The sequence below is a fragment of the Arvicola amphibius genome, chromosome 1 (assembly GCF_903992535.2).
Source record: "Arvicola amphibius chromosome 1, mArvAmp1.2, whole genome shotgun sequence".
Classification (NCBI taxonomy): domain Eukaryota; kingdom Metazoa; phylum Chordata; class Mammalia; order Rodentia; family Cricetidae; genus Arvicola; species Arvicola amphibius.
Genome location: NC_052047.1, coordinates 111,188,648 through 111,252,825, shown reverse-complemented (window position 1 = coordinate 111,252,825; position 64,178 = coordinate 111,188,648). Strand labels below are relative to the sequence as shown.

Sequence of the window (64,178 nt, the reverse complement as noted above, 5' to 3'; positions counted from 1 at the left end):
CACATGTAAGCAGCAGAGGGAGAGGAGCCAAGCCTTCCCTTTCTATTAAAGTCAGCTGAAATGACATTTATTTTTGGCAGATATATACACCTGTGCCAGTTTCTCCTCATCACTGCTCTCTTCACCTTAAATTAAATCTCCAGAATATGGTCAGCCACAATCCATCAGTGGCTGTCATGCTGCATTCTAGAACAAAACATTTTCTAGTAGCCACATTGGGTTTTTTAAAAAATAAAATTTAATTATTATTTTAATCCAATATATCTAAAATATTTAAAAATTAATCACGATTTAAATTTTTTACTTTGTGAGTGTTTTGCCAGCATGTATGAATGTGCACCAAAGCACAAAGAGCCACTGGGGAACAGGAAAGAGGAATCAGCCCCCTGGAACTGGACTTAGAGAAGGTTGTAAGCTGTCCTATGGGTGCCGGAAACCAAACCTCAGTACTCTGCAAGAGCAGCAAGGGCTCACAATTGCTGAGTCATTTCTCTGGCACCAACTTTAATCAGTATTCTAAAATAAAGATTTTTTAAATGTTTTTCTCAAGCTGATTTTGAAATACAGTATGCGACTACAGCATAGTGCCACTGAGATTACTCACACCTCAGATGTTCAGCTGGCACATGCAGCTCTAAAACCCTGCTTATACTGAATGTATTTGCTTCTTTACTGAATTGATGAAGTGGTCCTGATTTGGAGGCTCACGCCGGTAGTCTGATACTTAGGAGGCTGAGGGAAAAGAATCACTTGAGCCCACAAGTCTGAGACAGCATGGACAAAGGACAAAATGTCCCATCAGCCTGAGGCACTGCTGTGGTCCTCTAAGTCTTTGGACCCCCCTCTAACCTTTGAAAAGAATTTTGAAGGAGGAGCACAGGAGGGTTTCCATGCTTTGTCTCAAGAGCATATAGTCCTTTTAGATGTCAGACCCACAGCTGATACAAACTGGCTTCTAGGTCAGCGTTTAGCAACCAGATCCACGGTGTCTTCCACTGTCATCAGCCGGACGCCACTTAGAAGGACCCGAATTACCCGTGTGAAAGCATCTTCACAAGATGAGAAAACATCCAGTCCTGCTGATTTCGTTCTGGGCAAGTTGCCATTTAGGACTAAAAGAGCTAAATATATTTAATGCTATGTAGTACCTTGTGCTAGGTTCTCGTCTGGCATCAACAAGAATTGTACAGCAGAAAAACATTGAGAAATTCTACTCGATAATTAAACATTTTCACCAACTTTAAAAAATTGTCACTACTTTTTAAAAAAATGCGTATCTTGGGAGTAGGTTTTGAAATTCATTAATTCAATTCTTCTTACTGAAGGGAAGTGATTTCCCTGATGACATTCAGTAAACCCCTAAAGGTTGTCATGAGAATACTGCGTGTGTGTATATATACAAACATACATACATACATACATATGTATGTGTGTGTATTTAATTTTTAAAATTAGAGGCACTGCGTTCTCTCCAGGGTGCTCTAAAATTACCAGCAGAAGACACCTCGAAGTGTAGAGTCAGCGCTCCCCGAACTGAGGGGTGCGCTGGTTTAAAAGGCATTGCCTCCCAGGAGCGTAGCGCCCCGGATTCTCCACCTCCAGTAGTCCTGGGCCGGGGCTGGTGGATGCTGCCAGGGCGGTCCAAATCCAGGGAAGCCTGATTTGAGCCGGCCCAGCTCCACCATCGTGACCCACTTCCCAGCCCCAAGCTGCACAAGGAGGTCAGCCCCTAGTGGAAGCCACACCACCACGTGGGCAGCCCACAAAGACCGTTGCGAGCCCCGCAGGGAGCTGAATCCGCGAAGCGCACGGAGCGCAGGTTAGTGCCGAAGCCCAGGAACCGAGTCCCGACCCTCCGCCGCCGGGTGGGCTTCCGCGCTCCGGGCGCTCGGCTCGGCCACTCCCGGCCAGATCTCCACGCGCAGCACCGTCTCGGCAGTTCCCGGATGGGGCTCACCCGGCCTGCAGGCCTCGGCCCGCGTGGTCTGCTCCTCGGAGCCGCAGGACTCGCCGACCCTGGTCGGGGCAGACCCCAGACAGTGCTGCAGCCCACAGCCGGGCCGCCGCGGCCCGGCGCACCCGGAACCGTTTCCGGGGCGGAGGCTTTCTCGCAGCTGACCCGGCGCGGACGGGTGACGCGCAGGCCCAGGCGGAAGTGCGGGCGGAGGATCCCCGAGCCGGATCCCCAGCCGGGAGGGCGGGCTCGGGCTCGCTGGGGCGGCTGGCCTCCCGCGATGGCAAGCCTGTTGGCCGGAGGCCTGCTGCGGCTGGGCCCGGGCTCGGCCTGTCCTGCCTGGCGCTGTCCGTGCTGCTCTTCGCGCCGCTGACAGGCGCCGCCAGGTGAGTCCCGCCCCGCCCAGCTTCCTGACAGGAGCTCCGCCCCTGCTTCTGGCCTGGCTGAAACTGGGGCCTGCCCACTTGCTCCCCACTCCCGGGTTCCTCCCAATCCGACCGCCAGACCCCCTACTTCGCAGCCCAGGTCGGCCCTGCCCGAGCTTCCTAACCTTCAGCCCTGACAGTGCCCGGAGCCGGATCTGCAACTCCTCACTTCCTGACATTTCCCTTCCCTGACAGCACACACCCGAACTTGAGTACCCGCTTTCCAGCCATGGGAGCTTTGAACTTTTCACCCTTAAAACTTCGCAGCCCACTCCCGCCTTCACCAGCCCCGGGCCCAAACCCAAATGATGAGAAACTCTCATCTCCCCGAAGTCTTCCCTACTAGGTACTAGCTCCTCTCAACTCATCCATGATGGGGCTCGCCTCTTGTGGCAACCACCCCTTCCCAGGAGGACTACAGGGTCTTCTCACCAGCTTGATACTCTGATCCAGGCCCCCCTCCAGGATCAACCACACACACACACACACACACACACACACCAGACCCCACACAAACCCCTCCTCTTCTGATAATTTGTTAGGTAAGGGAAGAACTGGACTAGTAGAGAGGGGAGATTGTGTCCTTCTCCTCCCCCCCACCCCCCGTTTTTGTTCTTAACCGTCTGGGGGCCCCTCATTTGTTATCTGGTGCCCCAGGAGCTGCCCTGGTCCAAGAAAACGTGTTTTCTCCCCAATGAGCTAATTCATTTGGGGGCAAAATAGAAAGAATTCCCAGTGTGGTGGGGGAAATATTGACACAGCATGTTTAAAGGAAGAGTTTTACAATATTTTAAATATTAATAAAGGGCTGGGAAAGACGGGTTACAGGTAGGCAGGTGGTTTTGGTCAGAGGGCTTTCTCTCCATCCCATCTTTCTGATGTCACCAAAAATAGAGACAGCAGAAGGTCTCCTAACTTTTTAAATGGTTGGCACCCCCTGCATGGATATCATACATGACCATTTATGTAGTGTAATCATGATAATACATGTATTTGTCTATCTCCCATGATAGAATTGTTCCAGAAACAGGCTTCTTGCTTTTCTGAGTCGTCCTCGTTGAATACAGCACAGAGGCGGCTGAATACAAATTAGGAGCTAGGTAGCAGCTCTGCTGGACATCTCATTGTACGTAGGGGGCGTGGACATGTGCTCTCTGGGGACTAATGAGCTCATTGCCATCTCAAATAGACACCCTTTGCTGAGGAAGCATCTCTTGGGATCTATCCAGCATTTATGGCACTTTCTCTGCTGGTGAAATTTGTTTTGCTAGGAGTTGACCTCCCTGTTTCTTGATGGGACATTAGCAAAATTCATCAAGATTCAAGAGACTTCCCTTGGACTCCCCTCCTAGCACTGGCTGAGTGCCCTGAATCTTCATCCTGTCTATAGCTGACATAGCCTCTTTTATCCATGCTCAGTGCCTTCTCTCAAAAGGAAAAAGTTAGAAAAGATGAACTTAGAAGAATTCGGGCCCCCCCCACCTTTGTTGTTTTGTAGATTGAATTGGCCTTCTGCATGCTTCCCATGCTTCAGCCCTGAGCTGCATATACCTCCAGCCTAAAATTGTAGGCTTGCTTTTAAATTTGATTCTCCCCTATCCTCTCGTATCAGCATTTCGTAGGCCCCATTATCTGTCAGGGATGTGTCTTTCTAGTGGCAGATAGATGAAGACAAAATCTGCTTGTCATGGGATTCATAAATTTGTTTAATAAAGCACATGTCAGGTTTTGTGGACTTTAGGAACTTTTATGATGGTCTTAGAATACTTGAAAGGACACTCAGCAAGTGTATGTGTACAGATTTTTAAAAATATTTGATGATAAACTTTAAACAAGCTTTGTTGTTTTCATTTTTGTTACAGAATTTGAAGATGTGAGGTGTAAATGTATCTGCCCTCCCTATAAAAGAGAAATCCCGGGCATATTTATAATAAAGAACATATCTCAGAAAGATTGGTAAGTATTATGGGTCAAGAAATCACCGTTCACATTTCTTCTGTGGTTTGTACTGTAACTCAGGATTTTCATACAATGTCTTATTTAGTTTTTAAGAGCAAAAGTCTCAAATTCTATTTCTATCTGGAAAAAGTGAGACTAGTGTTTGAGTGCATGATACAAAGTCTAAAAGAATACTGTTGCCCAAACAGAAAAGCTCCAGGTTGGGAGGTTCCTATGGAGACGGGACTGAGTTTATTGTGTCCAAACTACCAATGGCCACTCTCTTGTGCCCTGTACACATGTGTGAGTGTCTGTGGAGCCAGCAAAGGACACTGGATTCCCTGGAGCTGGCATGGCAGCTGCTGGTAAGATGGCCAGCGTGGGTGCTGGGAACGGAGCTGGAGTCCTCGGCAGCAGGAGCCAGCTCTCCTAACCAAGCCCTCTCTCCCAGCTCCTGGTTTATAATTTTTGCTGGGAGTGGGTGTGTTTGGGGTTTGGGATTTGCTTTTGTTTCTGTTTTGAGACAGGATCTTACCATGTAGCCCAGATCAGCCTGACACTTGTTTTGACAGCAAGCTGACTTCAGGCTCTTGATCTTCCTGCCTCTACTTCCCAGGCCACAGGTTTTTAAGTTTTGATGACATACTGTGAAATATTGGAGGCTATATTAAAAGTTTCAGAGATTCAGGGATGAATGAGAATGAAGTATTGTGTCCAGAATTTCTCCTTTGGTATGTGTCAGTGGGTTCGGATAATGTTGAGACTGTGATTCTTGCACCCCTAGGCAGTCAGGCTGGCCTATAATGACTGGAATCCTGATTGTCTAGTTGGCTACCAGCAGCTTTCTCAGTTTATCCCAGTGGACCTTAAAATGGCAGATTTTTCTGTTTGTGCTTTGAAACAGAAGTAGCCAGGTTATACAGCCAGAATGGATGTCCTTCCCCAGTGGGACTGTGATGTCATAGCACAGTGGAAGTTGATGGGGAATAGCTCCAAATAATAGGTGCTTTGGTGTATAACGGATTTTCACAGCTCTGTAGTCAGCGGCAATCTGAAACAAGATTACATTTGTTCCATCATGTTTCTAAATTGACTTTGAGCACACTTAGTTTTCTCTGGTGCTATTATCTGTTCCCACTATATGCGTTTAGGTTCAGTCTGTTATGTGTGTTCCTGTAATCCTATTTAGTGTGTCTGCTTTAAGAAATGTTATGTTTCCAAAGTGGTTGGGGTTGGGTTTTTTGTGTTTGTTTGTTTGTTTGTTTGTTTTTTGGATTTTGGAGACAGGGTTTCTCTAGTGTACATTCCTGGCTGTTCTGGAAGTTGATCTGTAGACCAGACTGGCCTCAACTCACAGAGATCTGCCTGCTTCTGTCTCCCAAGTGCTGGAATTAAAGACACGTACCACCATGCTAGGCTAATGATTGGGGTTATTGGAGTATATTTTTAATAGGCTTTGTACCAGCATGTTACTTATACGATACATACAAGCTCAAATTCTTTTTGTACTGGAGATAATCCAAGGCCTTGTAAGTGCTGGGCAAACATTCCCCCACTGGAAAGTGACCCCCATCCCTCAAACACATCTTTAAGTTACTTCTGTAATTTTCCCAAAGCTGTTGAACGTGTGTTTAATCAGTGTGTTTTCTTATTGGTAACAGATGTGATGTGTATTAGTGGAGTGGCGACAGAACTCCACTTTTCAGGTGTTTAACACTAATTTTTTGTTGCTGTTCACTTTCTGTTATTCTCTGATGAGACAGGGCCATGTCTTCATCCCCGGTTATAAATTAAAATTAGGAGCTTTGAAAATAATAATGAGGAGCTGGAGAGACGACTCAGCAGTTAAAAAGCACCGACGGTTCTTCCAGAGGACCCGGGTTCAATTCCTAGTACCCACAAGGAAGCCCACAGCTGTCTGTAACTCCAGTTCTAGGGGCTACACAGCCTCACACATGCATACATTCAGGCAAAAACACCAATACACATGAAAGTTTAAATAAATTAAAAAAGAAAATAGTTGAAACAAGACTTATTAAGATTTTTCTTCCATCTCTTCTACTTTCCCTTGCTTGTAAGTCTTTTGCTGATATATGTTCCTAATTGACAGTGCAAATTTTTAACTTGTTTGAAAGACAGGCAAGTTATGCTCTACCAGGATGCTACGGCTCCCTGAGGACCCAGTACTTGTGAGACTAATACACTTTAACCTTCTTTTCTCTGGGCCTCTTGTTTTTCAGTTGTTAGCTTCAATTCTTCATTGACTTGGAATAGTTGATCGAAAACAAAGGTGGTACTCGGGTTTGTCTTTGGGATTGGAGTCAAAGCTGAATCTTCCTTGACCACTAGGTGGGGGTGTTTCCTAGTGCTGAGAGTGACTGAGCCGCATTTTGGGGCTAGCTCTATTTATTCTGGTTAGTAAGAAACAACCTTCCTGCTGCTTCAGCCCTGCACAGCCTTTTCTTCTCCCTCCCTCTCTCATCTTTTTCCTTGTCTTGATATGTAACCCAGTCTGCCTGGAACTCTCAATCATTCTGCCTCCTCCTTCCCAGTGCTGGGTTTATAGGTGTACGCCACGTGTCCGGCTTTTGTTCAAATTAAATTACTTGTTATAGATAACTGAACTTTTATCACTTATACCATTTGAGTTTTATTTCTAATGCTATAGTTCAGAGCAATAGAATATGAAAAGATGCATTTTGGTAGATCAAAGAAGATTCCTTCTTTGATCTCAGAACAACCGAGTGCCCCCAAGAAGGGTGGCTGGGGTAAGATAGGATGCTGTCATAGCATTCACGACTAATGAAGATGTACCAAAATGGAGCCAGAGCCAGGGAGACTGCTCAGTGGGTAAAGCCCTTGCCGATGAGGACGAGCACACACCTCACATGCACAGTTGCAAAATGGAAAGCAATTATTCATTTCTTAGAAGTAACAGATTCTTTAAAAAGATATTTTGGTAGCATCTTTTTTAAATAAGCCATTTCTATTTTATTTTTTTATACTTCATTTTTTACTTAAAATACTTTAAAATGTAATTTTAATTTATATGTATATAAAATGTGTTTATGTATACCACATGCATGCAGGTGTCCTTGGAGGTCAAAGGGCATCAGATCTCCTGAAACTGGAGTTATAGGTGGTTGTGAGCAGCCTGATGGCAACATGGGAGCCAATCCCAGGTCTTCTGTAAGAACATTAAGTGCTTTTAATTGCTGAGCCTCCTTTTCAGCCCCTGGCTGTCCTGGAACTTACTCTGTAGACCAGGCTGACCTGGGATCCACCTGTCTCTCTGCCTCCCAAGTGCTGAGATTAAAAAACATATGCCAGCATGGCTGGACCAAGAATGTAATTATTTCTCAGTGTGACTGTAGGGGGGGGGTCCACCTTTCAGCATTTCATAATTTGCCCTTCTGTTAAATGTGATAGATAAGCCATTCATATGCTACATTGTGATAATTGAAAATAATATTAATTGGGAGCACACACCTTTAATCCCAGCACTCAGGAGGCAGAGGCAGATAGAGCTCTGAGGACAACCTGGTCTACAGAGTGAGTTCCAAGACAGCCAGAGATACACAGAAAAACAATGTCTCAAAAAACCAAATAATAATGATGATGATGTTAATTGGATAGGGAAGGTGGCCTAGTGGGAAAGAATGCTTGCTGTGTATGATGCCCTGAGTTGGAATCTCCAGCATCCACATAAAAAGCCAGGTGTGGCCACGTGTGGCTGTCATCCCAGAATGTAGGGAGCAAAGCGGGGGATCACTGGGGGGCACTGGCTGCCGGCCCAGCTCCAGTTTCAGGGAGAGACTTTGTCTCAAGGGAAACAAGGGGAAGAGTGACGGAGCAGGAGATCTGAGCTTCTCTCTGGCATCTGCGGTGTGTGTACCTTTACATACACGCATGCACACCATGCTTTGTCTCACACACACATGAAAATAAAGATGCAATTAATTCATAAGTGATAATATTTAAACAGTGCCTTGTGTCACTTTAAAACATTTAAAGGAGTTTTGCTTGGTAACTGGGCAAGTCTAAATATGGCTGGTCTTGCAAATAGAATTTTCTAGGGCATCTGAAACTGTTAGTAATGGCAACTTGGACATTGCCTTTTGGCTTCTTACAGTGTCTTTTGCTTCTTACACTGTTAAATCTTATCAAAATGCTAATACTGAGAGAGGGAATTATTTTATCTTGATTCATTGATCCTTATATTATTTCTTTGGGTAAGCTCAGTGATCATTCTGTGTTTCAGGAAAAGTTTTGATCAGAGTCAGGAAAATATGAAGCCAGGTTTCTGCAGTATTTTGCCCTTGTGTTTTCAGTGACTGCCTTCATGTTGTGGAGCCCATGCCTGTGCGGGGGCCTGATGTGGAAGCATACTGTCTGCGCTGTGAATGCAAGTATGAAGAGAGAAGCTCCGTCACTATCAAGGTGATGTATAAAACACATGCACACGCACGCGTGCATGCACAACACTCCACATGCTCTTCAGAAAAGACAGAAACATTTGAACTTTCCTAAAAGTAAATAATGGACCTGCTTTTGCGTTTTTGGATCAGTTAGGGTATGTTAGACAAGTGAAATGGATCTAAAACAACCTACTACATTTAATTAGCATATTCTGGAAATCTATCCTAGTTTCTTGTTGGACCATGTATGCTAAAGGCCAGTGAGACAACATTATCGATCCCTCTCCCCCCTGCCCTGCACAACCCTTTGATTGAATTCTGCATTCAGTCACTGCTGTGGGCATGACACTCAGGTCTTCAGTTCCTGAAATGGCTGTGGATAACTCACCACCATTATTAGGTCACTAAATGAGCTCAGTTACTATATTATGGTGACGTATGGTTGTTCTCAGGTTATTTTTGTCTTAAGGGTTGTGCTCCCATTCCTTTCCTTAAAAAACAAAACAAAGGAAAGAAGGAAAGAAAGAAAGAAAGAAAGAAAGAAAGAAAGAAAGAAAGAAAGAAAGAAAGAAAGAAACTAACTCAGAAGGCAGAGGCAGAGTCAGGCGGCAGATTTCTGTGAGTTTGAAGCCAGTCTGGACATACTGAGTTTCAGGACAGACAGTGCTGTGTCGAAAGAGCTTATCTCAAGAAGAAAAGAGAAAGGCCTCACAGTGAGTGCAGGGCATCAGCCTGAGTTGCAAGCGCTTCAGCAGGGCTCAGTCCTGTGGGGAATCTCACCACACCGTCTTTTCTTCTCTCTTCTCTCTTTCCCTGCTCTTCCTCTTTCCATCAATTTAAAAAAAATTTTTTTTTATTTTATTTTATGCATGTGACTGTTTTGCTTGCATGTATGCCTGCATGTGTACATGCCTGATGCCTGCAGAGGGCAGAAGAGGGCATCAGATCCTCTGGAACTGGGGTTGTGGATGGTTATCAGCCACCATTTAGGGCTGGGAATTGAACCTGGGTCCTCTGTAAAGATCAACAAATACTCTAAACTTCTGAGCATCTCTCAAGCCCCCTAAACTATTATTATTTTATTATTTCATGTGTATGGATGTTTTGACAGCATGTATGTCTGTGTACCACTTGCATCCCTGGTGCTTACAAATGTCAGAAAAGGGCATCAAATCCCAAGAATTGAAGTTATAGGCAGTTGTGAGTCTCCATGTGGGTGCTGAGAACTGAACCTGGGTCCTCCAGAAACAGCCAGTTAGCAGCCAGTGCTAACGGCTGAGCATCTCTTCAACCCACCTCTTTCCTTTTGGTGGAGCCTAGAGAGGGCCTCATGCCTCATAGGAAAAAGTTTGACCACTGCAGCCCAAGTCCAGATGCTTTTTAACAGACTTTTAAATGTATGATTTATATTCCCTAAAATTTTCTCGCTTTTAAGTATATAATTTAGTAAATTAAAAACAACATCTTAAATTTCAATTTTTAAAACATTTCTGTCCCTGATCCCAAATGATCACTATTTAACTTTCTGCCTATACACATCTTAATATTTCATGTAAGTAAATTCATATGTGGTCCTCTGTGACTTTTTATTTTGTATAATTATAGTATACACAGGACTTGATGTTATTACTAAATAGTATTCCATTATATGACTGTTTTTCAGTTCATGAATATTTAGATTATTTCCATATTTGTATTATGAATAATACTGTCTTATGGCTTTTTTCTCTCTTGGAAAAATTCTTCAGAGTGGTAAGTTTATGTTTGTTTAAGAGATGGCCAGACAGTTTTCCAAAGTGGTGTGAGGTTCCACTGCTCCATGCCTTTGCCAGCTGTTGGTGTTTTCTGTGCTATTATAGCCAGTTGAGTGTGTGCTGTACCTTTGGCAGCACAGGCATTAATACCCCCCAAGTTACTGCCCTAACAAGTGTTTTTGCTGACCTACATTGATCTGACTCCATTCTGTGGGAATCCACCCGAATCACAGTTTCAGCTAGGATTCCTTTAGGGTTGTTTTCTCAGTGATGCTGCTGCTTTTGACTGAGGAAAGAATACAGCTGTGCAGGCCACGGTGGTGAATGGTGATCTGTCAGTGGGCACCCACAAAAAGACCCAGCACCAAGCTTTGTTCCCATGCTCCGGCTTTGGTGGGTTCAGGTTGCCTCTCTGTTGGACGCTGGCTGGTACACAAACCCTGTGCCCCAAGTGGAAGCATCAGACCCCACTGTAGTGTGTTGCTGTCACCAACAACTAAGTCCTTGGCTTGAACAGGTGTGACTTCTTCTCGTTTTCCTTTAGGTTACCATTATAATTTATCTCTCTGTTTTGGGCCTTCTACTGCTGTACATGGTATAATCTTACCTTAGTTGAGCCCATCCTGAAGAGGCGTCTCTTTGGACACTCGCAGCTCTTGCAGAGTGATGACGACGTTGGGGTAAGTCCTGGCACTACATAGCTGCTCAGCGCCAGTCTCTGCCCTCAACTGGTGTAAGTGGAAATAGCCATACGTAGTGCGGGTCCTCAGTGAGATGCTGAAATGATTTTAGTGTGTATCTCTCTATGAAGAAATTGTTCTAGCAAGCATACTGCAGCCCAAAAGTACAGCACATATCACCTCTGCCCAGTCTTTCAAGTGTTGGGATGGCAGGTACCTACAGGCACACAGCTCCTCACCTAGCTTACTAGAACACCTAGATATTTTTAACAAGTTCCAGGAGAAGCTTGGAGAGATGGCTCAGTAGATAAAGCACTTGGTGTGGCAAGTATAAAGATCCGAATTTGAATCTCAGAACCATGTAAAAGCTGGGTATAGGAGCACATATCCCAGTGTCCCTCTGACAAGACGGGAGGCATAGAAGGAGAATCCTCAGAAACTCACGAGCCTGAGCCTGGTGTGTGCAACAGTAAAAGCGAAGGAAAGACCCTACCTCCAAACAAAATGAACAACTGAAGTTCTCTGACCTCCATGCCCATGGGTCCACACTCCCACATACACAAGCAGGCACGTACACATCATATATATATAATACACACACACACACACACCAAACATTTTAGCTAAGAATAAATAATTCCAGGAGTAGATTGTTAGGCAGAAAAGAAGGTAGTCTGGGGATCTGATGTAAATTAAAATTCAAAAACAAAAACAGGCACAGACAGTGTGAATGTGGTGGCGCATACCTGTGATCCCAAGATGTAGGAGGAGGAACAGGGATGATTAGGAGTTAGAGATCACTCTTGATCACATAGTGAGTTCAGTGGCAGCCTAAGCTACTTGAGAACCTGTCCCTAGTACAAAATAAATTAAAACAAAAACCAAAAAAAATGTAAAGGAGAGAGAGAGAGCGCGCGCTTAGTGGTTAAGAGTGCATATTGTTCTTGCAGAAGATCTGGATTTCGTTCCCAGCACCCATGTCCACAATAGCTCACAACTCCCTGTAATTCCAGCTCCGGGAAGTCTGATGCCTCAGCAGGCCGTACACATACAGACACACATTAAAAATACTAACTCTTAAACACAACACACACACAAGACAGACAGTAGGATTAGCGCCAGAGAGAACTTGTATATCAGAAGCAGTAGAGTTTCAAACACTGTTTCCACGGTAATTTTCATTTATATATTCTCAATTCTGACTCTGTAGATACTAGGATTAAGTTATCCTTTTTTGTGGAGAAACCTTGCCCTCAAGAATCTTGGCAGGGACAAAATCACCACCAGTCAAGAACTACTGACCATAAATGCACATCAAGGCCTCACAGTGTTTCCATTCCTAGCAACGGAAGTCTGTGCTGACTTTACATGCATCCTGTGGCGTTAATTACCTGCTGCTGATTCAGAGACGATGCTAATGTGAAACGCAGAGAACGCAAATCGGTGCAAAGATTGTGGATGTAAGCAATGGAGGATGACATGCTGGTGGGCTCGTGTGCTTGGTGACCACTTTCCCAGCTGACTCTGGTATTTGTCAAACTGATTCTAGGCAGAGAAAGGTTTTCCCAACCAAGCTGTGTGTTAACTGTACAAACAGAAGTTAAGTTTCAGTTCATATGAACTGCTTAGCTAACATGGGAGTTCTTCAGTATGTACTTTTAAGGCATTTAAATTTTCCCATTTTAAATTCTGTTTAAGTCAGATAAAAGTACAATTAGTCAGAGGTTCACTTCAAACAATGGTAGTATTTGTCATCCCATATACCTGGGACACATCATCACTGTTATCTAAACATTCCACTAAAGCATGCTTTGTATTCGTTGTAATTTCATCAGGTGTAAAAAGAACAAACAGATGAAAGTGAAAATCTCTATTTGCATTCACCCTGTGTCTCTGAGAAGCTAGTCCAATCTTGTTCTGTAGGTGGGTTGCAGACCAAAAGGATTAACTGGTTTGTTTAGTCACTTGAGTTTGTTCCCTAGGAATTTTTTTCTTTCCCCTGCCTTGAGGAGCAAATGGCAGGACTGTGTAACTGAGAGGGTCTCTGGTAAGTACTTCCTTCTTGCTAGTATTGTTTATGTCCAATAACCAATGGTAATAATATTTTATACACAAAATCATTGATGCATGTTTTCCCACGGTAATCTACCCGAAACAGTTTGGTGTGTTGAGAGGATATGACGCCAATTTAGGATTAGGCACACACAGTGTTAGTGTCTGTGCTAATTTGTTAAATGACCTTGGGCCAGTTTATTTCTTTATTGGAAACCAAGTAATGCTACAACTTTAGCCCTCTACTTTATTTTTTGTTTTCCTCTCTCCCTCCCTCTTATTTCCCACCTCAGTCTCTCTCTACCTCCCAGCGGGGTCTTGCTTGTTGCCCTGGCTGACCTAGAACCTGCTGTGTACACCTGCAGGCTGGCTTCAAGCCTGCAGTGATCCTCCAAGCGCTAGGAGTATATATAGGTGTACACCACCGTGCCCAGCTCCCCTTCCTTTTCCTTCAGCTTTCTTTCTATTGTTTCTATGCAACATCTTGGACTTCATGAGAGATTTGCAAAGACATTGCCTAAGTTAATAAAAGTGGGGGACATTTGGATAAAGAAGGCAACGATTCCTTATAGAAAGTCTTTGAGGTGGCTTGGCAGTTAAGAGCACTGCTCTTGCAGAGGACCTGAGTTCGATTCCCAGTACCCATGTCCAGTGGCTCACAGCTGTGACTCCAGCTCTGGGCGTCTGACAACCGCACTCATGCGCACACACCTGCACACATACACAGTACTGAAAACAGTAAATCTTTAAAAGGTAAAGCGAACAGAAAGCTTCTTTGAGGTCCAGAAGATGGCTCAGAGGGTAAAGGAGCTCACTCCAGGAGCAAACCCAGCAGCCTGAGTTTCTCTACAAAGTTGTCCTCTGACACACAAGCTGGTGGCTCAGCAGTGAAGAGCACTGGCTGCTTTGCAGAGGACAAGGGTTCTATTTCTAGTACCCACATGATGGCTCACAACCATCTTTAACTCCAGGGGCTTGACACCCTTTTCTTTGCCCGAAACGAGCATTAGATATGAACATGGTGCACAGACACAGATGCAGGAAAACTACCCACATATACCAAAATAAATCTTTAGAAAATAGATAAAAAGAAAGAAAATGCTTGGGATATGCAAATAAAGTAGAAATGTCTTGCTGTAGAGACACGGCCAAGGAAACCCCAACAGTGGCCGTTGTAATGCAGTCAGGGAGTGTGCACAGCTCATAGCTCTTCACACCATGACCGCTCCTGCCAGCTGCCGCCATGCAGCCGACGGTGCTGCTTCTCTCTCCCGCCGGCCAGCCTGTTAAGAACCTGGCCTACGTGGAGCATTTAGAAACTTTGCTGACACGGGGTTGAGGAAAAACTCAAGAAAATGGCAACATAAAAACAGTCAATCCACGATTGAAGCTGTTTGTCATGTGTGCAGCTGTGTTGACATCTCATCCGTAGGTAGATTAGTGGGGGTGGTTTCCTGTGTAGTGACTACAAACATCCAGCTGAGGCAGTTTATTTTGACAGGAGAATCTGGCTTTGTACACAGACTAGAGGTAACCTTCATTAGCCTCTTTCCTAAGACAGCAATTAGCAGGGAAGCCGTGGAGCACTCTGCAACGGAAGATGGAGGTTTTTGTTAATTAGATGTGCTGAAGTAGCCACTCCTCTCTTTCTCCTTGGTTAAAGAGACGGCATTAAAGCCATGAGCTCTGTCTCACTGCAGAGTGGGAAGAGAGGAAAACGAGAAGGTTTTGGAACAGTCCATCAGTGCGTGTTTAAGGCCCAGAGACATTAAGACCAGCCAAGACATAGCCCTGAGAACTAGCTGCTCTAGCGGCCTAGGCTGACATGTTTTCAGTTCTGATATAATGGGAACTGTCCTCTGCCACAGATGAGCTATGAAGTATTGGTCAATACAGAGGAAAGTCCTACATTAATATTTCTCATGGAGATATTAATGTGAAAAACAGGCTTGCTCTCTCTCCTCTCTCTCTCTCTCTCTCTCTCTCATCCTCTCTCCTCTCTCTCTCTTCTCTCTCTCTCTCTCTCTCTCCTTTCTTTCTTAAGGTTCTAGTAGTTATAGTTTTTGAGGTTTTTGTGTTTATTACTTTTAGTTACTTTTATTTTTTAAGATTTTTTTATGTACATTGGGGGTTTGTCTGAGAGAGGATGCCAGATCCCCTGAAACTGGAGTTATGGGCAGTGGATTGCTGCCATGGTGGGTGCTAGGAACGGAACCTGAGTCCTTCAGAAGAGCAGCCAGTGCTCTTAACTGCTGAGCCATCTCTCCAGCCCCTAACAGGCTTTCTTCATTGAAGTGTAGGTGGTGTGGTGCCTCAAGTTCTAGTCTTGGGAGTGGGAAGTTGGAGGATCACTAGTCTGAGGTCAGTCTGGACAATATAGTGTTCCAGGCTGGCCTGGGTGACCATGCTCAGACCATATCTGAAGAAAAGAAAGGCACAAAAAATGACTAAAATTTTTAAAAAAGATTTTAAAAGTTTTATGTGGTTGTATGTGCACGTTTTTGCAGGTGTCCTGGGAGGCCAGAAAAAGGTGTCTGGTTCCTTGGAGCTGGAGTTACAGGCAATTGTGAGCAGCCTTACAGGGGTGCCAGAACTGAACTCAGGTCCTCTGGAGGAGCAGGAAGCATTCTTAATTGCTAAACCATTTCTCTAGTCCCTTTAAAAATTTTAATTGCTTTAAAAGAATTAGTTTGTTTATTGAGGGGAGTGTGGGCACACGCAGGCCTCAGGGCATGTGGAGGTCAAAAGGACAACTTGCTGGAGTCGGGTTCTTTCCACCACACAGACTCCAGGGCTCCAGGATCAAACTTAGGTCAGACTTGGTGGTCAAGTGCCTTGAACCTGCTGAGCCCTCCTACTGGCCCAAGAAAATAGACTCTGTTCTCCCACTAATCAGGAAAGACTTCTCTTTAACAAAACTGGCTACCATCCTTGTCTTGCTCTTTAAAGAAAATGCCTTTGAAAATGGTGACCTATGGTGTGTTTCTCACATAGCCCTCGTTACTCTTGTCTCTGTCTGAAATCCTCTGCTTTGGTAGCTGAGCTTGTCCTGCTTCTAATTGTTGAAGGGCTAGAACCCTATTGTCCCTAGTCTGGCTCCTAGGCTGTCTGTTCTGTGCAGGTGTATGCCGTTCCTGTCATCTCTGACCCCTTCCACCTTGGCTTTCAGGATCACCAGCCTTTCGCAAACGCCCATGATGTGTTGGCCCGCTCTCGCAGCAGAGCCAATGTTTCTAAACAAGGTGGAGTATGCACAGCAGCGCTGGAAGCTTCAAGTTCAGGAGCAGCGAAAGTCTGTCTTTGACCCGACATGTTGTCCTCAGCTAACTGGGAATCGGAGTCAAGGTGTCTGGAAAGAAGATGGCAGACAACTGGGAGGAACTGGCTGGGTGTCCGCGGGTTCATAATGCCTGCTGTCTTACAGATCCTGCTGGGTGGAGGAAGACCAGCAGCTGGAAGAGCACCCACATGCTTGGTACTTTTTCTTGTTAATGTATTAATAGAGACTTTTAAAAGCACACAGTTCCAAGTCAGCCAGTAAGCCTTTTCCTACTTGTGACTTTTACTAATAAAATTAAGCTGCCTGGTGGAGTTACCTTGAGGTCCTGTTCCTGGAACACGCTCTCTTTCTCACCACACAGTTCTAACTTGGTTTTCAAGATAATTTCCAGGTGTGTTTTGCTTCTGTTTTTCCGGGAGAAGGAAGGGAAGCCTTGAGAGTGCTTGAACAACAGCTTCTCTCAAGTCTCTTTATTAGACAGACTTGTAAATACACCAGACCTTCTCTCTCATGTGTTGATATTTCCAGTGTAGCCAGCTCATAAGCGTGCTGGCCTCCCCACATGACTCTTGCACTGACTACGTTACCCACGATCTGGTTGGCCTGTGGCTACATTTCTTGGTAAACTGGATCTAAAATGCCTGGCGGTTCTTCATGAAATGCAGACATTGTTTTGTGCACTGTGATGTCTGATGCAACATGTCCTAGAACAAACTGGCCGTTTGCTAGTTTACTCTAATAACTAAACACAGTCTCGGTGTGTGTGGTCTTCCTCATCTCCTTCTAGTATCTCTAAGGACTTGAATATTTAGAATAAAGTCATTTTCCCTTAAGCCCAAGCCTCCCTGGATGAATGACATACACATACTGGTCAGCATTTCCTGTTGTGCTGAGAGGCAGCTATTGAACTAATGTGGGCAGCTTTGACCTAGGACTGGAGTTCAGATAGCCTCTCTCCGAGAAGTCTAACAGTTATTGGATAACTGGCTTTTTTTCTTCCTACATCCTCTTTGGAATGTAACAATAAAATAATTTCAAAACCCCTATCAGTGTGCCGGCTCTCCAGCCTTCTCTCCTTCTCTTGTGCTGTGGTGGTAAGCGTGGGGGGGTGACACAGGGCCCTTGGCTACCTACTGGCTGTGTGGGGAAAAACAGCTTATGAACCTAATACTAGAGACACTGGCCGCTGTGCAATGGGTGGTATGGGTGCAGAGAGAAAGATGACGTGGATTCTGGGTGCACAGCAGTCCAGATAAGTTGAGAGGCTTAACATTCATAGACCAAGGCAATGGTAGTAGCACTCAGGAGGCTGAGGCATAGGGTGCTTGGAAATTCGATCGCCTGGTGTGTGTGCGATGAGACCCATACATATATACGTACTTATGCACATGTATATATATGAAAAAACATGCATTTATATAATGGTTCATAAAGGAGTGCTGATTCTGCCAAGTTCTTGGCAAAATCATATTACAGGTACATTAAATTCGTGTTAATATTGTCACATTAAATTCTATAAGGATGAGAAATAAAAGCTCAGGGGTTGGGGAGATGGCTCAGTGGGTAAAACCTTTTGTCACACAAACACAACAACTTGAATTCAAAAGCCCCAGGACCCAGATAGAAAAGCTGTATTCAGTAGTGAGTGGACCAGCTAACCCCTGCTTATGCAGTGGGAAGGCAAGGCCTGGTACCCCAGGTTATCCTCCGATCTCCACATGCATGTGGACCTGCACACACATGAAAGAAAGAAAACTGGGATGAAAGGAACTTCCCCAACCAGAGAAAGAATTACTAACTGCATATAGTGTTTTTTCCTGTAAGCCCAGCATCTGGGAAACTGAATCTGGAGAATTTCCAGGAGTTTAAGGCCAGCATAAGCTACAGAATGCGAGTAATATCTCAAAGGAAAAAAAACTGCAAAAAAAATATAGCTAATATATTTACGTGGTGAGAAGCTAGAACCTTCTCCTTGAGATCAAGGAGACAAGGATTCCTCTTGTGACATTTTAAGCATCACCCTAGAAGTCCTAGCTCATGCAGTAAAACGAGGTATACAGAGTGAGAGGAAAGAATGTCACTGTTTAGAGATGACACAGGCTTCTAAGTAGAAAAGCCGAACAACGAAACCCTCTGGAACTAGTAAGGGATTCCAGCAAGGTTCCAAGATTACAGGGATGCAAAAGCCAGGTGCTTTCCTATGTCAAGCAATGAACAAGTGGGATAGAATTGGAAATTTAAAAGTACAACTGGGTCAAGGAATTGTCTCTGCAGGTAAATGTGCTTGCTACCAAGCCTGATGGTCCTGAGCATCCTGGGACCCACTTGGTAAAAGACTGAACCAACTCCTACAAGTTGTCCTCTGAGCTCCACAAGTGAATACACCACACACGCATGCATGCACACCCCCCCCCCCCAATGTTCATAAAGCGCTTAAAGGGAAAGGGGCTGGGGGTGTAGCCCAATTGGCAGAGTGCTTGTGTAGAATGCATGGAGTCCCAGGTTTGGTCCTTAACATAAAAATCAGGTGTGGTAGTGCATGCCTGTAATCTCAGCACATGGGAAATAGACCAGGAAGAACAGAAGTTCAGAGTCATCCTCAGCTACTTATCAAGGTTTCCCCATTTTAAAAAAAAAGGGTCTGGTGAGATGGCTCAGTGGCTGTGAGCGATGTACCGCTGCACTTGGAGAGGACCCGAGTCAACTCCTGGCCTCCTCTGGCCTCCATAGGTACCAGCTTTGGCACATGGTGCACAGACGTGCATGCAGGCAAAACACCCATGCACATAACATAAAAATAGTTTAAAAAAACATGAAAGGGGGAAAAAAACTGAAATATCTATGATTGTATACTGTTCTAAATAAAGTGTCTTGTGAAAGAAAAGAAAAAATGAATATTTAAAATGAGATGTAATTTTAATTACGGGTGGGACAGAAGCCAAGAGAAAGGTCAGAATTCTCTCTGTGCAACCTGAAAGGGTATGTTCTCGAGGCTTCTTAGAGAAAGCAAACCATCACCTTGCTTCTTTTTTTTTTTTTTTTTTTTTTTTTTGGTTTTTCGAGACAGGGTTTCCCTGTAGTTTCTAGAGCCTGTCCTGGAACTAGCTCTTGTAGACCAGGCTGGCCTCGAACTCAGAGATCCGCCTGCCTCTGCCTCCCGAGTGCTGGGATTAAAGGCTTGCGCCACCACCGCCAGGCCACCTTGCTTCTTTGTAGTTAAGCTGATCATCCGCTTGGATCAGAAGAAACATTGTATTCCATCAGGGAAACCCCCGGCCCTGGGTAGACAGCTACAGCGGCCAGGGAAAGACAGAATTCTGCCCACATGTAGCTGGTCTTCCCAAAGGAATCTCATTTCAGTGCAGGTGGCTCACTGAATACCAGGAAAGAGCCTTGAACTGTGGGAGAACTAACTGGTCAGCCTCAGAAAAAACTATCTTTGCAGAGACCTGGGCTGGTACTGAGACCAAAGGTAGAGAACTGCTTTTAAACCCCAAACCAGGGTGAGGTCTTGGGAGAATGTCTTTACAGCAGTTACTATTCTGGGCATTGATTTCAAAGAAAAATTAGCTCCAAAACCGAATGTAGAGGAAGATAAGAGTCCAGATTAGGTTCCTAAGTCTGTGTGCAAAGCTAAGAAGGTCTCACAGAAAAATCATACGCTCTTTGTAAGCACAGGCTGCCCCCAAACTCAATGCACAGCTGAGGATAATGGGAAACTTCTGATCTTCCTGCCAATGCTTCTCAAGTGTTGGGGTTATAGGAGTGTGTTGTCATACACCAGTCTTGTTTGGTGCTAAGGGTTCAAACCCAGGGCTTCATGTATGCTAGGCAAGTACTCTACTAATTGAGCCACACACCCCAACGCAAGAATAGAGTTTTTTAAATGGTGAAAAAAATGTCAACATAAGTCTCCTGAAATACACAGAAAAGTAAATGTGAAATTAATCTTTCAGTTGCAGAACATGAACAAGTGGAAATATCAAAGTTTTAAAACGTTATGCTGGAGCCGGGCGGCGGTGGCGCACGCCTTTAATCCCAGCACTGGGGAGGCAGAGGCAGGCGGATCTCTGTGAGTTCGAGACCAGCCTGGTCTACAAGAGCTAGTTCCAGGACAGGCTCCAAAGCCACAGAGAAACCCTGTCTCGAAAAAACCAAAAAAAAAACCAAAAAAACAAAAAACAAAACGTAATGCTGGGCTGAACATACATACCTTTAATCCCAGTGCTTGGTAAGCAGAAGCAGGTGGATCTCCATGAATCTAAGGACAGCCTGGTCTATGGAGTGAATTCCAGGCCAGCCAGAACTTCATACTCTCGGTTAAAACGTGTGTGTGTGTGTGTGTGTGTGTGTGTGTGTGTGGGTGTGTGTGTGTGTGATGTACTGGGGCTGTGTCTTATTTAATATTACTTATGTTATGATGAGATACCATGACCAAAAGCAAGATGGGGGACGGGTCTATGTGGCTTATGTCTCTGTGTCGCTGTTCATCACTGAAGGAAGTCAGGACAGGAGTTCAAACAGGGTAGGAACTGGAGAAGGAGCTGATAATGGAGGCCATGAAGGGCTGCTGCTTACTGGTTTGTTCCCCATGGCTTGCTCAGCCTGCTTTCCTATAGGACCAGGACCACATACCACTATGTATGTGAGTATACATTGTAAGCTGATCTCTTTCCTATAAACCACTAATTTGGAAAGTGCCTTACAGGCAAATATTATGGAGGCATTTCTCATTGAGGCTCCTTCCTTTCAAGTGACTCTGGCTTGTGCCAAGTTGACATAAAACTAGCCAGCACAAGCTGGAGAATGACTCAGCCATTAAGACCTCTTGCTGCTTGGTTTCCAGCATCACATTGGGCTGTTCACAACCACCTGTAACTCCAGCTCCAAGCGATCTGACGCCCTCTGCTGGCCCCCATAGCCATCTGCACTCAGGTGCACATACCCACACGCAAATGCAGAGACACATAAATAAAAATGTAAAAATCTTTTAAAATATTAGGCTTTCAGCCGGGCGCTGGTGGCGCACCGCCTTAATTCCCAGCACTCGGGAGACAGAGGCAGGCGGATCTCTGAGTTCAAGGGCCAGCCTGGTCTACAAGAGCTAGTTCCAGGACAGGCTCTAGAAATTACAGGGAAATCCTGTCTCGAAAAAAAAATATTAGGCTTTCTTTCTTACATTTAATCTAACATGACACATATTATATTTGGTTATTTTTTGTTAGAATGAAGATCTTATTTATTTTAATAAATATTTTCAGATATTACAGCTTTTATTTTTTGCTTGGTGTGTGCATGCATGGTGTGCATGTATGTGTAAGGTGTGTGTGTGTGTGAAAGAGAGAGAGAAGAGAGAGAGATAGAGAGAGAGAGGCACATATTGGAGAGTGGTCAGGAGAGAGAGGGAGAGAGAGAGAGAGAGAGAGAGAGAGAGAGAGAGAGAGAGAGGCATATATGGAGAGTGTCAGGTGCCCTCTATGGCTAGGTCCTTCACTAACCTGGAGCTAGTCTGGCGACTGGTCCCATTGATCCTCTGTCCCTGACCACCCCCAGCACTGAGGTGACAGGGCACACACACAACTACCTTTGTCTTTTTAATGTCTATTCGGGGAGGCTTGAACTCAGGTCCCTTATGCTTGTGAAACAAGCACTCTTACCTACTGAGGCCATTTCTCCAGCCCCTTCAAAAAACACATTTTTGAAACATAAGTATGCTTAACTATATTATAGAATGTTTTATTTAAGACTCACCAGTTCCTGTTGATTTAAGGAAGCAGTAAGAACTTCTCCCCATATATAAAACTAAGCACTTGTAATATGCCAGTTCCTCGTTTGTTTTAAAGGAAGTCATTTTTGCCAACATGGCACTATCAAATCACCAGCTCTTAGGGGCATGTCACTGTATTGCATTCCCCAAAAGACTTCATTCTGCAAGGTTACATGGACCTTCTTAGTTCTGGTCTGTCTGAAAAAAAAATATTGACCAGCGTTTACATATTATGAGACTATTGTAATTTTTGCAGAAATAATTTTATATAAAACAATATAACCCGGATGAATGGGAGTACCCTCTTAAACAAAAGGGATCATCCCCTGTATCCAGTTTCATAAGCAAACCTTTTAGCTTAGATTGTCAGGTTCTGTCATAGCTCCATAGTAGGTAGAAAAAAATCAGCTACCCAGAACCAGGCAGTTCTGTTTAACGATAAGCTACTTTGCATATTTCACTAGATGACCACCTATAAATCAGGTTCAGCCAGACTCAGCCCCAAATACAAGCACTCTGAACTACAAAACAGTAAGAGATGCTTCTCCATAGTGGCCCACAGGGAGACTACAGAACAGGATTTTTAAGAACAGCCCTAGGCACAGTGGAGATAAATTTTGTCATTAACAGGATTATGCTATTATCTTAAGAAGTCAACGATGACCCATACAACAAAAGGCCCAGATTGCCCCGGTGAGGAAACCTGAGGAACCAGGTTCTGGTTCTGGCACCAGTATTACTGATGACTTTGAAGCCTGACAATTTATCATACCTGAGGAGGGAGAGGAGGACTTCTCTAAGCTTTCACCCAGCTCTCATGTCCCATGATTCAATTGTTGTGCATAGGTGGATTTTATTTTTTACATTCTAGTATTTTTTTATTATGAAGGTTGATGCTTTTATGCTCAGTGGACATCAAGAATCTCTCAGGATTTTATCATTAAGACTTCATTACTTATTTCCCAGAAAGAGCGCTAAGGCAGAAACCTGAGATGTTCCCAAGGTAGGTGTGTTTGCCGCCATGTGAATATTTGGAAGCCTGGAATAGCAGCATAAATCCTTTGCTTACTTTTGAGATAAACTTGTGCTCAGTTCCCCCATGCACCATCCTGACCCCACTAGGCTTCCTGTCTCCGCCCTCTTCATGGCTGCATGCTTTCGTCTTCCTAAATTTTATGCTCAAATTCTCTTTCATGAACAGAAAGTGATGGGGGGCTTCTTGGAAATGCTCGGTAGAAAAGCCTCCTCATTGATGTGTCTTCAGACAGGACCCCGCTCTAGGAATTACCCAAACTCTCATCAAAACCTAGAATCTTAACTACCTGTGATATATACAAATCACTCAGATTTCATCTGGGTCAAGAGCTGAGATATACTTTAAAATTATTATTTGGGGGTAAAAAAAACATGACTCAAAATTCTGCATAAATGGCTTTGACATCTGCTTTACTTTTGAGCAACCTGACTGTTCAGGTTTCATCTTGGTTGCTGTGATACACTCTGACCAAAAGCAACTTAGGGGACCAAAGGGCTCCTCAGTTTACAGTTACAGCCCATCATCCAAGGAAAACCAGGGCAGGGACCCCAGGAGCAGGAGCTTGAAGCAGCAGACATGGAGAAACACTTGCTTACTGATTCGCTCTCTGGCTTGCTGGTTCGGACTTAGCCAGCTTTTTCTGCTGTCCAGGATCGCCTCCCAAGACAGGGTGCCTTCCACAGTGGGGGCGGGTCTCCCAATGCCAATTAAAAGTCAAGGCAATATCTTAGGGGCTGGAGGAATGGTTCAGCTGTTAGGAGTGCTTGCTACCCTTGCAGAGGACTGGACTTGGTTCCCTGCAGATACTGGGCTTGGTTTACTTGGAACTGCTTGTATAGCTCAGTTCTAGAGGAGCTGACCCCCTCTTCTGGCCTCTGTGGACACAAGGCACACATGGCGTGGTGGTGCACATACATACATCAGGCACTCATACATAAAGTAAGAAAAACAAAATAGACAATATTTCAATACAGGCCCACGGGCCACCAGATGTAGACAATTATTCTCTCAGGTGACTCTATGCGGTGGCCAAGGTGGCAGTCAAAGTTAACCAGGACACTGGCATAGCTTCATTTAACCTGTTGCTGTAGGCAAAAAGGCCATCATCAAAATAAGTGGTGCAGGCTGTTTTCCCATTTGCCAGTTGTTCTGTTTTGACACAAGGTCTCATGAGTCTCAGGCTAGCCTAGGATGACCTAAATTTCTGGTCTATTTGGTGCTGGGGTTTGAAATCCAGGGCTGAACCACATTCCCTGTCCCCATTGGCTGGGTTTGTGACTTTGTCCTACCTGCCCTTTTCTCTTAGCCTGGCTTGGGGATTTCCTAACTAGTTTCTCTCTCAGCAGCTTTTTTTTTTTTTTGACAGATTTTTGGCTCCTGTTTAATCTTCCAGAGATTTCTGTCTTGTGTTAGTTATTGTGGGTCATTTGGTCAGTAATTTGGACTCTCCATTTCCCGTCCCTCCATCTCAGTTTGGAATTGTCACTACATCACTATCCTCCCCCAGCCTCTTAGGAGCATGCTGTTCCAGGCAGTCAGTCCTTTTCCAGTCAGTCCTACTACGGCTTCTTACAACCTTGTCCTCTTCACCTGCACTCCAGCCCCCCAACCCCTCAGCCCCCCAGCACCCTGCCCTCCAGCCCCCCAGCCTCCAGCCCTCCCAGCCTCCCAGTCCCTCAGTCCCCCGCCCTCCCAGCCCCCCAGTTCCCCAGCCCCTGCTTTCCAGCCCCCCAGCCTCCAGCCCTCCCAGCCCCCACACCCCCTGTCCCTCAGCCCCCAAGTTCCCCAGTGCTCCCAGTCCCCAGCCTCCCAACCCCCCAGCCCCCAAGCCCCCCGCCCTCCAGCCCCCCAAACCCCCAGTTCCCCAGCCTCCCAATCCCCCAGTCCCCCAGTTCCTAGCCCCCAGTCCCCAGCCCCCCAGCCCTCCCAGCCCTCCTAGCCCCCCAAGTCCCCCAGCCCCCTGCCCTCCAGCCCCCCAGCCCCCCAACACCCCAGCTCCCAACCTCCAAGCACCCCAGTTCCCAGCCCCCCAGCCCTCCCAGCCCTCCTAGCTCCCCAAGTCCCCCAGTCCCCTGCCCTCCAGCCCCTCAGCCCCCCAACGCCCCAGCTCCCAACCTCCAAGCACCCCAGTTCCCAGCCCCCCAGCCTCACAATCCCCCAGTCCCCCCCCCCCCAGTCCCCAGTCCTCAGCCCCACAGCCTCCCAGCACCCCCAGTCCGGGCAGTCATTTCTGATTCCAGTTTCTCATCTCTTCACAAAGATGGGAACACACCAGAATCTGGTCTTAAAGGCTGTTTTTCCATCACCCAGAGAGGGTTGTAGAGCTCCTGCTATGCTCAGGTAGCAAGTTAGGTTTGGTGGCACACTGCTAGGATCCAGCCTCAGCTGTCTAACAAATGTCAGGCCAGCAAATACACAGTGAGACCCAGTCTCAAAATCACAGACAAATGGAGAGCATGGCGCCGGCGTGAGCTAGTCTTGCCGATAAACATCTACTTTGTTTGCTTTGCTTCACCTCTTTTTTTGTGTAGTTTGCCAAGTCCGGGACTCCTAAATTTCTCCCTGAGAAAGTCGCTTTAGAGCTGCAGCTCTGGTGGAAGCCTAAGGAGCATGCCCGTGAAATCTCAGGCTTGCTCCAACTTCAGCAACTGGGCTTCGAAGACGTGAATGTTTGGATTGTCCACTGAGGGGGGGGGGTATAAACTAGATTTTCTATGAAGTGCAGAAAAAAGAGAGGCTCCTTAAGTATCCATTTGCGAGGAAAAAAGAGAGCAGTTAATTCTGGGACGGATGCATTGCTTGGACTTTTAAAAAGCAAACCTTTAGGCCGGGCGGTGGTGGCGCACGCCTTTAATCCCAGCACCCGGGAGGCAGAGGCAGGCGGATCTCTGTGAGTTCGAGGCCAGCCTGGTCTACAAGAGCTAGTTCCAGGACAGGCTCTAAAAAAAAAAAGCTGCAGAGAAACCCTGTCTCGAAAAACAAAAACAAAAAAAAAAAAAAAAAAAAAAGAATAAAAAAAAAAAAAAAAAAAACAAAAAAAAAAGCAAACCTTTAACTGGTACAAGATAGTCTCTCAAGGGGACATAGGAAGCAAGCGAGGCTCAGAGAGGGTTCGGAAACTTGCCTGAGGACACCAAGCAAGGGAAAAATGAAAGCCAAGCTTGGCCCCAGTAAGCATTTACAGTGGCAGCGCAAGCATTCCTTCCCTGCGGCCTAGGTAACTGGCTAACCACAGGGTCCCCAGAAAACCCTTTGAGGTACTTTATACCAAAGGTTAAAGGTAGTGGCCATGTAGCTCAAGGCACTTTGCTGATCACGTGCAAGGCCCTGGATTCAGTGCCCCCATCACTCACACACACACACACCACACCACACACACACACACACACACACACCGAGAGAAGAGAAAGAGAGAGAAAGAGAAATGTAATAAAAGTTTTGATCAAGAAAAGAGAAAAAGGGATGTTCTCTCTCTCCCTTGCCTTCCCCCTTCCTCCCTTCCTCCCTTCCTTGTTAGATGGTACTGTTTGGAGACAGTTTTACTGATAGTCCAGGCTCCCTTGAACTCACAGCTATTCTCCTGCTTCGGCCTCTGGAACGCTGTAATTACAACTCTCAGGCATCACCGCAGCACCTCTACCCAAATGACTATAACCCTGTTTACTTTTCAGTATGAGCCCCAAAACTAAGCAGATGTCTTTAAGACATGAATCTCGAAGAAAGTAGATCAAACCTGCTCTTTTATTTATGTATTTATTTATTTAATCTGGACAAACTGATAAGCACGCCTCTGTTCTAGGTGAAAGAGGAAACGATGGACAACAGAAGCTACTCCAACCCTCCAGACAGCCTCTCCGTCTTCTCCGAGTCTGCCCACTTGCCACTGTCCAGGCCCTTCTACCTGGACCCCATGGTCACTGTCCACCTGTGCCCCGAGGCCCCTGTGCCGCCCTCTTACACGAACGAGCTGCCTCTGCTGCCCTTTACCGGCGATACCCTGATCATGGACAATTATGGGGACCCGTACCCCTTCCCCTTCCCCATGCCTTACGCCAACTACAGGCGCTGTGACTACGCCTACGGGCCCCCTTCATCCAAGAGGAATGAGCGCGAGAGGCAGCGAGTCAAGTGTGTGAACGAAGGCTATGCCCGGCTGCGGCGACACCTGCCCGAGGACTACCTGGAGAAGCGACTCAGCAAAGTGGAGACCCTCAGAGCTGCCATCAAGTACATCAGCTATCTGCAGTCTCTCTTGTACCGGGATGAGACTGAGGCTGGGAGGAACCCTCGGACCACCAGTTGTGGCCCCCTAGACCCGTCTCTGAGAGTCATTTGAGTTGGTGCTTTCCTAAACTGACTCTCCTGCAGCGGCGTCCAGTAGATTCTCATATACGTGGTTTGAGGAAGGGGACAACAGTAGCCCCACTACCAACCTTCCTTAAATGTTGCATCTCTGGGTTCCAGAGACACTAAATTATCCCTTGCAGACTGAGACTCCCATGCCGGCCTTACTGCTTTGAGTATTCTGAGGGTACAGAGTGCCCGGGGCGTCTCCGCACCACCCACCCCACGCTTCATACAGCCTTGGCCAAATATATGCTCCAAAGTACGGGATTGTCTCACACTTGGTAAATATTTGTTGACACGATCTTCCTGTTCCGATCCTGTCACCTGTGCCGGGACCACGATTAATTTCCATACCGGATTCTGTTCTCAACGGGCTCTACCCTCGTTTTGAAGCCGTTTCTTTCCTTATCTTTTGATGCATGACGTGTGTGTCCTGTAAGTCAATGTGTGTACATGAGTGTGAAGTTCTTAAAATATTGTTGCTCAAACTGACGAATATTTTTGATTACTGCCATTGAATGCACCCACTTAGTTTACTTTGTGTTTTTTTTTTTTTTCCTTTTCCCTCTAACTATGTAACTCACAGAGATCTACTTGCCTGTGCTTCCAGAGTCCTAGGATTAAAGTCGTGTGCCACCGTGCCTGGCTTCGCTTGCCTTTCAAAGCTCCATATACTTTGACATCCCCACAAAAGGGAAGCACAGTCTTGCAAACACACCCTTCTCTCTTTACTCTTCCATTCTAACTGGAATGTTTCCCGTCCCATCACTAAAACCCCATAGTCTCATTCAGTAACCGTTTCTGGCTGCTCCTGTCACTGGTCTTTTTTAGACTCAGATTTGAGGCAGGTGTCTGGGCCACAGTCATCCTGGTGACTGCAGAACTGGCTTTGGGAGAGCTTCATCACTGAAGGCACTTTGAGTTGCCAGAGGAAACACAACCCAAACTGTCATAACTAATGCAGAGAGTGTACTCCCTCGTGAAACCGAAGGACTGAACAACCCAACAATCCATCATTTTCAAATCTCCCCACACCAGCCAGGAGTACAAGCAGCTGGAGAGACGGCTAAGTGGTTAAGAGTACTTGCTGCTCTTGCAGAGGACCCAGGTTTGTTTTTTAGCATCTACATGCTGGCTCACAACTGTCTATAACTCCAGTTCCAGGGGATCCAAAGCCCTCTTCTGGCCTCTGCAGGCACCAGGCATGCCTGTGGCACACATACATACATGCAGGCAGAATACTCATAAACATAAAATGAAAATAAATGAACATTTTAAGTCAATAGAGAATGCCCTGGGAGGGAGCCGTGGGCTACTTGAACTACTGTCCCTCGGAGCCTGGGTCTAGCTCTATGACATTCTCAGGAAATAGCTACCAGGATCTCCTAGAATTAGATGCCTTCCTATTCCTGCACAAGAAGAAGATAGTCTGTACATAGTTTCCAGCTACAGTCTTGAGACTCATACACGCCTGTTTGCTTTCTTGGGTCGGCTCCACTGAGTCACCTATGCGACCACCTCAGCACACCAGTCTTTTGTGGGTACAGACATGAGAGTGGAATCTGGACTTCTTTATCTGCGGTTTTTCAAGACAGGGTTTCTCTGTGTAACAGCTCTGGCTGTCCTGGAACTCGCTCTGTAGACCAGGCTGGCCTCGAACTCACAGAGATAAACCTGCTTCTGCCTCCTGAGTGCTGGGATTAAAGGCGTGCACTACCACCACTGCCCAGGCTTCTTATTTATTTTTAATGATTTATTTATTTTATGTGCACTGGTGTTTTGCCTGCATTTTGTCTGTGTGAGGGTGTCAGAAGCCCTAGAACTGGGGTTACAGACAGGTGTGAGCTGCCATGTGGGTGCTGGGAATTGAAATTGGATCCTTTGGAAGAACAGCCAGTGCTCTTAATCACTGACCATCTCTTCAGCCCCCAAGGAATCTGGACTTTTATTCCTTTGGTCAACAATCTGTTCCCTATCCTTCTATAGCTCACATACTTATTTGGAGAGAGAGTTCCTTTTGTTGCAAACACGCTCACTCCTTTGGTTTGTGTGTGTGTGTGTATGTGTGTGTGTGTGTGTGTGTGTGTACATGCATGGGGCTGTAGAGCTAGAAGGTGTCATCCTCAGTTGTTACCCTTTATTTTTTTGAGGCAGGATCTCTCACTGAGCCCAGAGTTCCCCATTCTGGTTCAGGAGCTGGCCGTTAAGCTCCTCCTTCCATGCTAGGGTTGGAACCCCAGCCAGGTGGGTGCTGGGAAGACAGGTCTTCACGCTTGCACTGCAAGCCGTTTCCCTACTGCGCTGTCTTCCTAGCCCTGCTATTTTGTTTTAAACTATAAGGAATGAAGAGTCCCTAGGCTACTCACTAGTTTCCCAACCCAGCCTTCTGCCTTCTGTAGGTAGAAACAGATAGTCTCTGAAGAGCTCAGCACCCCTCCATGGGACTCCCCCAAGACCACTAAGAGGCTCCCGCTGTAAGGAAGCAGTCATTGAGATAAAGGGAGAATACTAAATTTACCCTGATTCCCCCACCTCACACCCAAATCTAGGTCTCTCAGGGCTTCAGGTCACTCTCTGCACATGCCCAGTACACTCCCAAGCCCTGGTATTGCCTGCTGGATTAAGTCCATAGCAACCTGCTAGGCAATCTGCCTGGGAACCAAGAGGTGTTGTGCCAACGCCATGAATGTCAACTGTGAGATGGGGCTGAGACTGGGGTAAGGCTGGGGTCCGGACTGGATTTGGAGTTTTAGGTAAGTCCCTTTGGAATCAGACTTGTGGCTTTGGGCCATGGTAGACCCTAACAAGTCTTAGGTGACCGCTACTGCCTCTGAATAAGTCCACAAGGAGAGGACCCTGAGCTAGTCCTGTAGGCGACCAGGTTAGGAGGGGAGTCAGTAGCTTCTGGTGGGGGTCAGTTGGTCACGGCAGGGTGTGTAAAGAGAAGGGGCATGCTCCAGGGGTTCTAGCCACAGGGAGGAGGAAGGAGGTGAAGCCCAATGGGAGCTGGGCTGCTGGGTGCCTCTCGCGGCTCATCTCTGGAGTGGTAACAAGCTATGAGCATGCGGCTTTGAAGGAGGATTGAAGTGGAATTTCTTTAAGCTTCTAGCTTCAGTTCTTTCAGTCCTCCCTAGTTCCTGGGGGACATTCTGAGATAGGTACTCCAAAGGGGACACTGGGTGTATGTGAGGACCCTGGGGAGTGTCCTCTGGCGGGATTAGACTACAGCCGTGATGCCTATGTTTGCTCCAGGTGGGTACTCTGAAGACCATGCAGCCCTCTGCCAGGCCTGGGCTGCCTCTGCCCGGCTACTGCAGTGTGGCCCCAGCCCGGAAAGCCCCCGTCCCAGATGGTGTTGTGCCACCCTGGGGCCTCTCCTTCACCTGTCCCTTTGCCACACAAGCATCCTGGCTACCCACGAGGTGCACACTCACCAGGTACCAGCTCTGTCCTCTGTCCTTCCTTTCCCCTCTGTTTGAGTCCTCAAATGCCTGGGATTTTCCAGAATAGCATCCTCAGTCAGCTGTCTACAGTGTGACTATGACGTGGCAAAGGAACGTCAGCCTGTAGCAAGTTCCAGGGACCAGTCTGCCTGACTGACACAGACACGGACACAGACAGGGACACGGCAGCCCAGCGCTCAACTTAAAATTTGTTTTTATTTTAAGTGTTTAGGTGTTTTGCCGGCACGTCTGTGTACTACATGTATACAGTACCAGCAGAGGCCAGAAGAGGGCAGCAGATATGCTTGAACTGGAGTTACGTTTGTTAGTAGCCATGTGGGTTCTGGAAACTAAATCCTGGTCTTCTGGATTAATCCTTAACCACTGGAGAATCTCTCCAGTTGATTGCTCAAGTTCTTAATTTATTTGTTTGGATCACCTTTTTTTAATAATTTAACTTTATTTTATGTGTATTGGTGTTAAGATGTCAGATCCCCTGCAACTGGATCTTCAGATGTTTGAGCTGCCATGTGGGTGCTGGGAATTGAACCCGAATCCTCTGGAAGTGCAGTCAATGCTCTTAACCACTGAGCCATCTCTCCAGCCCCATGTTTGGATCGCCTTGTTCAAGATCAAGCTTAGCTTTTTTGTTGTTTTATTTTGATGATTTGGTTTGTTTTCTTGAGACAAGGTTTCTCTGTGTAACAGCCTTGGCTGTCCTTGAACTCACTCTGCAGGCCAGGCTGACCTTGAATTCACAGACCTCTGTCTGCCTCAGCCTAGGTGCTAGGACTAAAGGAGTAGGCTACCAACACCTGGCTTTTTTTTCCAAGTTAAGTATCTTTACATTCAGACTTGCCTTCAAAAACAACTTTTTTCAAAAGCCCATACCCTCTTGGGCTGGAAAGACTACTCTACAGTTAAGAGTGCATATCCGTACTCCTAGGAGACCCTGAGTTTCAACTCCCAGAATCCACATCAGGTAGCTCACAAACATCTGTTAACTCCATTTTCCAGGGAATCTGCACACACACACACACACACACACACACAACACACACACTTCTCTCTCTATCTCTCTTCGAAAAGTAAAAATAAATATTTGAAAACAAACCCTCCACAAAACCAGACCCCCCATTCTTCAATGCCCCAGCTCCAGCCTGTCCACATCCCTCTGACCCCAGAAGACCAAAGTGACTTACAGTTTGATTCCCCTGTCAATTGTTCCCTCACCCTAGAATCCCACACTGTTTTTCAAGCATTGATTAACACAAGCATAAAGCAGATTCATTTGGTACTCCTGAAAACAATGTCCCATACAGAAATGCCCTATGTGCCCTTCACTTCTGCTAACACCAGAAGTTGAGCTGATATTGCAAGCAAGTCATAGACTGCCACATTCTCCCTGGATTTCTGTTGCGCACAACCTTATCATCCTCTTGCAGTGAGCCTCCTCAGATCAGACCCTGAGGCATATATCTTATTATTATTATATTTTATATTCATATGTTTACCTAGGTGAGGACACACTCAGAGGCCAACCTATGAGAGTCGGTTTTCTCCTTCCACAGTGTGGGGTCTGGGGATCGAACTCTGTTAGGCTTGGTGACAAGCACCTTTACCATCTGAGCCATTTCTTTTTTTTTTTTTTTTTTTTTTTTTGGTTTTTCGAGACAGGGTTTCTCTGCAGCTTTTTTAGAGCCTGTCCTGGAACTAGCTCTTGTAGACCAGGCTGGCCTTGAACTCACAGAGATCCGCCTGCCTCTGCCTCCCGAGTGCTGGGATTAAAGGCGTGCGCCACCACCGCCCGGCCATCTGAGCCATTTCTATAGTCTATCGATGTTTACAGGATTTTGTGCTTGCCTCTTGATTTCATTTGTTTTTCCCAGGTGTGGCTCTTGTCACCCATGTTCCCACACTGCTGATACATCGTGGCAAGGACTTAGCTGGCTGGGAAGAGTCGGAGATGCTGCTGGCCCCTGGGTCCTGGCCAGGAGGGAACCGGAAGGCTTTTATTATCTGGCTCAGATAAAGGCTGCTCCAGAGGCAAGTGCTTCTGCCACCAGCTCCCACACGCTCCTCTGGGTGACTTTGTTGCACCCGATGTGTCTTAGCTGTGTACATTTGTAAGTTTGGTTCCTTGGCAAAGATGTTAGGGCTGTGTGGTGAAGTTCTGCAAAGTGAACAGCTTGAACAACAGAAACCTTGTTTGTTCCCCATTCTTGAGGCTGCAAGTCAGGCATTGCAGGTTTGGATCTTTCTAAGGGCTACGAGGAGGAGTCTGTTTCTTGCCCCTCTTGTAGTTTTCAGTATTTGCTCAAAAATCTTGGGGTTTAGCCGGGCAGTGGTGGTGCACGCCTTTAATCCCAGCACTCGGGAGGCAGAGGCAGGCGGATCTCTGTGAGTTCGAGACCAGCCTGGTCTACAAGAGCTAGTTCTAGGAGAGGCTCTAAAGCTGCAGAGAAACCCTGTCTCAAAAAACCAAAAAAAAAATCTTGGGGTTTCCTTAGCTTGAAGAAGCATCACCCCAATTTCTGCCTTCCATATAACATGGCTTTCTCTATTAGCTATTTAAACTTCCTCGTTCCCAAATTCTTTTTATTTATATGTATATGTGTCTCTGTCTATGTAAAAAAATGCAAATACAGAAAATATTCAGCGTATTTTAAAAAACATGCTCATGTATGCTAAATCACACACAGAAACACAGAACAGAAATGTTCTGATAAGTCATGTCACCTCCATAGAGTTGCCCATGGACTGGACACTGCTGGGGGGACCCCTGCTTTGGCGGTGACCCTAGGTGTCACTCCCATTTGGGGGCACAAGTTACAGCTCAAGCATCCTCAAGGGGCCAGTTCAGTTGCTTGGCCCACTGAAGTGCTAACTAATGACAAAAGTGGAGGAGACTCAGTCACGGTGTGCGCCACCACCACCCGGCTAGACTTCTCTTTTAAAAATTAGTTTTGGGCCGGGCGGTGGTGGCGCACACCTTTAATCTCAGCACTTGGGAGGCAGAGACAGGCGGATCTCTGTGAGTTCGAGGTCAGCTAGGTCTACAAGAGCTAGTTCCAGGACAGCTAGGGCTGTTATGTAGAGAAACCCTGTCTTGAAAACCAACACCACAACAACAACAAAATAAATAAAAATTAGATTTATTTTATGTCTGTGAGTTTGTCTGTATGACTGTGTCTACCATGTGCACAGAATGCCAACAGACGCCAGAAGAGGGTGTCAGTAAGCCTGGAACTGGAGTTACAGTTATGAGCTGCCCTGCGGGAGCTGGGAACCAAACTTGGGGTTTCTGCAAGAGTAGTAAGTAGTCTTAATTACAGAGCCATCTCTCGGGTCCCAAGTTTTAATTTTTTGACATAGGATCTTCTGTATCCCAGGAGGCCTTGAACTTTGAACTTCGGATTCTCTTGCCTCTGCCTCTCAGATTATGTTGCACTGCCGTGCGTGGTTTATGTTCTGCTGGGGATGGAGCCCAGGTCTCCTACACACTAGACATACACTCTACCAACTAGCTACATCCCCAGACTTTGTGAACGTGGTTCCATGGGAGTATGCTTGTGCTCTTGTGTGTACATGTGCCATGGCATGTGGGTCAGAAGAGAACTGGGGGAGTCAGTTCTCTCCTTCCATCATGTGGGTCCTGGGAATTAAGCTTGGGCTGCAAGCACCTTTTCCCACGGGACCATCTTATTCGCTCCATCTTTTTGTTGTTTCTGAACAGGGTCTCAGTCTGTAGCCTCCGCTGCCCTGGCCCTTGATGTGTGCCTCAACATGACCTTGAATTCAGTATAAAGGCCAGGCTGCCTTCAAACTCGAGAGCAATCCCCCTGCCTTGGCCTCTTTTGTGCTGAGACTATGGGTATGCATTGCCACTCTGTATTTCAAATCTTTTTTTATGATTTATTTTATGCGCCGGGCAGTGGTGGCGCACGCCTTTAATCCCAGCACTCGGGAGGCAGAGGCAGGCGGATCTCTGAGTTCGAGACCAGCCTGGTCTACAAGAGCTAGTTCCAGGACAGGCTCTAGAAACTACAGGGAAACCCTGTCTCGAAAAAAAAAATTATTTTATGCATGAGTGCTTTGTCTGTGTGGTAGTTTGAATGAGAATGGTCCTCTTAGGTTCATATATTTAAATTCTTGCTCCCTAGTTGGTGGAACTGTATGGGAAGGATTAGAAGATGCAGTCTTATTGGAGGAGGCGTGTCATGGGGGTGGGCTTGAGGTTTCAAAAGCCTGTATCATTCTCAGCTCTCTCTGCCTTGCACTTGTGGATTGAGACGTAAGCTCTCAGTTTCTGCGTCAGTACCATCCTTGCCTGTTTGTTGCTATGTCCCCACCATGATGGCCATGGAATCTGACCCCATGAAACTGTAAGACCAGTAAACACGTCCTTTTATAAGTTGCCTTGGTCATGGTGTTTTATCAAAGCATTAGGACAGTAACTAAGATAGCCTATATATATGTATGTGCATCATGTATGTATGCCTGGTGGCTACAGAGGCCAGAAGAGGGTGTCCAAAACCCTGGAGCTGGAATTATGGATAATTGTGAGCCTCCAAGTGAGTGCTGGGAACCAAACCATCATCCCCTGCAAGGGCAACCAGGGCTGCTCTTGAATATTGAACTATCTCCCTAGCCCCTAAAGTCAAATCTTACTCTATTTTCTTTCCCACAGCTGGAGAGGAGGGGGGCCCTGGTTGTGGAATTTGAGGCTCCTCTTGTCACAGGCCTAAAGTTGCCAGTCCAGCAACGGAGAGTGGTATTTGCGGAAGATGTCATTCAGTTCTCACCATCCGTGCCACATTCACTGCAACCTGGTGACAAGGTGCTGGCACCCTGGGAACCAGAGCAACAGCAGTACGGCCCTGGCACTGTTATAATGGGCTTGAAGAAACAAAAAGGCCAGAAAGGTAAGGAAGCTGTTGTGACCCTACACACCCAGAGGAGCACTGCTGGTGGCCATGGATCCGCAGAGAGTTAGAGTCACAGCAAAGAGAACCCTTGCACCTTACCCAGTGGCCTTACCCTGCAGCGGCAGCAGATCTGTGGCCCTATCTCCCGGGGTATGTTATGTTTAGTATCAGGGAGACAGAAGCTGGTGGCTTGTGTCTGCAATGCTAGCACTTAGTAAACTGAGCCAGGAGCATTGCTGGAAGTTTGAAGGCAGCCTAGGCTACAGATAAGAGTGTCTCAAAAAACCAAAAAGTGGGGGCTGGAGAGATAGCTCAGTAGTTAACAGCAAAGGACCCAGATTCAGTTCCCAGCACCTACATGGAAGCTCACATCCTTCTGTAACTCCAATTCCAGAGGACCCAATACTCTCTTCTGGCCTCCCTGGGCACCATGTTAGAATGTGGCACACATACACAGACCCAGGTAAAACACTTAAACATATAGAAACACATAGGATAAAAATTAATAAAGATATTAATATAAAACAAAGCAAATAACAACAAAAACCAGAAAGGCCATAAAATGAAACCAAGAGAAACAGCCTAGAATTACCATGTCTATGCTGATTACCTAAACCAGCGCATGAGCTGGGCGTGATGTCATGGCACCTAGAATTCCCGCTGAAGTGGGAATCATGGAGCCAAAGGCAGCTTGGGCTACATGAGACCTATCTCAAAAACTCAAACCGACGAACCCAACAAAAACATCATGTGTGGTGGTGGCAGGGAAAGTATTCTAGTCATGAGGGACTCACCTCCCATCACTCACCAGGTCCTCCAGGGACTGACAAGCCTCTTGTGCAGCCAATCAGCACAGCTGTTCTTCAGAGAATCATAAAAAACTTTGCTGAGGCTTTGGTTCTGCACGAAAACCAGGTCCCTCCAGGCCCTCTGCAGCCTAGGAGGCAGGGAGGCGCCAGAAGTCCTCCAGAACTGGTGGTCGGTGTGGTATGGGAGAGGGGACATTCCCAAAGGCTTTGTGGGCACAGCAGCACACGAAGAGCCAGGAAAAACAGGGGTGGCGCTGAGGCTTTGGGCTTTATTCCAAAGAACCAGGAATCATAAAAAATGTCTCCCATTTCTGTTCATAGCGTCTAAAGAAGAAATCACTGTTCACTTCTGGAATGGCAAGACAACTAAGGTGCCTCTAGACAGGGTCAGGTGGGTGCCCTCCACTGTCTGGAGGAAGGCTGTGGAGAGACTACAAACACCTCACACCCGGGGCTGCCACGGTCCTTTCCTGTGGGCACCTCAGTGTTCTCAGCTGGGACCTAACGCTAGATGCACCACACACAGATCTCCTCTGGACTCCTCATGTCCTCCCTGCCTCTCTCATGCCTGCTGCCAGCCTCTGTATCAGAGCTGTGTCTGTGGCTGCCCTTTGGTGGGGCCTAGCTGGTGGCCTCTAATGAGGACCTCAGAGGTCACAACAACAAAACTCCCAGAGTCGGAGCTGAAGCCCACAGCTCAGCTTCTGCCCCTACAAGGTCCCAAAGAAGAGGCGATAGCAGCGTTCAGCTACAATATGTCCTCCTCCTCTGAGGAAGAGAATTCAGACAGTCATCTGGAGACAGGACTTCCGCAGAGACAGATGGTAAACAGAGGAGTCAACACTGACCCCATCATTTCTGAGAAGCCTCTGCAGCAGTATGGCCCCAACCAGCCTGAGTGGAGGTACTGGAGGAGAAACGGGCCCGAGCCACCCCCTGGAAAACTGGGTAGGGTATACCAGGGGTTTGACGCTAGCTTCCCAGACAGGGGCTAGGGGCTACAAGGGTCTGTTGAAATCTGGAACACTCTGGTGGGCTTGGAAGTAATGTATGGAATGCAGGCTGTCGGGGAGACTGTCAGGTCAGGGAAGAGGTAGCCCCCACATGAAATAGGAGAGGACAGATGGTTTGATCTTTGTGCTCTGATTGGTACCTCTATTTAAGACCCTCCTCTTCTTTGACACAGGGTCTCATAGCACAAGCTTCCCTTAAACTTCCTATGTAGCCAAGGATGACCTTCAATCCCTGATCCTCCCACCTCTACCTCCCAAGGGCTGGGATTACAGGATGTACTACCATGCCAGGTTACCATGCATGCCAGGCAGATACTCTACCAGCATCCCTAGTCATATCTTTTCCTGTCTCCACTCATTTAATAATTAATTATAAAGAAGAGAAATGCATCTTTTAGGTACCAGCTGTTGTGTTGCAGTCCAGAAAAAGATTTATTTTTTTTTCTTTTTGGTTTATTTTTTTTATATTTAAAAAAACTTTTTTTCCCACAAGACAGCGTGGGAGGGAGGAGGGACACACACAAGGTTCGCACAAGCAGCACACGGACACAACACACACACACGGGATTCGAACTCGTGGACACACGCATGATCGCAGGCGCCCTACACGATGAGCCACCGCACGGCTCGCTCAGAAAAAGATTTAAATTTCTGGAGCTGGCCCACTGAGCAACATCAGGAATATCCTAAATCCACAGAGAATGTGTTGGGTGTGGGAAAGGGCCACCCCCAGATACTTCTTCCTTAGAAGTCCCATCCCCTGCTGTTTTTGTTGTCTTAGCAGTTCTGACTGGGTCTGGTCAAAACTAGACTAGCCTGGTTCTAGGACTGTAGATGGGAGCCAGCATGTGGATGCCATACTGCCTGTCACAAGTGGCAAAGATAACTGATGTGCACAAAGCCAAGTGTGAGCCAGGGCTGGAGACAGCAGCAGGTAACAGAGCCTTTTCCTTCCCAGCTTTGTGTCCTTGTAAGGAAACGTACTGTCTGGCTTCTAAATAGGATGGGTATTTAATCAGTACTAAGCACCAGCACTCCACCAACATTACTTGCCATCAGTCTGTCAAGTCCAAAGTTGGGTGTCAGTCTTCAGCTCTGCCTCTTGTGATCCTCTGCCCTCCAAGCACGGCCTTATGCATTCCCTACAAGGATACAAAGCTAGAAAGAAAAGAGCCGCTGTCACCTCCCTTGTCTCCAGCACCAGCCCCACTAACTGATCTTGGGTTTAGGAACAAGACGTTGACACAATAAGGAAAAAGACAAGGACAACCAACAGGACAGAAGGCAAACTGCAGTTGTGGGGACCACCCAGGAGACAGCCCTGAAAGCCACCAACATGAGACCATGGCAGACTCAACCAGAAGCTGAACACAGACAACAAAGTCAGGGCACTGGGACAACCAGAGGAACAATTCCCTTAGAAGAAAAAAGCCCTGGGCTGGAGAGATGGCTCAGCAGTTAAGAGCACTGCCTACTCTTCCAAAGGTCCTGATTTCAATTCCAGACAACCACATGATGGCTCACAACCATCTCTAATGAGGTCTGGTGCCCTCTTCTGGCCTGCAGGCATACATGCAGACATAACACACACACACACACACACACACACACGTGTACACACACACATATATATTTATATATATGAAAAGCCCTGAGCATCTGGGTAAAGCAGAATGCCTGGGCAGGCTATCTGAAGGACTCCAAAAGTAAAGCAGACCCCTCTCTGGGACTCTGAGGGTACCTATACTCTATACTTTAGGTGCACAAGCTCATACATATACATGTAATCTTAAAAATTGGGGCTAGAGTGGACTCATTGGTTAAGAGGACTTGTTGCTCTTGCAGAGGACTGGGGTTTTCTTCCAGCACTCATAGGGCAGCTAACAACCATCTTCTGGTCTCTGTGGGTACCAGGCACACACATGGTACATAAGCAAAATACTCATACACATAAAAAAAATCTTGAAACGCAAACTAGGTGTTGTGGTTCATGCCTGTGAGTCAAGAGGATTGCTCCAAGTGTGAGGCCAGCCTAGGTGACTGTGTACTAGGTTGGTCTGCTACTACAGTGTGAGATCCCGTCTCATCTGAAAAATCAAAACAGAAACAAAATAAAAATCTTTAAAATTATAGTCAACATATAAGGTTCAAGATTTTTCTCCTGGAGGAAGTGAAGGTTAATGGGGTCAACACTTGAAAAGGGGTTAAAAGAGCAGCTGACAAAGCCTTAGCAGGAGTCTGAGCACAGGGGAGTACCCCCCAGCACCTGCTCCCGAGACCTCCTGTAGGTAAGCAGCATGGGAAGACACCAGCTATAAGGGGCACAGGGGCCGGTAGTCCCGTGCTGGATCACTTAGGACACCTCTTCACAAAAGGACAGGGTGTGTCCACTGCTGTCTTCTTGTAGTCCACTGTTGTACATGGGGGACAGGGTTTCTTTCTAACACCAATAAAATGAATTATTTTTATTTCCCAATCTCTCCCTTTTATTATCATAATTAACACTTCCGTGGAAAGTCTGCAGTGAAAGCTGTTCAGACAGCACCATTCTCTTACTGTTTTCAGGCACACAGGATGCGGACTTCTATAATCTCAAGTTAAAATTGGCTCTGAAAGACAGACCCCAGTCCACAAAGGCTGACCCCCTAGCCAATATTAAGAGTAGGATCCTATATCATTATTAAGACAATCATAAGATGGTTTTATTCCTCTTGCTACTTAAAAAAAGAGTGACGTGATGGCAGTGATGGTCAGCTTCATACGGGGAAGACCAAGTCCACACTTTGCCCCGAGTCAACTGCGACCACATGAGTCTTCTTGGTTAAGGGGCTTGAGCCCACAGTGACAGAATAGGTCCCTGGATACACCTCTATGTAGAGGTCCTTAGAGATGTCCTCGGCCTGAAAGGAAAAGAGGCAACGGCGGTTTAAAGACTGACCTCAGAGCCATGTCAGCACCTCCACAAGGTTGTCACTGTGTGCCAGAGGTGGGGAGAAATGTACAGATATGGGGTCCCGCTTTCAAGGCTCAGCTTGGTCACATGATGGCACTGTTGTTTGGGTGACTCTCAGCCTTAATGCTTGCTGCCGACTTTCTAAATCTGTGAGAATATCTACTTCACAAGTAACATATGAAAACTTTGTGTGAAAAAGTGTTATAGAAACATGACGAATTCTAAAAAGAGCACCTGCCAGGTGTGGTTGCTCACAAACTCTGTGAGTTTGGGGCCAGCCTGGTCTACATAAAGAGCTCCAGGACAGCCAGGGCTACACAGAAAGAGAAAGACCCTGATTTGAAAAAACGGAGACAATGCTAGGTGGGGGAGTTAGGCAGAGGGAAAGGCTCGGGAATCAGTAGAAGAAAATGGCATGTATGCCTGGCAAGGCGTTGGGATAGTGAATGACGTTTTGATCATGCGTTGCTGCACTCCCTTCAGAAGGATGAGGCACTGTTTCTCCCCCAAGCTAACAATCCGAATGGACGCCCTCTGTCGCTGAAGCACTTACTTGGAAGATGGGCCCTTTCATGTTCAAAAGCTCTGAAAGCCAGAGGTGATGGACGGTGTTTAGAGCTGCACTGAGCGCAGACCATCCTCCAGCTAGACTCCACACCTGGCTGGAAGGGTCTCAGGGCAGGTGCACTGAGCGCAGACCATCCTCCAGCTAGACTCCACACCTGGCTGGAAGGGTCTCAGGGCAGGTGCACTGGCAGGGGATGGGCCTTAGTTCACATGGCAAAAAGGAAAAGTCATCAACCAGGAGAGAGCAGGTAAGAGTCAAAGTGCATCTGGGCTGAGCTGGGCACAGTGGAACACACCTTTATTCCCAGTACTTGGGAGAAAGAGGCAGGTGAGAAAGTGTGAGTTCAAGGCTAGTCTGGTCTACCCAGTGTGTTTCAGGACAGCCAGGGCTACATAGAGAGACCCTTTCTCAAAGAAAAAAAAAGGTACATGTGGGTTGTTTCTTAGCTGGGAACTCCGCTTCGACCCCCCTCCAGATCTCTGCCCTTAGAAAACCCACCAAGTGGTGGCTACTCAAGACTGAGCCTACAGAGTATTTAAACTGCCTCTTGGAGAACAGCCACAAGGTTTTTTTTCTGGTCTCCTCTCCCAGCCTCATCTCTGGGGGTTGGGAAGATCACCCGGGAATGCTTTTGCTCAATAAACTTGGTCTTTTACTTTTAATCTGGTTTGATTTGAACTGCTGCGTCACCGGAGAGACGTCAGTTGCTACTTCCTATCTGCTCAATGCTTGGAAGGAACAACAGGCAGAGCTGGCATTCTTACACCACACACGGGAGACAAATGAATCTATAGCAGGAATAAGTGATACTTGTACTTTCATGAAGTTTCGTGCCACCTTGCCTTGCTGGCACACTTGAGGTCAGCTTTTTCAAAAGCTACTTTATGTGGTCTTTCTTTCCTCCACTTCTGAAAACCGAAAGGTCCAGCGCCTGGCAACGGCACTGCTGTTTACCAGGCGTCGACTGTGCACAGGGCCGCAGAATCACAGCGAGGCTATGCTCCTTCATCTCCATACTTGGCAGCGTTGAGGTCAGTGTGTTCTTGTGTGGGGGCTAGCGAGACGGCTCAGCAGTTATGGGCACTTGTTTCCTGCTCTTGTAGAGGATGCAGGTTTGGATCCCAGAATCCAGGTGATGGTGATGGCTCACAATACCCTATAATCCAGTTCTAGGGTATCTGACACGTTCTTCTAGCCTCTGAGGGTACTAAGCATGCATGTGGTATACATACATACATGTAAGTATACATGTATACAAATAAAATAAATATGAAAAAAAAATCCATCTTCACAGTGGAACTCCAGGCCAATCAGAATTACCAAAAGCAGAACTCATGAAGACACCCACAGCTGACAGCTTGCATTTGTACTAGAAGCAAAATTTTCAGTTGCTAATTACTCTAGAATATCCAAATCCAAAACTATATACAAACAAAAAGGGATTTAGTGCAGTGATATGTCTAAGTTCCTTCTTCAGAATTCCAGCTCTTCCAAGTCCCAAACAAACTCCCCAGGCTCACAGACTACTTAACTCCTTGGTCCTGAAACTCGTATCTACTGCTTTTTTGTCCCACAGAAACATTTCAAATGTTTTGGAAGCCAGTATCAGCACATGTAGACATGCTGGAATTTCAGCAATGGCTGCATTTTACAAGCAGAGGTCAGGCCCTCCCAGGGCTTCAGCAGATGGTGAAATTCTCGCAGGAGCCCATGCCAGCCCAGCTGGCCTAGGAAGTGAGCTGTGAATACTTCACATTCTTTCCAACCACAGCTATGAGCTGAGGCCACAGAGCAGCCCCCGAGCCTCTAGTGAAGGAAAAGGACACTAAGAAAACAGAATTTTGCAATGAACCAAAATCTTGTGGACCCTCAAGTGTAAACCTCTCAATCTGAAGACACTATAGAGCCCATACAAATGGAGCCCAACTGGTAACAGATGAGTTGGCTTACAGAAGGGTAGTGAAGCCCAGCACAGAGCTCTGTACTCACAGGCCAGGATGCCTCTCGAGAATGCTCTGATGTTTGGTAGCTGCTTCCTGGACCAATAGATGTCTCTACTCTGCCGTTTCTCTGCTAAGATAAATATTGATTAGGACCTGAGATTTGACCTTCTGAAAGCAAAGACATTTTTTCATCTCTCACTAGGATTATTTCCTACGCCTTTTCTCATCTGTCACCTGTTATTAACCATCTCTTTGGTACAGTTAGAGCTATTTTTAGCTATGTGTTTTCCATTGTTGCTTTTTTCCTTATGTGAGCTTTGGAGTCTGGCAAACGAGTCTAAATCCCATGTCCTGTTACTCACTAGCGGGCTTCACTTAACTCAGAGCCTTGGTCTCCTGGACTGTAACATGGGCTCCCCGATGGAAGGTAAGATGGAAATGCTGAAGTCACGATACCCACAGACTTTCACGGTATTATCAGGGAACACGGAAAGCCTTAGAGGCACCCTTTTGGTACACCACTGGAAAGAGGACTGCCTCTCTGCCACATACAGTCCTCACTTAAGCTCTCTAAGGAGAGAGCAGGCCAGGGTGGAAAGGGGATTTCAGGACTCTTCACATGCCAGAGAAGAACTCAAAGGGTTCCTGCCACCAGCACTGAGTCCACTCATAACCCCACGCTCACTCCTGTCATTTTTGCTAAACCTCTTCACTCTACGACCTTAAGATGACTCGCAGGCCATCAAATCAGGGATTTGAATCTGAACTTGTCTGCCATCTTTGAGTATAATTAAAGGAGTTTAAGAAAACTCAAAACCAAAAAGTCTCCTTCTGTTGAACAAACAGAACCTCTGGCTTTCACACAACACATATTGAAAAGACAGAGTGTGAGCCGGGCTGTGGTGGCACACACCTCTGATCCCAGCACTCAGGAGGCAGAGGCAGGAGGATCTCTTTGAGTTCAAGGTCAGCCTGGTCTACAGAGTGAGTTCCAAGACAGTCAGGGCTATACAGAGAAACCCTGTCTCGAAAAACCAAACCAAACCAAACCAAACCAAACCAACCAACCACCCAAACAAGACAGAGTGTGTGATGAGGGGCTGCTACCTCTTATCCTTATAAAAAACCAAGGTAGTCTCAGCCACCCTAGAAGCTGAGGAGGAAGGATGACCTAAGACCAGTTCAAAATCAGAGTCGGCAACACAGCAAGACCCTGTCTGAAAATGAAAAATATATAATGAGACAACCTCCGTGACACACACATTTCTTTTTCAAAAATTATCGAAGACATGGCAGTATCACTATCTCAGTAAGATATAACTATTAAAAAATCTCTTTCCTGGGGACTGGAAAGATAGTTCAGTGGCTAAGGCAGAGGACCCATGTCTGGTTCCCAGTGTTCACACTGGGTGGATCACAACCACTTGTTGACTCCCACTCCAGTGGACCCAACACCCTCCTATAGACTTCTTGGGCACCTGTGTTTATGTGCACATACCCAGACACAGACACACATAGTTAAAAATAAAGTCTTTTTTTGTTGCTGAGACAGTTAAAAAAGCCCTCGCTGTCCTGAAATTCTCTGTGTAGATCAGGCTGACTTCAAACTCAAGAGAGTCACCTGCCTCTGCCGCCCAAGTGGTGGGATTAAAGGCCTGGGCCTGACTTAAGACAACAACCCTCTTTTGTATTCCTAGATACATACGGGAATATGTGGTTCTTAAGCCTGCCCCAGAACTCCACGTCCCAGGATTACAGGTTCAGTTGGAGATCTTAAGAGCGAAATAAATAATCTTGCTTCAGACAAACTTCTGTTTCTCTAAGTTCCTGGATGCTATGAAGTCACATGTGTCTGCTGAGTACTGGAACGCTGAGTCACAGAGGCATCTGATGACACAAAACCCCACAGGGACTTCCAATCACAGCCCCAACCTTGCGAGGCTACAGGCACGGCGTGGAACTCCGAAGACACGTACCTGCTCCTGACTGTGCCCTAGGTCTGAGTGCACGTGCACTTCTGGAGGCTGCCTTCTGTGGTAACGGGAGACATGGGTGGCCCCTCCTTCCTCTGGCACAGATGAGTAGTATTTCTGGAGAAATAATGTGAGAGAACATTTAAATGTTCTGGCCAGGTCTTCAGAAAGACTCTGATACTTGTGCACAGTAAGGGTAAGGGCAGAAGCATGAGAAAAAAGGTCAATCACCTGTTCTTAGCCTGAGATGCTAACACAAGGATATTGCATTGGGCATGGTTTTGCTGCCACCTGCTGCCTCTGGAGGGCAAGAACTCTGACCAACTAAATAAAGGAGCATATTCTCTGCTAGGGTAAAGGCTTTCAAATCTTCACTTCAATGTCAAATACATCCACCCTTTCATTTCCTACCCTGACAGAGTCGGATCAACAATTCTGTGTTTACTTCCAGGTACTCAGGTGAGGTAGAGGGAAGAACGTAGTAATTTCTTCATTGAAGAAACACAGAAAACAAACCTAAGAGCTGTGCCTTTTGCCCCAGGGTTCTCCACAGGGGGAAGGCAAGGAGAGAGATCTCTAGTGTAGGAATAATCCAAAAGATCAGAAAAATTACATTTTTCTTGTTTGGTTCCTTCCTCCTTTTCCAAGATGACCTTGTATTTGCCCTTGACTATGAGTGTGAAGACAACACAAGCTTGTTTGGCACACACTGTGGGACAGTGTCAAAGGAATGTGAGAGGAGGGAGAAGAAGCCTGGAGAGTCAGGAAATGGACCTATGGCATTTTAAAGGCCGCTTTCAAACTCTGGAGCCAAATCCTGGACACTTTTCTAAATCTTCGAAAGGCTAAGAAGTTCTGAAGTGCCACTCTGTAATAGGAATGAAGTGGAATACAGCTGAAACCCTACCTAAAGAACACTGGTTTGCTAAGGCCTCAAAGACAACTCTTATTGGAGTGAACCATGAACCAATGTCTAAGGTAACCATTTTACAGTAGAGCTGAAGTTACAGATTGCTCTATAGCCACCTTAGGACAATTAAGAACATTAAAAATATTGTCTGAACCATAGCTCTTTGCTTGAAAGCCTACTGTAATCTAGAGAATGTTTGTAAAAGGCAGGAGCTGGGTATGGTAGTGGCATCTATAACCCCTATACTCAGAAAGTGGGAAGCAAGGAGATCAAGACTAGGTAGGTAGCAGGCCTGGGAACAACCTTGGCTGCTTGAGATCTTTCCTCTTACAAAACAGAAAGATTGGCAACTTGGGGATCTTTACACCTGTAGCCTGAAAGCATAGCAAAACCAATTCTTTTCTATTTCGCTTACACAACACAACCTAAAATCCCAGCCATGCACAGGTAAAGCCTGGTGTTTTCCTTCAGCATCTGCCTTTAACATCCATCCCCTCAGTCTCAGTGTATGAGTTTCAGAACTTAAAACCTGTTCACTCATTTCAATGAATACACCTTGCACGGTGTTGTGATAATTTGCTATCCAACTCTCAGTGGAAATCAAAGAAGTCAATAATAAAGCTGGGGCTTCAGAAATCTGAACTTTACCATGGGAAGCTAAACACCACAAATAGGGGAGCTTCATGTCCAGAGTGTACTCCCTATTTCTCACTGCTCAGCTTACACTCCTTACGTGAGTCTTAAGAGCGGCCAGTTGGCTAGCTGAAAGCTACAGAACATGGTTTGATCTTTGGGAAGCAGGTCTTGCCATTAAAAACCACACACCTGCATCTATTTCACATGGCCATCTCTGTCACCAACACCTGTTTAGGAACCCACTGGGACATTCACAATGAACGGGAAACAAACATTGAAGGTTGAGACCTAACATACAGGCTTTCCAATTCAGTTTTTGATTCAATGCATTTTGAAAAACCAAACAACTCATGAGTGATCCTGAAGCTTTTTAACTTAGTTGCAAAGGGAAAAGGAAACAGCCTCAAATTAGATTTCATTGTGGAATCAGGAGCTAAGCACCATACTCCTCACACAACTGAAAACTCAAGGAGAACAAAGGCCTTTTCTGGTTCGTTTACTGCTGTGTCTTCAACAAGTGGAGTTAGAATGGAATGGATAAATGTTTGCTGGCTGAATTCTAACTTGTATTTAGAATTAATACCTGGCTTAATTAACTGATTATAACCTGCTCATGAAGGCCCGTAGGTCCCAGGATAGAGGAGTACTGATTCTTCCCAAGCACAGAGCAGGAGCACAGTGGGTTTTCACAACTTACCCCACATTGACTGGAAGTATAGTCCATGAATTCAGCCATTGTTCTGAAGGAAGCACTAAGGGTTGGGCGCCTCTCTTCTCTCTATTTGAATAAATGGCAAGTGATAGGTGAAACCTACTACTGCCTACTGGAAAAGGACAGCTTTTGAGAAATAGCTTTTTTTTTTTACTTTTAGGGAAGCTTCTGCAAACTGAAATTTGGAAAAAAGATCTTGCTGAGAAAGAATTTTAACTCAGTAATTAGACATGCAATTTATCCAGGATCTAAAATAATAGGTTAGCTGGTTTTACTTGTTAAAGCAGTTATTGTTTAGAGTTTTTGAGACAGGGTCACATGAACACTAGATCCTCCTGCCCGATCTCCTAAGTTCTGGCACCACATTAAAAATTCTATTTACTTAATTTAGACAGGGTCTCACTATGTAACCCTAGCTGGCCTGAAACTTGCTATGTAGACCAGGCTAACCTCGAACTCAGAGATCTGTCTACTTCTGGGTCCTGGGTGCTATGATTAAGGGCATGCACCACCACACGCCGCAAGAAATTATATTTTAAAAGTAGTCAAACAGAATACTACTATTCTTTCGTTACTTATAAAAAGAATGGGTCACACTGTGCTGGTGCACAACCCCTTTAAAACTAGTACTTGAGGCGTGGGCAGTTCAAGGCTAGCCTGGGCTACTTGAGACCCGTGTAAGATCATAAAAAGTGTCAAAAGCATTTTCCAAAGGATTTTTCCACTCTGTCCAGATACTTTGCATCTTTTGGCCACGGGAGGTTCCCTCCGGCCCAGCGGGAGGCCAAGAATGCCTGGGTAGTTCCCCGCTCCTCCCAATCCCCCCAGGCTCGCGCCCTCACCTCTCCTAGGAGGCGCTGGCGACCGGGGACCGACCATGGTTCCTGGTAGGGGCCGTGGCGGTAAAGAACCCCCACGCTGCCTGTGGATTGCTCTGGAGAATGCCAGTCCACTGCCCTTCTCTTGGCGCGCTCCAGCACTTCCCTCCCCAGCCGAGCCGAGCGCTGCAGCGAGCGCCGGTCCACCCCGTTCAGCGCCGCGGCCGCCAGACAGTACTCCATGTCTCCCTGGGCACACACACAGACACCGGCCCGTCAGCCGCACCCAGGCCCGGATCCGGGAGGACTTTCCCCTGCAACCCCAGCTCTCCCTCCGCCCGCATCGCGTACTCCAAGCTGGGCACTGGAAGGGAGGACCCCAGCCCCAGATACTTCCGCCTCCCGGGCCCTGGATGCGGCCCCTAGCCGGACCTGCTTCTCCAGGCGCATGCGCGCAGCGCTTCCCCGGACACGCCCGCGTTCCCGCGGTCGCGCTTTCGCGCCAGTTGCCAGGCTAACTGCGGGGCGAGGTGGGCGGGGCCTGGCGGTGGGCGGGGCCGGGCTCGAGGGGCACGTGGTCCCGGCTCGAACTGGCTACTGACCCGACGCGGTGATTGTTCGAGGTCTTGTCCGCTGGGGCGGGTCAGCGTGAATCCCGGGGCTTGTTGCGCTGAAATATTTTTGAGATTGAGTGTTTGCAGCGGCTCTTTCGTTCCACGTTCAGGGGAATCGCCACTCGCAAACCACTTTTGTGTGAGGAGGTGATGAGGCTAGCTGAGCAACTCGCCTGAGGAGGTAGGACTGGGGACCGGGCGTTCTGTCAGAAGAGCGCTCAAGGCTGGGGATGGAGGCCATACAGGCCTGGGGGTTGTAGGTTTGGGGACCGGCAGACTGGGGGGGGGCATGCCAGAGGACTGTGTGGGCATTCCCTCCCTGCAGCTTCTTCGTCTCTCCCTTGGAAGGATGGATTCACGCAATTTTGTTTGTGAATTTAGTGGTTTGTTTTCGTTTTGTCGAGACAGGGAATCACTATCTAGCCTTGGCTGGGCTGGGCTGGAGACTCACTATGTAGACCAGGCTGGCCCTCCTCAGTCTCTTCCCCGTTGGATCTGGACCCACTTATAAGCATTAATCACATCACTTTAAAGTAAGAAATGGGTCGTTTACCTTTCACAACACCACTGGGTCTCAACGCTGGTGATGCAGCAGTACCCCCTGGTGCAGCAGGGCATGAATGGGGCGAAAGGCCCACTTGAAGGAACACTTCTCAGTAGGGGTGGCTCCCTTACAGGACATAGAGGAATTCTCAGTCTGTAGGATGTGTCAATGGATGGGCTTGATTAGCCATGAATTCACGTGTTTTTAAGTATATAATTCAGTGAATTTTAATAAAATTTCAGAGTTGTACCAATATCATCACAGTCCTGCTTTGGGATATGCTAATTAACTAAGAATGCAGCGTGGGGCCGTAGAGGTGGTTTGGGAGGGAGGCTCAGGGGAAGCATTTGCCCTACAAGCCTAACTACTTGAGTAGTTATGTACCCTGGAATCTATGTAAAAAGCCAGCCACTGTAGTGTGTATGCCTTAGCCCTGCTCTCCTACGGTGACATTGGTGGTGGAGGTAGGAAACTTGGCCAGAGCTCCTGGACTAGCTAGTGTGAAGTGTGTGCTTCAGAGAAGCCGCAGCAAGACCCTGCCTGCCTCAAACAAGGTGGAAAGGTGAGAACCCTCTCCTAAAGTTGCTCTCTCACCTCCACACACATTCTTTGCACACATGTGCCATATCCACCCACAAGTAAAAAAATAGAGAAGAAAAAAGTAGCCTAGTATCCACCATTTATAATGAATTCTCACTCCTACCTGAACCTAGGTAGCCACTATTCTGGTTGCCATCTCCCTAACTGCCCCTTTCAGGCAATTCATATAAATAGAATCAAATGGTATGTGACCCCTTTAGACTGGTCTCTTTCACTTAGATTCTTTGAGGTACATCTGAGTTATAGTATATTTTAGTACTTCATTCTTTTTAATGGATAATAATACTCCCTAAATGAATAGATTGTATTTTGTTTATTCGTCATTCGGAATTATTTCCAGTTTGAGGGCTATTCTTTTTTTTTTTTTTTTTTTTTTTTGGTTTTTTGAGACAGGGTTTCCCTGTAGTTTCTAGAGCCTGTCCTGGAACTAGCTCTTGTAGACCAGGCTGGCCTCGAACTCAGAGATCCGCCTGCCTCTGCCTCCCGAGTGCTGGGATTAAAGGCGTGCATCACCACCACCCTGCTTGAGGACTATTCTGATAAAGCATATAAGACTCTATTTTCATTTCTCTTGAGCAGATACTGTGAAATGAAAATTTTGAGGCTATTTTAAATTTGTTTTCATTATGCGAAAGTGGCTGTACTGTTTTATGTTTATATTCCCACATCTGATAGTTTTTCCTCATCCACTTTAGCATTTGTTGTTTTTTGAACTTTGTTTGTTTGAGACAGGGGTTCTTTGTGTGACAGCCAGGAACTCTGTAGACCAGGCTAGCCTCAAACTCAAAGATCTGCCTGCCTGTGCCTCTTGAGTGCTGGGATTAAAGGTGTGCGCCATTTGTTGTTGTTGTTGTTCTTTAAATCAAAGTCATTTTACTATTCCTGTGAGTGTGAAGTAGCAGCTCCTTGAAGCGTCAGTTAATATTTCATAATGACTGGTGCTGCTGTAGACTTTTTTCTTGTTATTTCTAGCTGTTCCTGTTTCTTCTTTGCTAAAAACCCTGTTCGTGTCCTTTATTTGTTTTTAATATGGTTTATATGTCCTTTTTAAAAAATATATATTATTGAGTAATAAGAGTTCAAATTCTGAGTAAAAGATCCTTTATTGGATGTATGATTTATAATGTATTTTGTTTTTTTTAAAAAATCTTTTCAGTGCTGAGGATTAAAGTACTCAGGGCCATTTGCATACTAGTCAAGTGCCTTACTAGCACTTCATTTTCTTTGTGCGTGGGTGGGGTGGTGTTGTACAGTGTGTCCTATGAGCAAAACAGCCACCATCTTCATCACATCAGCTGTGTTTGCGTGCAAATGTCCGTGTATCAGGTCTGTGGACTACTGACTCTGCCTCATAGAAGGAAGGGGTGAAGAGGGTCATTGGACCTCTGACATGGGTCTCCAATCGTGCCTCCCATCAATTTGATGCAATATGCCCTAATTGCTTAGGGACCCAGGTCTCAGGGAGGGGCTTTAGGATATAGACAGGCTGGTGGGGAAAAAAGGGAAGGGCCTCTATCTCTGTGGCTTTGAGGAAGCCAGCATCCAGACGGTGTGACAGTTTGTGAATTACTCATGATGCTGCCCATAACCCCTCACATCTCACTCTAAGGAAGCCTAACAAATTCATTGGTTTTCCAGAGTGTACTTTGGTGGAATCATATTTGGTTTGTTGTTGGGACCTTATAAAGAGATCCATTCCATGGGAGGAATTATCACAACTCTCTCTCTCTCTCTCTCTCTCTCTCTCTCTCTGTGTGTGTGTGTGTGTGTGTGTGTGTATGGAGTATGTGGAGGTTACGGGTTGATACTAGATGTCCACTTGAGTTGAGTTTTTTAAAAAATATTTATTTATTTATTTATTATGTATACAATATTCTTTCTGCGTGTATGCCTGAAGACCAGAAGAGGGCACCAGATCTCATTACAGATGGTTGTGAGCCACCATGTGGTTGCTGAGAATTGAACTCAGGACCTTTGGAAGAGCAGGCAGTGTTCTTTTTTTTTTTTTTAAACTTAAAGAAGGAGTTTATTTTGGCTTCTGATTTCAGAGGAATGAGTCCATCATGGCAGGGGGGGTGTAGTAGATCACAGCAGGCGTGGTGGCTGGAACAGGAAGCTGAGAGCTCACATCCTTAGCTTGGGAGGACAGATCAGAGCAGGAGAGAGGACCTTGATGACCCCGATAGAATTTCTTGTATCTTAAGCTCCGTGAGAGTGGGACTGTGGCATAATATTTTTACGATTCGAAGCTAATCGTTTCCCTTATCATTTTATACATACTCTGTACTTATCAGACACATGGAAATTCATTTTAATAAGGGCCACCAGATTGGTAGAGGAATCATACATAACTTGGGTTAGATGAGGAGTTATTAAAAGTTTAGGTTGAGGGCAGGCAGTGCTCTTAACTGCTGAGCCATCTCTCCAGCCCATTCAGTTGAGTTTTATCATATTTTTTGAGACAGGTTCTCTCAGTGAACCTGGTGCTTACCAGTTTGACTAGAATAGCTGACTAGCAAGCTCCAGAAACCCTCTTGTCTCTGCTTGTCTCTGCTTCCCCAGCAATAGATAATGAATACACACTGCCCTGTCCAGCTTTTATGTGGATTCTGGACATCTGGGTGGTCCCAACTCAGGTCTCTATGTTTGCATGGCAAGCATTTTACCTATTAAACATCTCCTCATCTACCTTTAATTTTTTTCTTTTTAAAAAAGATTTATTTTGGGCTGGAAAGATAGCTCAACAGTTAGAGCACTGCCTGTTCTTCCAGAGGTCCTGAGTTCAATTTCCAGCAACCACATGGTGGCTCACAGCCATCTGTAATGAGATATGCTGCCCTCCTCTGGCCTGCAGGCACACATGCAGGCAGAATACTGTATACATAATAAATAAATAAATATTTTAAAAGATTTATTTTATTTTATATGCATTTGAGGTTTGCCTGCATGGATGCATGTGTACAGTGTGTGTGAAGGTGACCACAGAGGCTGGAAGAGGACATGATATCCCCTGGACGTGGAGGAACAGATGGTTGTGAGCCACCGTGTGGATGATGGGAATAGCCAGTGCTCTCAACTACTGAGCCATCTCTCCAGCCCCACTTTCATTTTCCTTAAGAATTTCTTCTGAGATTTATTTTATGTGTATGGGTCTTTTGCCTGCTTGTATGCATGTGTATCAGAGGTGTGCAGTGCACATGGAAGCCAGCAGAAGACATTATGGATGTTTCACCTGCTTATATGTATGCACACCATATGCTTGTAGTGACCATGGAGGACAGAAGAGGGCATCAGATCCCCTGGGACTGGAGTTACTGACAGTTGTGAGCCTCCATGTGGGTTCTGGGAATAGAACCTGGGTCCTCCAGAAGAACAGCAAGTGCTCTTAACCACGGAACCATCTCTCTATACTCTCCCCTTTCCTTTTATTAATGATGTCTTTTGAAGCACTGACCTGGACTTCACAATATAGACCTGGCTGGTTTGGAATTCAATGATCTGCTTGCTTCTGCTCCCAAGTGCTGGGATGAAAGGTGTGAACCACCCACCCAGAGAGTTTCAGTCTTGACACATAGCTGAAAATGATTTTGAATTCAGGATTCTCTTGTCTCCATCTCTCTACAACTGTGTATTATCAGGCCCAGTTCAGTCCTGCATTTCTTGTAACAAATGCGTTAAATATTTTATGCTATTATGAATGTAATAGTTTTTTGTTTCATTTTCAGATTATTTATTGCTAGTGTTTAGGAATATAGTTGGCTTTTTCTCCTTTGATATTAATGAATTTACTAATTAATCCTAGTGGGGACTCTGTGGATTCTTTGGTATTTTTTTTTTTTGTAGTTTTTCGAGACAGGGTTTCTCTGCAGCTTTTTTAGAGCCTGTCCTGGACCTAGCTCTTGTAGACCAGGCTGGCCTCGAACTCACAGAGATCCGCCTGCCTCTGCCTCCCGAGTGCTGGGATTAAAGGCGTGCGCCACCACCGCCCGGCTCTTTGGTATTTTCTAATAGCAGGATTAGATCATCTGTGCATGAAGAATATCTGACCTGAGGGCCTGGTGATACACACCTTTAAATTCCAGGTATTTAGGAGTCTGAGGCTAGAGAATCTGGAATTCAAGGCCAATTTAGACTATTTAAGTCCCCTTTATAAAGCAGACAACCAACCAACCTTTATGTATTTATTTATTTGTTTTTAGATTGAGTCTCTCTATGTAGCCCTGGTTGTCCTGGAAGTCGATATGTAGATCAGGCTAGTCTCCTGCTGGTATTAAAGATGTGTGCCACCATGACTGTCTCCATCGTAATGTTTCAGTCAGGATTTCTGCCTCCTAATGCTGGCCATCAATACAGCATTGAATGGAAATGACAGGAGAACCTTGGTTCCTTGTTTGGAATCTTTTACCATTAACTATGTGGTGTATGAGATTTTTGTAGTGCAGTGCTGGAAACCCTAAACACAGGCCAGTGTGCCTTAGGCAGGGGTGCTTCCACCATACTCCCTGGTGTATGCTTCTTGACCCAAGGTTTCTTTATTTTATGTAGGTCAGGCTGGCCTTGGACTTGCTGTGTAGATCAGACTCATTTCTAACTTACCTTCCTGTCTCTGCCTCCCAGGTGTTGGATTTACAGGATTGCATCACCACACCCTGTTTGGTGTTTGGAATTTGGGAGGTGCTATTTTTTCTTCTTGTTTTAATCATGAAATTTTTTGTCCAATGCTGTTCTGTGCATTAATCGATGTAGCTATGTGGTTTAATTTTTTTTCTATCAATATGTTATATTAGTTATATTTGGATGTTAAGCCAATTTCTTGTTCCTGGGATAAATATCACACCACTGTGTATAATCTTTTTACATTTTGCAGGATTTGGCTTGTTAACATTTTATTGAAAATATTTGTATCTTCATGAGGGATTTGGTCTCTAGTTTTCTATTTTATGTCTCTGAATTGGTACAAGATTTTGGCTTCATATAGTGATTTAGGAAATGTTCTATCTTCTGGAAGAGTGTGTAGAAATGGTATCATTCTTATTTGATTGAAAACATCTGTGCCTGAGCTTTTCTTTGCGGGAAGATTTTTAATTAATTCAATTTCTTTGCTTGTCTTAGATCTGTTTATATTTTCTGTTTCTTTTTGAGTCAGTTCTCATTCTTTGGCTTAGAATTTGTCTATTTCATTTAAGTTGTCTAATTTGTTGAAAAAAACTTCAGTATTACAGCATAATCTTTTTCATCTTTTTAAGCTCTGAGTGAGGCTGCCTAACGTGTTTGTCTCTGTTTCTCTCTTTTTTGAGGCAAGGTCTTTATATAGCCCTGCCTGTCCTGGGATTTGCTGGCCTCGAACTCACAGAGATCCACCTGCACTGCCTACCTCTGGATTAAAGGCATGTATCACCACATCCACTTCTTTCTCTTTCTCCCCCCACCCCATAGGGTCTCTCTGTGTAGCCCTGGCTGTCCTAGAACTCCTGTAGATCAGGCTGGCCTAGAACTCAGAGATCCACCTGCCTCTGCCTCCCAGATGCTGTGATTAAACAGCATAATCTCCTATAAGGGTATATGGCTCCCATGACTGGAAAACCTCCTACCTTGTCCTGTACCACCTCCTCCTGAAAGCATCAAGATGACAACTAAGCTTTTAGCACACAGGGATGACAGAGAGTCTTGATCCAAACTGGCTTGTAGATCCTTTGGTTTTCTGTAGGGTTCCTTTGTTTACACTTTTGTGATGAAAAGATATAATCAGTAGTCAGAGCAGAGATGTCAATAATTGGAGGAAATTGGCTGCCATAAGCCTCATGTAAGCTGTTCCAGGAGTGTAGTCACACTGCTGACATAGGTGGGGAGAATGGATAGCTTCTGCCGTGCTAAGAGTTCAGTTTTTCTAGTTCATTGGAATTTACTGTCTGTGGTAGTTTGAATGTGATTGGCCCTCATAAGCTCATAGGGGGTGGCAATATTAGGAGCTGTGGCTTTGTTGGAGTGGGTATGGCCTTTTTGGAGGAAGTGTGTCCCTTTGGGGGTGGACTTTGAGGTTTCATATATGCTCAAGCCACACCCAGTGTCTCAGACTACTTCCTGCTGCCTGTGGGTCAAGATGTAGGACTCTCAGCTCCTTCTACAGCACCATGTCTGGCCACCATGTCACACCATGATGTGTGATAATGAACTGTTATATGATATTTTACTATTATGGCTTTTTTAGGGGGCCTGCCACATAAATCACAAGCTCCCAAATAAATCACACCCAGAAGATTCTTTATTATGATTCTTTATTATGAATGCCTGGGCTTAGCTTGACTTGTTTCTTCCCAGCTTTTCTTAAATTATCCTATCTTTTGCCTCTGGGCTTCTTTTTCTATTTCTGTACACTTTTCTTTACTTCTTTCTCTGTGACTTGCTGTGTAAGTGGGTGACTGGTCCTTGATGTCCTCCTCTCCTTGTTCTCTTGCTTTTTCTTCCTCATTTCCCCTTCTGTTTATACTCTCTGCCTGCCAGCCCCGCTTATCCTTACTCCTGCCTTGCTATTGGCCATTCAGCTCTTTATTAAACCATCAGCTGTTTTACACAGGCAGTGAATCACAGCTTCACAGAATTAAACAAATGCAGCACAAACCAAAGCAACACATCTTAAAATAATATTACCCAATGATGACTTAAACCTCTGAAAATTTAAGCCACCCCAATTAAATGTTTTTTCTTTATAAGAGTTGCAATGGTCTAGTCAGTGGGTGAGGTGGCACATGCCTTTAATCCCAGCACTCAGGAGGCAGAGGCAGGCGGATCTCTGTGAGTTCAAGGACAGCCTGGTCTACAGAGCTATTTCCAGTACTGCCAGGGCAACACAGAGAAGCCTTGTTTTGAAAAATCAAAACGAAACAAAACAAAAAGTTGTCATGGTCATGGTGTCTCTTCACACCAGTAGAAACCCTAACTAAGCCACAAGTCTGTCCAAGCCTTACCGAGGAAGTGGCAATCCTTCAGTAAACCCCAGACTTCCAAAAACAGTTGCATCTAATAGATTGTGCTTATGCAATTATTGAGGAGGATGGTTCCTGTTATTTCCTACACTCATGTTGAGGAGAAAACATTAAAGGTCTACACAAGCTTGCAGTTGCTTCCCTGTAGTAACTAAGGCAGCGATACCCTTCTTTGGTAGATGTTTGAAATAACACCTGATGGAACATGAACATGGAATGGGAAGGACCCTGAAAAAGAGATAGGCTCAGATTGTTATCTGAGGTGCCTGGACTAGGCTGAGGCATAGCAGGTACAGAAATGGATCTGTTGCATGCAGATTTGTTTTCTTGGGTATGGGAGTTTTATTTCTCATTGTTACTGGGAAAGATTGGACACGAAGTTGTTTGGGTCAGAGGACACTACTAACTTGAGAAAAGAGAAAGTGACTACAGGTAGTTGGGTTTGGAGCTGAATGCACTGGTGACTGGTAGAAAAAGCAGACAGAAAAGGCCAAGTGGACTTCTTGGAGGACAGTAGATTTCTTTGGTTGGTAGTAGGCTGTCTCAGTCAACCCATATATCATCATCATCTTTCTGCAGCTGAAGAAAGTAAAAGTAAGTTGCAGAACAGGAGCTCTTTAGTAAAGGTGTAAATGTCAGGTATAATTTCTTATACACAATGGGGGCAGACAGAAATGTATTGGAAAAGGTTTTGGAGTGATCTGCTCTACCTATGAATAACTTTATTGTAGGTACAACCAAATCACTCGTCTGGCCTAAGTGTCAGTCCAAACTCAATTGAGATAATAGATCCAACATAGTTGAAAATTTTATGGTTATGTAAAAAGTGTAAGAAAGAATTACAATTCTATAGTGCTATAGTATTAAGAACTAGGTGTGGTGGTTTGTATCTAACCCCAATATTAAAGAGGCAAAGGCAGGAGGATCTGGAGTAGAGACTGTTGAAGGATATATGGATGGAAGGAAGGGAAAAGATAGAAAAATACATAAAGACTAAGGATTAGGCTCAGTTGGGTAGAGTGTTTGTCTAGCATGCATGACCTACATTTGATACCCAGCACCACCCTGAGTGTGGTGGCACATTCCTGTAATCCCAGCACTCAGTAAGTGAAGGCAGGAAGATCAATTCAAGTTCATTCATGGACATATAGAGAGTTCAGGGCCAGCCTGGGCCAGTGACACTGCCTCTTTTTTCCCACATAAGAAAAAAATTAATTTCTTTTAAAAATCATTTTATATTCTGGTGGCAGTGCATGTCTTTAATCCCACTACTCAGGAGTCAGACACAGTTGAATCGTCTGAAGTTCAAGGCCAGCCTGGTCCTGCAGAGGCAAGTTCCAGGAACAGCCAGGGCTAAACACAGAGAAACTTTTGTCTCAGAGCAACAAACAACCAAAACCAATCCCATATTATATGTTATAGGTGTTTGGCCCACATATAGTTAATGTGTACTACATGCCTGCCTGGTGCTTTTAGAGGCCAGATAGATGGGTGTCGATTCCTTAGGACTGAAGTTACAGACAGGTGTGACTCTGTCATGTGACTGTGAGTGGTGGGAATGGACTCTTGTTCTTCTTGACAGTGCTCTTACAACTGAGCTATGTCTCCAGTTCAAGAAAATAATTAAAAAAAACAAGACAGGTGATGTGCCTATAATCCAGCACTTGAGAAACTGAGGCAGGGAGGATAACTGTGAGTTCAAACCTAGCTTGGTTTGCATAGTAGTTCCAGGATAACTGGGTTTAATAGAGTAAATGCTATAAAAAAAAAAAACCCTGCTTCTAAAATACAAACTTCTCATAAGGCTATAGTGGAAATTAATAGAAAGAACAAGATTTCAATTTACCATGACAGTTCCATAAGAACAATTTGACTATATACAATCTTCCTTGAGACAATGAGATTATCAATGTAAGTTAGAAAGTGAAGTGGCAAGGCCGCATGTAGCTGCCATGGTGCCCGACAGGTGTGGTGGTGGTTTGGATAGGTGTATGGCCCCCCATAGACTCCAGTTATAGTGGAATGCGTGGCCCATAGGAAGTGGTAACCATTAAGAAGGTGGTGACTTTGCTGGAGGAAGTGTGTCGCTGTTGGCATGGGCTTTGAGATCTCAGGAGCTCAAGTCAGTCCACTCCCTTCTGCCTGGAGATCAAGGATGTTAGAATTCTCAGCTCCTTCCAGTTACCATGCGTGCCTGCACACCACCATGCTCCTGCCGTGACAATAATGGATTGAACCTCTGAAACTGTAAACCAGCCCCAATTAAGCGTTTTCCTTTTAAGAGGTGCTGTGGCCATGGTGTCTTCCTCTTCACAGCAGAAGAAACCCCGATGAAGACAAGGTACCATCATTCAAGCATTCCCAGTGCCTTTTTCTGTTCACCCTCTGTGTGATGCTGATTAAATCCAGTGCATTTGTTTTGTGAGAAGAGAGAGAGAGAGAATATTTTCACCCCAAAAGATGATAGTCTGTTTATCTCTATTCTCTGAAAGCATTTCCTGCCAGGCAGTTGACACAGAACTTTGGCACAGCGCCAGGAAACTGTTTGCTTCTGTTTACCCCTTCTAGATCCAGCTTCCCTAGGAATTGAAATGAGGGGTCTCCTTGAACTTCTTCGTATTTAGAACTTCTTCATAGAATATCTCAGACTGTGCCATGTGGCAGAGCAATGGGAACCCTGTTTGTGAGAGGAAAGACATCTGCTTTAGTAATAGGCTAGGGGAAAGTGAGTTAATTCAATAAAATGTACTCAGAATATTCTTCTATAAGATTTTCAGATAAGTCTGAAACCTGAATTAGGGGCTGGTGAGATGGCTCAGTGAGAGTGTGTTCGGTAGGGCACTCACCACCAAGCTTGATGACCTGAGTTCAATCCTCAGGTGACACACGGTAGAAGAGAAAACTTCTCCAAATTGGCTTCTGACCTCTAAGTGTGCATGCATGCACGCGTGTGCCCCTCATATTAAATGTAATCAAAAATTTAAAAGGGAGGGGGGGCTGGAAAGACTGCTCAGAGGTTAAGAGTGCTGGCTGCTCTTCCAGAGGTCGAGGGTTCAAATTCTCAGCAACCACATGGTGGCTCACAACCATCTGTAATGAGAATCAGGTGCCCTCTTCTGGTAGTGGCAGGCATACATGCAGGCAGAACACTGTATACATAACAAATAAAATCTTAAATTTTTTTTAAGAAGCCAGGCATGATGGCATATCCCTTTAATCTCAGTGTTCTGGAGGCAGAGTCACGTGGATCTCTGTAAGTTCAAGGCTAGCTTGGTCTACATAGAAAGTTACAGGCCAAACAGGCCTACACAGTGAGACCTTCTTTCAAAACACAAAAGGAAAACAAACAGATAGGGCTGGAGAGATGACTTAGTGGTTAAGAACACTGGCAGCTCTTTCAGAGGATCCCAGCGCCCACATGTCAATTCACAATCAATGGTAATTCCGGTTCCAGGGGGATCTGATGCTCTTTTATGACCTCTATGGGCACTTCATGCACACGTTACACAGATACACTTGCAGACAAAACACTCATACACACAAAATCAAAATAAATCTTTTTAAAAAAATCATAGAGAAGACGGTGACTTGAGATACAGAAGACACAACCACTTAGTACTACTGTTCATTGTGAGTAGGTTTTCCATCTTCTCTACATAGTATTGTTAGATAAACTCGACATTACTTAATTCTTTATCCTGCTAGATGCTCTAAATAAGATTTCTATAATTTGGGTAAGCACCAGAACTGCAGGCAGCAATAACTGGGGAGGAATGACAGAAGCTACAGACACAGAAGTTAACAGCATGGTAATAGTGGCAAGAGAAAGAATTTATGGTGTAACTTGGGCCAGAGATCTGATGCCACAAAAATGTTTCAGACTGGGAGTGTATCTGTGGCCCCAACTCAGAACAAGGTCACAGATTAGAAAATCCAGTGGTTTCTGAATGGCAAGAATCCATGTAAACATCAGGTCATGGAGAAAAAAGTAAAGGATGTAACACAAATACCAGTGGGAGGTAAATTGGAAGAATAGATAAATGGCCATAGTTTAGAGACTCGAATGTAATTTCTACCATTAGAACCTGGCCCTGGAACAACCTTTGGAACCCTTTGCGATGATGTGAGATTATGTATGTATACACAGTGAATTACCTGAGCGAATTTGGAAGAACAAAAGAAGTAAGGATTCATATTGCTGTAGTTACACAGATGGACTTCATTAATGAGAAAGGTTTAAAAACATTGAGTAGCTTGGGTCCTAAAAGATGACTCAGCAGGTGAAATACTTTGGCTGTCAAGCCTGGTGACCTGAGTTCAGTCTCCAAGGACCACATGTAGAAGGAGGTTTACTGACTCCTTTATGACCTGTACACACACCTGCACATATATATACAAACACACAGGTTTTTATTTTTTTATGTATTTTTTTTTAGTGTTCCTCTCCATGGAAATCTTTAGTAAAAGGCGAAAGATTTATACGATCTGAAGAGAAACCAGAGTGTCACACACAGGTTTTTTAAAAAAGAATACAGCTCCTTGCTGGGATGTTGGCTAGTGGATAAGATTGTATGCTTACACAAGGACCAGAACCCAAGTTTGAATCCTCAGTATTCATGTTAGGAAAAAAATGTACAGATGTGGTAGTGTCCTGTAACTCTAGTGATGTGGGGGAATGGAGACAAGAGAATTGCTGGGCTTGTTCACTGCCAACCTTGATATAGGTCCAACATGAGACCCTGCCCTGAAGGAATAAGGCAGAGATGATAGAGAAGAACACAGTATTTTTCGTTGGTTCTATGCATAGACCTTCACACCTCTCTCTTCACCTTCTCTGAAGACAACCACAACTAAACTAAGAATCTGTCCCTTAGTTTTTTTGTTTCGTTTTATCTTGTGTTTGAGATAGCATCTCACTCCATTGTTCTAGTTGGCCTAGAACCCGGTATGTAGACTAGGCTGGCCTCTAACTCAAGAGATTCACTTGCTTTTGCCTGCTTGCTGAGTGCTAGGATTAAAGGCTTATACCATTATGCCTAGTCAATCTCTTAGCTCTTTTGGACAACATAGGTTCCTTACATCTTTCTCCTTGTGAGGTTTCGGTTGTCAACTGAAGGCTTCTGAGATGGAGAGCTTCCTGCTTTGAGAGAATAAACATAGTTTACTAAGAGAGGTATCTAGAATTCTGCCAGGGATTTAGCAAATCCTGACTTCTCCCTAGTTCCATTAGTTACCTTCTTCTTCTTGCCTGGTCTGTTCATGACTTTTTACCTTTGCCTTGAAGTCCTTTTGACTTCTGGATGGTTTGGCCCTGCACCCATCTGATCATGAGGACCGACTCAACCCAGTCACACAACTCTAATGTACTCATTTTTTTTAGTACTTCGAGCTGCATAGAGGAAATGGAGTCTAGGAAATCCAAAGAAGCAGGATGGTACCAGCAGATAACTGAGCCTGGTCCTTTCTGTCAATCAATAAACTAGTATTAGCATCTTCTCAGGCATTGAATTCACCCTAGATACCTTACAAGAACTGTCATGGAAAGGGCCCTTAAAAATAGAATTGATGCTGGAAAAAGTGGTGCTTGCCTTTAATCCCAGCACTCAGGAGGTAGAACACTCTGAGTTTGGTGCCAGCCAGGCCTGAATAGTGAGATCTGTCTTAAAAAAAATTGTGTGTGTGTGTGTGTGTGTGTGTGTGTGTGTATGTGTGTGTACATATATGCAGGGACTGGCATTGTGGCTCAGGTGGTAGAGTACTTGCTAAGCATACATGAAGCCCTGAGTTCAAGTCCATAGTACTACATATAGTTGCATACATCTGTCCCAGTACTTAGGAGCTCATTTTTGATATATAGTGAGGCCAGACTGGACTATGTGAGACCCTTTCTCAAAAAAAAAGTTGAGCATTAAATGAGGTTCTCAAATGATAAAAAAAATTGAATTGGAGTGGGTAGGAGTGAAGGAATCACTTCCAACTGAGGCAGAGCTCCATCACAGCTTTCAGATGCAACTACAGCTTTCAAGACCTATAGAAATGTCCTAGAAGTATAAAACACAAGGGAATTATTGTCCCATCTAAGGGTTTTGGAAATGGACTGTACACAGGACAAATGGGTTGTAAAATAATGCTTAAGTCAGCCATAAAACATTAATAAAAAGTTTAGGTAAGTGAAATTTTGAAGATGATGGAATCTAATTGATAACTTCCTTACAACAACCTACAGACAATCTCCCTTTTAAAAGGGTTAATTATAGTGGTGATTATGAAGAGAAAAAGCCCATGATGCAAGTGTGGTAGAGGACTCTGCTCTTCGTTGAGCAAGTTAAAACAAGCTGATCTGTAAGCAATTATTATCTTCATCAAAATTCTTAGCTCTAATGTTTTGGTTTCAATGGCCCAGCACGTATGCCTTCTCAAAAAATTGGATGGATTTAAAACACTTATGAGATGTTTGTGCTTATATCTCAACATAGCATCAGTTCAATAGGAAAGTGGGGGGAGTATAATTTGGCGTTAGGTCTTAGTTAAAAAAAATCAAAACTAAACAAAAAGCCCACAAGGTCTAACCCGTGCACACAAATGACGTTCTTTATGCAGTCTTACAATGCCTACAGAAACAAGAGTCCATACTCTTTCAGGGTGTCTTTTCTTTACTTCTTAATCACTTAACAGCTCTGGGAAAAGTGGCCAGTAGTTGGCATGCTTTGGGTGCTTGGGCATTACCCACTGCTAACATTTTCACATGGGGGATACTTTCTAAAAAGATTTCTCTTTGCCATTTCTTTTTTGGTTTTGTTTTGTTTTTTTCAAAAAACATGTGTTCTGCATTCTAAGGAAAGTTCGGAGTGCCTACTTGGGAGAAGGAGTGACTTGAAAACTAAATTAACTTTTCAAATTCTGATTTATATAGGTGCAAGTGATTCTGAAGAATATGTCTTTGGATTAGATTGGGAAAACTAGAAATATATGCACACACATGATGAGGTTTCTAGTTACATTCTGTGCTTAATTAAGGATTACATTGTGTATGTGTGTGTATGTGTGTGTGTGTATGTAATGCTCATTTGAAATGCCTAT

At 45.4% G+C, this 64,178-nt stretch overlaps 4 protein-coding genes and 1 pseudogene across 9 annotated transcripts; 3 read left to right on the top strand and 2 right to left on the bottom strand.

Annotated features, from left to right (window-relative positions):
* Positions 1–4,245: 4,245 nt before the first annotated feature.
* Tmem9b (TMEM9 domain family member B) lies at positions 4,246–17,547 on the top strand. Its single transcript, XM_038309921.1, is given in 7 exon segments — positions 4,246–4,335; positions 8,649–8,757; positions 11,034–11,087; positions 11,089–11,169; positions 16,391–16,453; positions 16,455–16,526; positions 16,528–17,547. Coding segments are annotated over 6 exon segments (375 nt in total). The 5' UTR covers positions 4,246–4,335; positions 8,649–8,673; the 3' UTR covers positions 16,549–17,547.
* Positions 17,548–27,118: 9,571 nt separating this feature from the next.
* On the top strand, positions 27,119–28,030 carry Ascl3 (achaete-scute family bHLH transcription factor 3). The gene has a single exon (XM_038317739.1). The coding sequence runs from the start codon at positions 27,119–27,121 to the stop codon at positions 27,638–27,640; it is 522 nt and encodes a 173-aa protein (XP_038173667.1). The 3' UTR covers positions 27,641–28,030.
* A 2,891-nt stretch (positions 28,031–30,921) lies between these two features.
* On the top strand, positions 30,922–40,528 carry C1H11orf16 (chromosome 1 C11orf16 homolog). The gene is given in 6 exon segments (XM_038344139.1): positions 30,922–31,088; positions 32,984–33,140; positions 35,785–36,019; positions 37,153–37,779; positions 39,074–39,226; positions 40,410–40,528. Coding segments are annotated over 6 exon segments (1,458 nt in total).
* On the bottom strand, positions 40,519–48,870 carry Akip1 (A-kinase interacting protein 1). 6 transcript variants are annotated; one of them, XR_005283184.2, is made up of 7 exons: positions 48,790–48,870; positions 48,382–48,606; positions 47,525–47,605; positions 45,285–45,398; positions 43,355–43,438; positions 41,520–42,734; positions 40,519–41,455 (listed from the first exon to the last, which is right to left on the bottom strand). XR_005283184.2 is itself a non-coding variant. In XM_038311963.2 (6 exons), exons 1-6 carry the CDS (start codon positions 48,805–48,807, stop codon positions 40,601–40,603), a joined length of 666 nt encoding a protein of 221 aa, XP_038167891.1. In that variant the 5' UTR covers positions 48,808–48,870; the 3' UTR covers positions 40,519–40,600. The 6 variants fall into 6 exon arrangements, 3 of the variants coding, with proteins under 3 accessions (XP_038167891.1, XP_038167899.1, XP_038167906.1); XR_005283182.2 differs by having other exon boundaries at positions 41,520–43,438; XR_005283183.2 differs by having other exon boundaries at positions 41,520–43,435.
* Positions 48,871–61,477: 12,607 nt separating this feature from the next.
* LOC119805996 lies at positions 61,478–61,603 on the bottom strand (annotated as a pseudogene).
* Positions 61,604–64,178: the final 2,575 nt, after the last annotated feature.

Coding starts and splice junctions, on each gene's coding strand:
- Ascl3 (XM_038317739.1), top strand. CDS start 27,119: ATGGACAACAGAAGCTACTCCAACCCTCCAGACAGCCTCTCCGTCTTC.
- Akip1 (XM_038311963.2), bottom strand. Junction 47,606..48,381: donor GCCAGCGCCTCCTAGGAGAG/GTGAGGGCGCGA, acceptor TTATTCAAATAG/AGAGAAGAGAGGCGCCCAAC. Junction 40,745..43,354: donor CTCGAGAGGCATCCTGGCCT/GTGAGTACAGAG, acceptor TTTTCCTTTCAG/GCCGAGGACATCTCTAAGGA.